This window comes from Mangifera indica, chromosome 14, assembly GCF_011075055.1.
Source record: "Mangifera indica cultivar Alphonso chromosome 14, CATAS_Mindica_2.1, whole genome shotgun sequence".
NCBI lineage: Eukaryota > Viridiplantae > Streptophyta > Magnoliopsida > Sapindales > Anacardiaceae > Mangifera > Mangifera indica.
In genome coordinates, this window is record NC_058150.1 from 8,355,833 (window position 1) to 8,427,921 (window position 72,089).

The 72,089-nt window shown below is 31.8% G+C and overlaps 4 protein-coding genes across 8 annotated transcripts; all 4 read right to left on the reverse strand.

Moving 5' to 3' along the window:
- Positions 1 to 13,784: 13,784 nt before the first annotated feature.
- On the reverse strand, positions 13,785 to 18,268 carry LOC123197049 (hydrogen cyanide synthase subunit HcnC). Its single transcript, XM_044611231.1, has 9 exons — positions 17,789 to 18,268; positions 17,081 to 17,230; positions 16,657 to 16,871; positions 16,486 to 16,556; positions 16,197 to 16,359; positions 15,669 to 15,843; positions 14,535 to 14,693; positions 14,315 to 14,403; positions 13,785 to 14,050 (listed from the first exon to the last, which is right to left on the reverse strand). Exons 1-9 carry the CDS (start codon positions 18,156 to 18,158, stop codon positions 13,955 to 13,957), a joined length of 1,488 nt encoding a protein of 495 aa, XP_044467166.1. The 5' UTR covers positions 18,159 to 18,268; the 3' UTR covers positions 13,785 to 13,954.
- Positions 18,269 to 21,819: 3,551 nt separating this feature from the next.
- LOC123197079 (serine carboxypeptidase-like 20) lies at positions 21,820 to 25,705 on the reverse strand. The gene is made up of 14 exons (XM_044611265.1): positions 25,386 to 25,705; positions 25,141 to 25,286; positions 24,724 to 24,800; positions 24,451 to 24,573; positions 24,238 to 24,340; positions 24,132 to 24,169; positions 23,960 to 24,061; positions 23,393 to 23,473; positions 23,049 to 23,291; positions 22,738 to 22,803; positions 22,536 to 22,657; positions 22,308 to 22,421; positions 22,159 to 22,204; positions 21,820 to 22,076 (listed from the first exon to the last, which is right to left on the reverse strand). The coding sequence occupies exons 1-14, from the start codon at positions 25,529 to 25,531 to the stop codon at positions 21,993 to 21,995; spliced, it is 1,491 nt and encodes a 496-aa protein (XP_044467200.1). The 5' UTR covers positions 25,532 to 25,705; the 3' UTR covers positions 21,820 to 21,992.
- A 15,253-nt stretch (positions 25,706 to 40,958) lies between these two features.
- LOC123195989 lies at positions 40,959 to 47,987 on the reverse strand. 2 transcript variants are annotated; one of them, XM_044609867.1, is made up of 9 exons: positions 47,794 to 47,987; positions 46,999 to 47,084; positions 46,544 to 46,712; positions 46,249 to 46,312; positions 45,501 to 45,624; positions 43,941 to 44,174; positions 43,723 to 43,847; positions 42,186 to 42,823; positions 40,959 to 42,110 (listed from the first exon to the last, which is right to left on the reverse strand). In XM_044609867.1, exons 1-9 carry the CDS (start codon positions 47,821 to 47,823, stop codon positions 41,361 to 41,363), a joined length of 2,220 nt encoding a protein of 739 aa, XP_044465802.1. In that variant the 5' UTR covers positions 47,824 to 47,987; the 3' UTR covers positions 40,959 to 41,360. The 2 variants fall into 2 exon arrangements, with proteins under 2 accessions (XP_044465802.1, XP_044465801.1); XM_044609866.1 differs by having other exon boundaries at positions 46,249 to 46,712.
- A 10,520-nt stretch (positions 47,988 to 58,507) lies between these two features.
- Positions 58,508 to 67,808, reverse strand: LOC123196482 (serine/threonine-protein phosphatase 5). 4 transcript variants are annotated; one of them, XM_044610537.1, is made up of 15 exons: positions 67,655 to 67,780; positions 67,371 to 67,431; positions 67,085 to 67,252; positions 66,638 to 66,807; positions 66,484 to 66,555; positions 65,573 to 65,723; positions 63,955 to 64,161; positions 63,069 to 63,177; positions 62,864 to 62,981; positions 61,889 to 62,036; positions 61,353 to 61,601; positions 60,013 to 60,138; positions 59,815 to 59,915; positions 59,064 to 59,138; positions 58,508 to 58,885 (listed from the first exon to the last, which is right to left on the reverse strand). In XM_044610537.1, the coding sequence occupies exons 3-15, from the start codon at positions 67,161 to 67,163 to the stop codon at positions 58,826 to 58,828; spliced, it is 1,665 nt and encodes a 554-aa protein (XP_044466472.1). In that variant the 5' UTR covers positions 67,164 to 67,252; positions 67,371 to 67,431; positions 67,655 to 67,780; the 3' UTR covers positions 58,508 to 58,825. The 4 variants fall into 4 exon arrangements, with proteins under 4 accessions (XP_044466472.1, XP_044466471.1, XP_044466470.1 ...); XM_044610536.1 differs by having other exon boundaries at positions 67,357 to 67,431; XM_044610535.1 differs by lacking the exon at positions 67,371 to 67,431 and having other exon boundaries at positions 67,655 to 67,808.
- Between the last annotated feature and the right edge of the window lie 4,281 nt (positions 67,809 to 72,089).

The window sequence follows — 72,089 nt, forward strand, 5'->3', positions numbered from 1 at the left end:
TTTTCTACCATCTATCCCTTTTTTCTTTTTTTTTTCTTTTCTCTCTTCTTCTTTCTTCTCTCCATCTTCCCACAACTGTCCAATCCTTTATTTTTCTCTCTCCTCGCGTCTTCTCTCTGTCTTTTCTCTAAATTTTTTCTTCCTTCACATTTTTGTCAGACTTTCTTTTTTTTCCTCAATTTTTTCCAATCATTTCTTGGCATTGACTCTGACAACTCTTTAGGTCTCTAGTCGTCGTTTTCCCTTAAACTAACATTTTTAGTTGTGGATCTTCCCTTTGTTTGCATCGATCTCACCTCCAACTATAACTTTTCAACTTTTTGACAATCTTTTGCCGATGTTCTTTTGCTTGTTGATTAGTCCCCTTTTTAGATCTACTGTTTTAATATCATTTGATAGAGCTTTATTACTTATTCAACAAAAACAAAAAATTCAAATACAATCAATATAATAAAATATAAATTATTTCATTAATAGGGTTTACAAAGATAATTTGGACAATTTGAGGAGTTAGTGACCTCTCATTTTATAGTCGTTTGAGGTATTAGAGACCTCTCACAATTGATCAGAAGTGGCTACGCTAAAAACTAAACCATAATAATTTTTTTCTTTCCCCCATTTGCAACCCGGGTACCCTTTTTATAATAAAAATTATCTTATGGATTGAAGACAAGTGTCTCAATCCTAATAGTTTCTTATTCACTATTTGATTGAATTGTGTTGCATTGTGTGGTGAGTGAGGAGTTTCATATAGGGGATTTTGCTAGGACTAACATGTATATGAAGAAGAGAGGAAGGAAAAGAGTTATGGATACAAGTAGCAAAGTTTTAGAGGCAACAGGTGTCAAATAACTAGCAAAGGGGTATGTAACAGACAAGCATAAAGAAATTATGGACAAGCAACCAAATCCACATCAGGGGACCATAAGGATATCCATTATTGAGGTGGCCAAACAAGAGAGGAAAGGTAGTTATGGAGAGAAAAATGAAGAAAAGGACCTCGGAAGGGAATTAACAAAAGAGAAGAAAATTGTAAAGAGTGGAGGAGAAAAAGAGCACTAACCTATCAAAAGTTAGTTGGGAGAAACTGTTGTGTTTTGAGAGTTTATTGTGTTTTTTGCAATTATGTTGCTTTTGATGTAAAGAAATGCAATATTGAACAATAGAACTCTTTATTTGTATTTTTGAAAAATCACTCAATAAAAGTATTAGTTTATATACAACTATTATGGCAATTGAGTACATTCATTATTTCATACAACAGTAACCATATACATGTTCTTCATATTGCTTATTCCAACACTAGTCTAGAAACAAGAATTGCAGTAGGTGAGGGCCAAATTCAATAGGACATCTTTAAGTCTGTATTATCATAATATTAGATAATGATGAGGATGGAAGTCAAGGTAGATAGTCTTAAGGCAGACATGATAGTGGTCAAGGGAAAATGGAAATGACTTCAAAAATGAGGGAGATGAATTCCAAGATGGAGAATGTAAAAACAAGTGTAAAAACTAGGATAGGATACCCTCATGAAGTCAGGGAAATGATGATATACAAAAACGAAGAAGATAGGGCAAACTTCGATAGACCAAGATTTATTCCCCTTATATTCTCCATCTCCCCCCTATGAGAAAGAGATCTACACCCCCTCTAACAAGAACTAAGAAAGAGATAAGGGAAGAAGAGATGACTGATGGAGAAGGGTGAAAGGAAAAGTTCTAAGAGGGAAACGTTGAGATACTTTTTATCGCTAGTTGGAGTTGTTTGTGTTTTAATGGTAAAGGTGTCATCAGTTGGGTGTTTAGAGTGGAGTGATATTTTTAGGTTAATCATTTGTCTGAGCGAGAGAGGTTGACAACAATTGGAGTATGCATGGAAGACATTGTTTTAAACTAAATTCAATAGAGAGAAAAGCAATAACCTTTGTCAGGCAATGTTAGGACCAATATGTATGTGAAGAGGAGAGGAAGGAAAAGAGTTATGAATACAAGTGGCAAAGCTTTGGAGGTAATAGATGTCAAATAGTTGGCAAGGGATCGTACAACAAACAAGCAAAAAGAAATTGTGGACAAGCAAACGAAACTAGATCAAGGTACCACAAATTTGTTTATGGGTTTAATGGGTTATTATCAGAAGTTTGTAAGAGGTTATAGAAGAATTTTCAAGCCACTCACTAGGTTACACAAAAAGAATGTCGTTATATGGGATGAAAGAGCTACAAAGGCTTTTGAGGAGAAAAAAGCCATGACTTCCGTTTTGACACTTGTGATGCCAAATTAACAAAGGAATTTGTAATTGAGACAAGCGTCATGGGTTTAGGGTTGGGATCACTTTCATTAGCAAGACATTTTCTATTAGAAATACAAGGAAATCAATACACAAAAGGGATTTAATGGCCATAGTGATGATGTTCTAAAAATGGTGACGTTATTTGTTAGGTAGGCATTTTAAGGTGAGGACAAAATAATGAAGTTTGAGGTTCTTTTACAAATCAAAATGTTATTGAAAATTATCAACAAAATCAGGATATGAAGATGTTAAACTATAACTTCAAAATTCAGTACAAATTGAGGTGCAACAAAAAGGTTGCCAGTGTCTTGTATCGTAATTCAGGTTTTAAGGTTTTAAAGAAAGATGTGAATGGTGATTGTTACTCGAGTAATGGGTTTGGAATAGGGTTGGATTCGAGGTGAGCTTTTTCGGGCTCGAAACAAGCCTGTTATAAACAAGCACGAATACAAACATGAGCTTAAGCAAAAATCAGAAAACGAACACGAGTCCGAACCCGAACAGGGTAGTACTTGGCTCGATTGGCTCGGCGAGCTGAGTTGGGCTCGCTAGTTAAGTTGGCCTTCATTATGTTGAGTTGGGCCTTATATTATCCACAGTGATTGTTGTTAAAAAGCTTGCTTTTGATGGCCTTATATTGCATTAAAAAATGTCACCGTTTAGGGCCAATTAAACTACACTAAACCCAAAAAAAACTTAACATTTTCTTCTTTTCTTCTTCCCATTTCTCCAGAACCGTAGTTGCCATTCAGACTCCTACATTCGTTGATAGTTTAAATTGTTCAGCCACCACGATTGCAATACCATTCAGCCACCGACAACTACGAAAACGTCCTGATAGTTTTTGTTTTTGGTTAATTTTTTCAGCTGAATATTCTTTCATCTTTCTATTATTGACTTGGTTTTTGCTTTGTTTCATTTTTGAACTTTTTTTTAAAAGGTTCATAGTTGGTTGTGAAGTTGTTAAAACACCTAGAAATTGAGTAATATATGATCAATTCTGATTATAAAGTCTTCTGTTAATCTCTTTACAGAGAAAGGGGTTTCAGTAAGATTCAACAAGATTTTTCTAGATCTTATGAAGTTTGTAATTCTGAATTTCTTTTTTATTTTCAATTTCTTTATTGTTGCTAGTGTTTAATCTTTTTGTTGCGAGTTTGGTATTAGTTTTGATGTTTTTGCGGTTTTGATTTGATTTGTTGGTGGTAGAGAAGAGAAATAAAAGTTGCTACTGACTCGTTTGTCATTTGTTGTGGTGTTTTGGTCTTTTTGTTTCCACGAGATTTACGTTAAAGATTGAGTGTTGAAAAGTTCAAATCCTTACTAGAGAAACCTTTTGCAAATCTCTTCTCTCCTCTGTTTTTCAAAGGTAATAGAATTTCCCATTCTATTTTGTATATTAATTGTTGATGAGCTTAGAACCTGAGCGTAAAGCTGAGCTGAGCGAACCTGAGCTAGTAGATATGAACCTAAGTTAGGTGCAAGCCAAACACAAACACTTAAATAATAAAGCTAGCCGAACACGAACATATGTTTTGACGAGCTCGGCGAGCTCGAAACGAGCTCGAGCTGAACCATGTTCGGGCTCGGCTCAGCTTGTGTCCACCCGTAGTTTGGATGGTATTGACCAAGAGTCTAAAGATGAACAAATCCAAGGTATAATTCAAGACTTGCTATGTAATCCAAATTCGTTATGATGGATATGGAATAAAAAATACATGTTATTACACAAGGGCAGAATGGTTCTCTTTAAAATTAAGCCTATATTTCTAAATTCTTGGTTAAATTTCATTATTCTCCATATGGTGGACATTTGAGTTTTTTCAAGCTTTAAAAAGATAACAACGGTGTTGTTTTGGGAAGCGATGAAATTTAAAATTAGAAAACATGTAGTGGAGTGTGAGACATGCCAATGTATTAAATACAAAGTTAGTACGCTAGTGGGTCTGCTCCAACCTCTACCAATACCTTCCAAGGTATGAGACGACATTTCAATAGATTTTATAATAAGGTTACCTAAGGTGGCAAGTTTGGATACTATCTTAGTCATGGTCAATAAGTTAATGAAGTACTATAATTTTTTAGCACTACAATACCTTTTCACAACAAGTAGCCTAAATGTTTGTCTAAGAGGTAGTAAGGTTACACAACTTCCCTCACTCAGTAATTTTAAATGGGGACAAATTATTCTTGAATCAATTCTAGGATGAAATCTTCCAGGTAACAGATAACACTTTAAGGTTTAGCTCAACATACCATCCCTAATGCAATGACTAGGTAGAAGTAATAAATAGGAGCTTGGAAACGTACATATGTTGCTTTTGTTTCCAACAGACTTGACAGTGGCCAAAATGGTTATCATGGGTTAAAGATATAATGAAAAAGTTTGCAAATAAAGGGAAAAGAGAGATCTAATTCAAAGTGAGGGATTAGGTTTTCTCAAAATGCAATCCTATTGTTGGCCACATGATTTGATTAAAAACTCAATTCAGATTTTTATGGGCCTTATGAGATATTGGAGAAAATTGGCATAGTGGCATATTTGTTGTCGCTACCATCCATAACTAAGATTCATCATGTTTGTAATGTGTCCTACTAAAAAGGCAAGTTGGTCAATCATAATTAGTTAACCAATTCCAAAGTGTATGGCCAAAAATAGAGAATTTGAAGTCCTACCCTTTGAAGTTTTAGAATGTTATTCGTCTCAAGAAGAATTGGAAATTTTTGTGAAATAGAAAGATTTGTCAGATTATGAAAGTTCGTGGGAAGTTTTTACAACTTTTAGACACCTTTTTCCTCATTTTCACCTTAAGGACAAGGTGTCTTAGGATGAGAAGGGTAATGTTAAAACTCAAATATATGTTTCTTGCAAGAAAAGAAACCAAAGAAAGAAAGTAGCCTCAGAAACAAATGGCAATAATAGACTAGAATAGATGGCAATTCCATAGATGAAAGGAACCACTGAAATTGGAGGAGGGATATGACATTTCATAGGAAAAGTTAGTTGTTATGTATGATAAAAGCAACATATAGGACAGAGAAAAAAGTAGTTGAATATTTAGAAGAATTAAAGAAGGATTGAAAAAAAGTGTTGGCCTCTTGAATTGCCTAGCAATCATAGGATTTCATGGGATTTTATGTAACCTAGCAACACTAGAAATTATATGAATTTGTGTTGGGTTAATGTAGTGAACTCTAGTATAATTTTGATCAATTTCTAGTAATGAAATGAAGAAGTATATTTCCAAAGTTTGTTTCTTATTCATTGTTTGATTGAATTGTGTTGCATTGTGTAGTGAGTGAAGAATTCTATACAGAGGATTTACTAATGAATAGAAGGTTTAAGAAGAGAGGATTTCTGGAAGAGAAGAATTGTCTAAGAACTTATCAAAACATACAGAGAAAAGCCTTGTTAGTCTAACTATTAACAAGGTTGGTAGATTTCTTCTCTTTCTTTATATCAAATTTCCAATCAATTAACAAGTTTTTTGTTATTTAGATCACAATACTCTGACTATTAAAATATCTATAACAAAAACAATTTCAATTATATTGTAACACCAACAAGTATATCAAAGGATATTTTTATCTTTCTATTATATTTGAACTTGAGGTATTTAAAATAGAATATTTGTTGTTTAAAAGTAGGGACGAACTTGCACAACAATGGTGGACACCATTCATGCCTTGAGAATGGTGGATCTGTCATTTCACATTGATCGCATGAAAATGGTTAAGTATGAAGGGATAATGATCATGATGTGAGAATGCACGCCCATTCATCAGTTTAATTAATTTGAATTAGATAAGAAGTCAGTAACCTGGTGATTTTAGGATATGCCTTTAATTGTATAAATAAAGGAACAACTATTCATTAAAGAGGAACTATTGTTCATGGCATTATTTTGGTAAAATAAAAAGAAGTTATGCAAGTTATTTAGCACAGTTGTTTATTTTGCATTCTAGAACCAAAAGTATGAGTTGAGAGGGAGATTTTTATATCAATTTAAGATGTCAGATGCAACCTTGCCACATGATGATTATGCTATCGATGAAAGTAAGGTAAGTACAATGACAAACTTATAATTTTCCCAGGGATTGATTGATTGATATATTGATTTGGTGTTTGGTTCTGAGATATATAAAGGATACTAGATATACTAATGTTTATACTACTATGAATGAGTTTAATTGGAATTAAAGGTTGTAGATTGTTGAATTCAAATATTAGATGTTGTATTTGCTATGGAAACTTATAATCAACATGATCTATTTATTTAATATGTATTTTGGAGTTTATTGATAATGAGGAAGCATGTTAGGGTGCCTAGAGACTTGTTTGGATGAATATACATGTATGGTTTGCAATATTTTGGCCAAAAAACATAACAACCCATAGATAAAAAACTTTTAGATGTTGACGAATGACTGTCCCTCCATGAATGAAACGTTTGTTCATCTTTGTTCATAACAATAATTCCTTATGCCTTTAATATACGTTTATTTTTGGGTTTCAGCATGAATGGTTATTTGGTATCAGAAGAACAACCATTCATGGTGTTTTAGGATGAACAATCGCTATAGACATGAACAATCAAATTTAACATCATTAGCATGTTATTAGTCAAAGGGTTATATGAATGGTATTTTGGGGTAAGAATGGATATTCGTTCATGGTTAATATGAAAAGAATGAAAAGTAAGGGTTATGGATGCTCGTTCGTTGGGAGAAAATACAATTTTACCCCTATATTTATGCTAAGAAGGAGATAGGTATAGAAAGACCCTAATAAAGACAAATTAAGTTAACCAGATATTGTAGAGATATACATCAAATGAGTCACTAGTTATGTGTAATATGACGTTATATGTGATAAAAAAAAGACAATCCAAAAGATATAGGTACTCATGAGATGTTTCATACAATCGATGTTGGGACGTATTAGCAACTTATATTTGTGTTGAGGTGCATGGTAAAGAAGAGTTGCATTATTTTATTCCTCACGTGGTCAATGAGATGCATCACGTACATGTTCCAGAATGATAATTTTCATTAGCACTCTCATAACTATACGTACATGGTAAGAAAAAAACTATGATTTGATTTCTCGTGTGACTAGGGTACCAATTGCTTTAAGCCCAACCAACATTGTGTTGTATGCACATTAATGATAAACATTTGTGATGTCATATGCTTTCAAATGACATCTAGGATGTCAATGTTCAATTACGACAATAGTCATCAAGAATGATATCGCTAATATAGTTATGGCATAACTATGCCAAAATAAGTCGGATGGGCATATGAGATGCTGAGGAAACATTTGAAAGTACCACTTGACAAAAATTGGAACACTAATTTTGGATTGTCATATGTCAAGTGTCAAAAGGTCACCTACTTATTGAGTATTTATCACTTGCCACTTTTTTTGTCGTGGTACTGCAAGTAAGCATGTCGAGCAATAAGGTTGCAGGGGATCCAATGATCAAATTAAAACATTGCATGAGAGAAGAGGCAAATATATCATTTCTTTATTTAGACTTTTGTTATGTATTTATGAAGATATAGTATCTATATATGCACTGTTGGTTTATGTTGTGGATTTCAGACACTATTATATTTTTGGATGATATGATACTTATAGTATTGATGCATTTTTAGTTAATTATGTTTACAATTTTTTGCTCACTTTGGTAGTTAAGTGATGTTAATCATGCCAATTATCAGCTGTATGTTTAAGTAAGATTTTAAGTTAACACGTCTCTTTGGGTTCATATATAGTGTAAGGATATGTATCTGAAAATGGGTGTTACATATATATTTAGGTTCACTAGTGGATAAAGAAACCCCTAAGCCCATTTGATAGATTACTGACACTTTTTAAGACATTTATGTTTAGACTGAAACACAATACATTATAAAAAATAATTAACAATGATAAAGTGATATTTACACACCTATCTTTTTCCACCCTAATACTTGAAGAGGGCCCAAGCCTTGATAACTTATACTTTATGTCAACTTGTTCCACAAGTTTTGGCTTCTCATTATTAAATCCTTAGTATCACTCCTAACTATCCCATGTATCATTCATATGTAGCCCTACCTTACAAATAAACATGAACTCAAAAATATCCCACAAATTGAGTAATGTTACACCCAAAAAGATATCTCAAAAGTCTCATTACAAAGTTATGTTACACACCCCAAATATAACAAAAGTCTCATCCCAAATATTATCCTAGTTGCGCACGATGACACTATTATATGGACATAAAATAGCTTGTGAGGTGTATGTATTCAGTTTAGTGGCTTGTGAAGGAAAAGTAGCACATACCATCTGTGGCTCTTATACCAACTTGGATTTAAGTGGATCGTTTTTTGTTTTCCTTTATTTTTTGGCTCTCTTCAAATTGAAAAAGTTATCCATGTAAAAAAAAGTATGTGTGTCATTGCATTATTTTCTTTCATTTTATTAATATTGTATTATTTCATTTTGTTAAAATTAGGTGGTTTTTAGAAAGTTTTTACTAGTTGATTTGTAAACAAGTATTAGAGTTAAACCTAAAACGAGTTGACTCAATCTCAAAAGTCGTGTCAATACAGTTTTGTTTAGCTTGAATTTATTTCATTTAAACTCAAGCCAAGTTTGAACTAGGAGAGTCGACTCATTTTTTTAACCAAAGTAAACTCGAGTTAGAGGAAGTTCAACTCGATCTAGCTTATGATTCGAGTAAATGGCTCGATTCATTTTGAACTTGGTTCATAGCTTAATTGAAATTATGTCAAACAATTATTAAAACGATGTTGTTTTACTTAAAACAAAGTCATTATTATTGGATAAAATAATGTCGTTTTATCAATGAATATGAAGTCGAACCAGAAACCATGAACTCAAGCCACAAATCACAAATTCAAGTCAAACTCAAATTGAATTAGCTTTTACTTTGACTTAACAATCTCGAACCAAAAAGTTTTGGGGTGAGTCGCATCTACCCTAATAATGACAAAGTCATGGAGAACCACCCTTAACAAAAATCCTAGGTTCGTCACTAATAGTAAGGGAAGGGTGGCTTCAATGGAAGTGTCATAAGGTTCACAACAACTCAATTTTTTTTTTTTTAAGTTTTGAGAAATGACATGGTTTCCAAGTCCATATCAAGCAAGTGCCATATTATCATCAAAATGAGAATAAATTTAATCAGCAACAAGATGAAATCACATTAAAAAAAAAAATGAGTGTCTTAGAATTAGATACTACCATGTCAAAAAATTGAAATGACTTCCACAACTTGCGGATGAATGTTGGCCATGGTTATTAGAATCTTAAGATACACAATACGTATTGTATGATATAGATGAAAAATAATATGTATTTTAAGGTGTATCAAAAATTAATATGATAGAGTGAATGTATTATACAATACAATATATATAACTAATATAAATCGATATACATTTTTAGAAAAGCGGTATCATGGCTGATAAGAAATTTTAAAATTTTAGAAGGTGTTTTTTATGTTTTCCAAGATGATGATGTGAAATTAGAATTTCAATTTTTTTTTTTTCAAAAAGAGTTATACAATATGATACACAATATAAAAAATCAAATTTTTAATATATGATATAACGTGCCATTCAACTACTATGATGTTAGCAACCAACTTTATGTCTCTATTAGTAATCCTAAGAGAAACAATATGAATAGAATTGAGCTCTGACAACTATGGGAAGAGACATAAATTGGGAACGTAACTATTGGGATACTAGTTGGCATTTAACCCATCAAAAGACATTACATTAGCAAAGGCAAAAATGTCATACATCAAACTTTTTACCTTTCTTGCATTTCAAAATAAAGTCCGAATCCTGCCAAGACAAAAATGTATTACATTGAAAAACAAAATTTCTGCCTTTCTCTCATTTTACTTTCTAAATTTAATTGAAATGTAGTAAAAATATAGAAAGGTTTTAGCTGCAATGACGGCACTAGAACAGAGGTAGGATTTCAAGATGAAGAGTTTGGATTCAGGTTTTCTTAACGATATATTAAAATAATATTTTTAACTTATTTAGTTCAATGGTTATAAAACCAATCATTGGACTACGATTCAACTTAATCAGCATGGTTGATTTCATCTTAAAAGGATAGTAGGTTTTTTTTTTTTTTTTGTGGGGGGTGGTGGGAAGGGGATGTGGAGGGTAAATGGGTGGGCTTCCAAAATAAAAAGTTTGAGTTCAAATTCTTCTAATAACATATCAAAATAATAATATTAACTTATTTAATTCAATGATTGTAAAGTTGGTCAATAAACTTAAAGTTAACCTACTCAATATGGTTAGTTCCATCTCGAAAGTGTAATAGATGAGATCATAGTTTCAAGTATTAATAATGAATTTTAAAAATTTTGATTTTTTTTCAACAGTTTAGGTCAAACTCAAGATTTTAGCCGATCTAATCTAATTTTTAAAATCATGTTATACAGTATATTCAAGGTGGAGCCAGCCAGGAATGTGGCTTGGCCTACTTGGGGGACAAAGTTTAGCAAATGAAATGGCTAAAGAGAAAGTTCTGTTAAGACTTTGAAAATGGAAATATTACTTTTGGGCCCACCATTTGTGGCCTTAAACTTAGAGGCCACAAAACAAGTTATGACAGGAGTACTAGTTGGGTTAGCAAATGAATCATACTTTTACCGCAAAAAAAAAAAAACAAAGTGGTTACATACATTGAAGCATTTGACATGACATTCTAGCCCCGACTTTGATTGATCTGCGTTAAGTAAAAGATCAAAACAAAGTGAACAAAGAGTTGTTTATAAGCATGGGTGACAGAAGTTTTCACAGGACCAAATACTGCATTATTGAGAGTAAATTACGATTTCCACACTAAAAGGTGTTTGCTCCGATATATAAAAATATTACACTAATTGTTTATTTTTTATTATTAACATTATTTGGATCGTAAGATAATTAACATTAATTTAAATATTAAAAAATTATCAATATAATATTGATTTATTATAATTATATTCTTATTTATTTATTTTTTAAGACAAAAATATATTAATTGTCAATTAATATAACAAATAACATAAAAAATATTTTCAAGAAAAATTAAATTAAATACCCTACTGTTTATACCATTAACAAAACTACCACCATCTTTCTTCATCAAGCAAAAATACCTTAAAAAGGTGAAATGATGATATTGTCCCTTACATAATTTCATAAAACATGAAAGGATTTTCACAAAAGCACTGTGCTTGTCAAAAATTCATTTCGCTATACACTGAAAGTTACTGTTCACCATCATGAAACGTCACAAAACCATCAATTTTGCTGAATATTTCTAGTTCGTCGGTGACAAAAATAGCCAATAAAGTTAGTAATTCATTCTTTATCAATTTTTAATCAATTTGGTGTTAATATTTCACTTATTTGATGAAGATTTTTCATGATTTAGAGTTAGAGTTTCCAGTATGAACTATGATTTTATGGGTCAATTTTTACGTGTTTTAAATGAATTTTTTGAGGACTTTTGTCTATAGTATGCATAGATTTGTTTAGTGTTGAAATGGGAGTCGAAAATTTCATTTTTTTGTTTAAAATTGTGGCAGAGACATTGTTTCAAAATAAATATATATGACTCGTGTATCACGAAACATATATATTCATCCAAAAACAGTTGGGTTTTTAGAGTTTTCGTGATAGGGGGAAATGCAAGTTTTTAAACAGTATGTAACCTTTGAGATATTTTGCCGTAGGGAAAAAATAAAAGTTTTTCAACGATGATTCTTTGTGATATATCATGATAGGGAGGAAAAAGCAAGTTTTTAAACAATGACCCTTTGTGAGATTTTGTGATAGGGGGAAATTACTAGTTTTTGGATTTTGACGGGTAGATTGTAATTTAATGGGCTTAAGGGGGGGGTGGGGAATGATGTTTTCAGGGTTAGAGGCATATTTAATTATGAGGTTTATGAGGAGGCCAATTGAAATTGTTATGGATTTTGGGGTTAAAAAAATTGTCATGTTTTCAAGGGGGCAAATGAAAATTTTCCATGAATTTGGGGTGAAGTGAAATGTCATAAATTTGGGGGGTAAATTGAACATTGCCATGAATTTGGAGGAAATTGAAATTTTTGTTATCCTAGAGTTTTCCGATGTGTAGTTTTCAAATTTCTAGTTTATTTTTTTGAATTATTACGATAATTGATAGATTTTTATTTATTTAAGAGATATGTACCTTTCATACTAAGGGTTTTAGATGTGTAGATTTCGAATTTCTCATCAGTTTTTTCTAAATATGAGATTTATCAAGGGCAAATGGAAATTTGTCACGATTTTGGGGGGACAAATTGATATGTTTACTATCATAAGATTTTTCGACATATACTTTTCAATTTTACAATATGTGTTTTTCGAATTATTACGATAATTGATAGATTTTACTTATTTAGGAAATATGTAATTTTCATACTAAGGTTTTTAAACATATCGATTTCTAATTTTCTGTCATTTTTTTTTAAATAAGAGGTGTATGAGAGGACAAATTAAAATTGTTATAGATTAAAGGGCGCAAACAGAAATTTGTCATGATTTGGGGTGGGAGGGCTAACTAAAGGTTTGCTATCCTAGAGTTTTGCGACATATAGTTTTCAAATTTTCAGTCCATTTTTTTTTGAATAATTACAATAATTGATAAAATTTACTTATTTAACAGATATGTTCCTTTCATTTTAAGGGTATTTATGTGTAGATTTTTCAATCCATTTTTTTTAATTATTCTAATAATATTATGAAAATTATCATGCTAACGATTGTTTTATTGTTTGACAAAAAGATTCAAAAAAAAAAAAAAAGAAGACGTTAGGAGCACCAAAGCGAGCAAAAAAGGGAGCAAAAAGGGAAATTCAGATTTCCCGATGAGAGTCTACACTTCCCGACGGAGATAACAACCTGATTAAAAAGAAAACCCATAGCCCCAATCATGTCTACATTAACCTAAAGGCAGCTACAAATGTTTGAGAGGATATACTTTGGATATTTTCTTTGGTTTAGAGACATAAGATTCAACTCAATCTTAGTCCTCTCATTTATATTGAGAGGGATTATCAGACATGATATGAGAGATCAATTATAGTTTCGAATCAATGGGATTGACGTGAGGTTCGGCCCATATGAGTTTGCTCTTGTTATTGGTCTTCACTTCTCCACGTTCACTGACATTGCAATGTATATGTCACGAGATATCAGAAACAGGATTAGAGACATATTTCAGGTATGTACATTGTTGTTATGAAGTCGATTGCATGAAGTTAATCCTAACAAAGTGATAACTTTTCATTCTTCGTAATTTCAGGATAAACGATTGCTCTACATAGTGGACCTCCCAATACTGCGAGTAAAGGGGTGATTAACATCGGCTCACAGGGAGATAATCTTCTAGCGATGTCCTCTCATAGGGAGATGGTGTTGATGTACATCCATAATTAAATGTATTTTTTCTAATATATATTAGTAATTGAAAACATTAAATTCCTACCTCAGTCCATCATAGGGGTACAGATGGTTAACTTGATATCACAAGAGGCTTTTCCCACCAAACCTCTTCCTTCATACATTGAGAGAGTAACATTAACCTATTTTATCAACTGTGTTAGTTACATCGACCTTGAACGGCAAATGTTGCTCCATCAACCTTTAAGGGATTTTGCAATACCATATCAGCAACCATTTCTGCAGTCCCCAAAGCCTGAAAAGTGGGCCAAAATGGTCAATGATTTCTCCATTACTTTTAGTTTATGAAACTCAGCCAGACAATTGTGGTAAAATCTGCAACTGTTGAACTATAAAAGATAATTGATAAAAAATATACTAAAAACATAACAAATTAAGTGATAGCACATAACTCTACATTTTGGTTTCAAACTGTTAAAAAAAATGTATAATAACCACTCTACTTTAAAAACTCAGCAGTAAATCTTTATACTCTTCAGAGTTAAAAAGAAATTCTTACCAAAGAAAGTCCTTCTCCTTCATGACCAGTTGCAAGGAATACATTTGATAGACTGGGGACAGGCCCAATAACGGGTTTTCCATCAGGCACTGAAACCAGGAAATTTTCATATCACACTTCATTAATTTTATAGATGACAACTTCACAATCATAAATTTTGGGTGGTTAAAATCCAAGAATCTGAGGAAAAAATCGCAAATCAAAGAAGATATGGACTTACTGTAAGGGCGCAATCCTATCCTCACTTTTCTGCTCCTACTTAAGTCTGTGAGAGAAAAGTCTCTTAATTTGGGAAAGAACTCTGCAGCCCGTGTCCATATACGTTCGATTACTGATTCATCCACTTCTGTGTTGAACCCTACAAACTGGCGGCTGGTCCCTGCAATTTCAGATGATAAACTTAAGGGCAGGCTAGCATGTGTGGTAACTTTCAAAAATGACCTACTGCATATCAGTATACTAGAAAAAGACTAAGATATAAGCCTTAAGAGTAACATATATCAAAAACCATCTTATCTTATGATAGAGCTCTAATTACTAAGGTTTACCCACATAGGTGCAAAATTTGGACCAAATAGAATGAACCAATGAATGGGGGTGGGAAGATGGTGATCCAGGGAGATCACAGCAGCATTTGAGCATGGCCACGTGAATTTAAATGGCTGGTGAGGTAGCTAAATGGTTATGCAGAAAGAACAAATGAGGTAGGAAAAGGAGAGAAGAAAATTTTGTTGTCGGTTGTAGTTTTGGGCAAGAGCTAGCCTCTAGAATGGCCAGGAATCTTTGAAGTGTTCCTTGGGTCATTTCTCTGCTTTCTTATTTTTAATCTTTTCCAGTTTTGTAAGCCAAGAGGTGGAATGTAGAGTCCTCTTCCTAGTAATTATCTCTTGATCAATAAACAACCCTTTTGAAGTAATTTAACAGTCTCTGTAATTGTTGTATCTGATGTTTGCATTGCAAATTTTCTCTTCATCTGGGCTCTGATCATCTTATTTAAAAAAAAAAAAACAATTATAATTAAAGAAAAGCTTACACATAAATCTGCACAACAATGTCCTCTTTGAGCAAGAGGATATATACGAGATAGAGACATTGCAATAATTGGCTTAGGTGATATTCCACATAAATTTGATGCTATAACAAATAGACAGAACCAGGAAGTTCCTATGCTAAAGCTAAAAAACAGAAACAAAATAATAAGCATTAATGCCAAGATGGATATGCAAAATAAATGCTTCTAAGAAAAAGTAGAAAATATCATGATCACTTAAAACAAAGTATGCCGATGCTAATGTTATTTTTTATCATTATATAGAAAAAGGTCAAAGCAGCTGCACTGGAGTATTCAGTTTACCAAGAACAAGGTTTCCTGTCATGTCTGTAGTGGCTCCCATTGAAACAGACAACATCTGCCCATTCTCCTCCAATTCTTGATGCAGAGTCAGATTATTATGAAAAGTATAACCCACCTCCATTGTACCATGATTCAATTTAAGAAGATTAAAATTCTCAAGCACAAGCAAGTGGCCCTGTAAGAAGATCCAATGACAGAAATCATCAGGCTTAAAAATTTTGACTGAATTCCATTTCAAGATCCCAAGACTGAAACATGAATGATAACCGGTGGGGATGATGGCATGAAAAAATTTGGCAAATGAAGTGAATTGTAAAGTCAGCATCTCAAGAATTACACAGTTAATAAAATTCATCCTATCTATTTTAACCAATAATTTAAGAAGTTTAGAAACATGGTTAAGAGTGAAACAAGAGATCCATAAATGATATAAAGATTCAATACAAAAGAAGTTCTGTAAAACTCGAATACCACAAACCAACGGATAAACTAATTATGTACAAGTTAGTTGACATCCTGGATTCAAACCTTTCGAGGCTTTACAGGGACATCCAATATAATATCTGTTTCCCTAAATAGATCATGCATCAAAGATCCACTCCAACAACCAGCTGCAACTATGATAGCTTTTTTGCAGTATATCGTGTTTTTGGAAGTCTGAACTGCTTCAATCTCACCTGTGCTATGAGATCTGAGTAAAGTATAAGAACCATTAGAGTTGCTCAGCGCACAATATCACCTCTGACTTGAAAAATCTGCTATAGACCTTCAGTGTCAGCACAGGATTTGGGTACAGCACAAAGAGAATACAACATACCTTAATAAACATTTAACAGGGTCATGGAAGAACTCTGCATACCTTCCTTTTGATATGAAATCTCTGTTAACCTACATATCAGTCATGTCAACATTGATATACAAAATATGGGCCAGAGGCAACTAAAACATGATACAAAGATCAACAAGTATATTCCTAAATAAAAGGGACCTTTTCAATATATGCAACAGTATGCAAAGCATCTAACTGGCAGTCATCCGGTAAAAAGGCAGCCCCACTATGTTCTCCAATCATTAATTCAGGTTCCTTTCGAAGCAAATCACTGCCAGGCAAGTATTCAGCTCTCAACCCAGCTTCAGACAATTGCTTCACCCTGTCTTGCAACATGAGCAACTCTTCAGGATCCCTACCAATTAACAAACTTCCTGTAAACCAGATCACAATACTGTTACTATCACCATATCCATTACAACAATATAGTTTCAACTAATAATTGGGTTCACTATTGAAATAAGAAACCCACAAGCCCATTAACAGATTACTAACGAATTAATTTGACATTTTCTGTTCAGGAAGAAAACTAGTAACTATAACAATGTATCATAAAGCAAAACTCAATATGAAATTTACATACCTGTCTTTTTCCATCCCAATACTTGAAGAGGGTCCAAGCCTTGATCACTTACACTCTCTGCAAACTTCTTCCACAATTTATGACTTCTCATTGCCAAGTCCCATTTGTCACTCCCAGGTGTTTTGTGTATCATCCATATGTAGCCCTGCCCTAAAAGTAAATAAAAAATTTAATAAATCCTCCAAACCGAGTAATCTTACATTTCCCAGATAAATTCTCAAAATTCTTGTTCCAAAAAAATAAATACAAACTTAAAATTATCCTCTCAAATTATATCCCAAAACTTTATGCCCTTCACCACATGAAACTGGCATATAAATAAGAGTTTTACTACGTATACAACTTATATTCACTCGTCAACATGTATGAAAAAATTTGCATGAAAGAGTTGACATTTTATCTATATTAATTGAGTACTTATTAAGTTGACTTTTATCTACATTCATCACACATCAGTTTGCATGAAAGGAATTTGTATAATAAATTTGTACCTCTATTATTATGCTATAAGAGTACTCCATAAATAATAAACACCATTAAAGCTCGACCATCGTATCATTTCATAAGATAAATTATCAATAATTTATTTTTGAAAAAAATCTCAATTTTGTTTTTTTTTTTTTTTCCTTCAAGTTTTACCAGCACAAAATAAATTCCCGATTTTGCTGCTACTATACAAGAAAGTTAGTTTAGTTTTTAGGTATTTACCGGCACCGGTGGCACCAGAACAAGGGAGGGCTTTGTCAACAACAGCAACGGACAGATCCGACCCGAGAAGAAACTGGCGGGCGATGGTCAATCCGATTATGCCAGCACCGATTATCACAACATCGAATGTATGACATGAAACCCTGCTTGAATTGATGGCGGAAACGTGAAAGGATCCGGGTCGAAATCGGGTTTTCTCCAATGAAAGCGTTTTGTTGCCGAACAAGGTTGACTTGAATGGCAAAGCAGAGAATACAGTACTAGCAGTAGTTGAAGTGGATGAACACGAATGTTTCTTTAAGAATGATACAGTGCCGTTTTCGTTTACAAAAGTAGGATTTGGTGAGGAATGCAGCGAGGTCAGAGCCATTTTTGGCAAGGAAGGAAAATATAACGACTCTCAGACCAGCTTCCTTTTATCTAACTTCCAAGTTCGACCTCGGCCTACTCCACAGTAATCAACATAGCAAGTTACACTCGGGATGAGTAAGGCTGACGGCAAGTCTGTCAATTGAATTGCACAAAGCTTAGAGGGCTAAAGGTATATTTTTAAACTTTTGGGGGTAATTAGAATTTATGATAATATAGGGTTTTACAAAAGTATGGCCCTGCAAAAGGAAACTGTTAGTTATCATATGCATTTTTACAAAATATAAACATAAAAATTGCCTCAGCAAGAGAGAACCAAGATGAAAGAAAATTTACCCATCATATGAGTGTCTAATACACAGAAACAGTTGAAGAGTTGTGCCACCACCGATTAGGGATGGCAATTTGAGTCTGACTTTAGGGGATCTGACCCTCCCCAACCGTAATGGGGAGGAGATTCCCTGATAGAAACGAGGAAGGGGATAGAGACGGAGATGAAAAAAATCCCCACAATCGGGGCCGGTCCAAAGATGGGGATACATGTGTCCCCTCCCCACCCCTATCCTCGTCCCTTTATATTAATATCTTTATTTAAAATATTAATATATTTTTATAATTTTAAATTATTTATATTTTTCAAATTTATTTAGGTTTTTGTTGTGTATATTAAAGAAGATAATATATTATATTTATGATATTTGAAATAGCAGATTATTTTTAATTTTGCTTAATTTTGTTATTTAATATATTTATATTGTATTTACAAGGTAAAAAAATATTTTTTTTTTACGGGTACGGAGAGGAGATTTTTTCCCGCCGAGATGGGGAGGGGATTTTTTCTTTGCGGGGAGGGGACAGGGAATCATTTTCATCCCTGTAGCGGGGACGGGTCCCCTCCCCGCCCCTCCCCGTTGCCATCCCTACCACCAATATCTTTTTTTGTGAGACGTCTTTAGTGTTTTCCCATGCTCTGTGCAAGAAGGAAGTGTGAAGAAGACAACAGTTGCCCAAAATAACTCAACACAGCACAGCGTATCAACTTTGCAACAAGATATTTTTTTCTTTATGTATATAATTATAAATAACTTTTTATGTTATAGCAATAAATAACTTCAGTGTGATCAAAGCATAGTTGACACAATAATCATTCACTAAATAAATAAACGAAAAATTGATTATCCACATTTAGGGCTCTCACTATAGAGATTTCAAGTATGAGTGGTTAAGAAGCTAAATGCATTAATTGAATTCCAATTTTAGGGAAGTTTCTACTTTCTACACAATCATTAACAACCACACTGTTACGGAAAAATAGAAAGCTTGAATCATAAAATTAGTCTACAGAACTTTGATTTTGATGTTCTATGTATCAAAATTCACATATTTTCATGTAGAATTTGTTTAAGCAAAAATTTCATGCTAAAAATGCCAAAAAAGAATTTTATCTCTATAAAGAAATTCGAGTTTAAATTTCAAATCCATCGCAGTTCAACAACAAACCAAGACAGAGATTATATATACTCTTTGATACCAAATGTCGAGCATAAATTCATGTTTCTACCTATGCACTCACACAAAACATACAAAATAGAAACTATAATTGTAATTTGAATCAAACGAATTCAAACTGAGTTAAACTGAGTGGAGTCAAGTTGGATCAGAACTAACAAAATCAGGTTAATTGGGCCGAATCATGACTCAATTGGAGGTTGAGGACCATATCTAGCTAACATGTTGGATGCATATGGTTTTCATAGACGACATATCATCCATGTTTTTATTAAGGAGATTAAAAAAAAAAATTGCAATTTTACGATGAGAGTTGGTTTCATTGTATGATTGATTTATATACATTATTTAATAATAAAATTTTTTATTTAATTAATTTGTTTTTCTTATTTTTATGCACATAGTTTTGTTGAGAATAACAATTATTTTAGACCTAAAATAAATATAAAGTTTATCCATTAAGTTATAAGAAAATAGATACGTTGTATTATATAAAAGATAATACTTATTCTTAAAGAATTTATTGTCATTATTCATATATTTTATTTTTTTATTTAAGTAATCATATATTTTATTTCTTTATTTAAATAATTGGATTTGTGGATTATGGGTAAGTGAGAGAATGACAATTTTTTCTATATTAAAATTATGAACCAAGATACAAACAAAATGGAAACCAGATCAATGGAGTAACCCAAAACACATAGCCTTGAACTCTTAAGTTTAAACTACAGGGTTTGGATTTTTATTTTAAAGAAAACAATTGACATGTCATTTGTTGAATCTGGGCGCATACACATCGGCTGAAGGGAAAATGAAAATGGGCGTATGACATGTCAACTGGTGGCCATCCTTGACCTATAGCCGGTCCTTTTTCGAGTCGTTTGACCTGAATCGTAAAATCAACATAAATTGATCTATAGAACTCTGATATATTAAAATTCTTATATTTTCATGTACAATTCATATAAGCAAAAAGTTCATACTAAAAATGTCAAAAAAGAATTTTATCTCTCTAAAAAAATTCAGATTTAAAGTTAAAATCTATGATAATTTAACAACAAACTAAGACAAAAATCGTATATACCCTTTGATACCAAGTACTAGACATAAATTTATGTTTTCACCTATATACTAACACAAAACATATAAGATAGAAATTATAATTATAATTCAAATCAAACAAATTCAAATTGAATTTAATCGAATAGAGTTAGGTTGGCCCGAATCCAACACTTCTATCAAGTGAGACTTTTTTGAAAGTGATTTTTTTTATTGAAACAAGTTCTCTTATTAATACTTTGCATCCTCCTTCTAATGCATGTTTTTTAATTATATAGTAGCCTGTGGTTGTCTACTCCAGCCTTTAATTGCCTCTTTTCCAGAAACAGTGTAGTTGTTAAGGACGGTGTAAAAGTAGAAACATGCCCAAAACTAGAATTCAATTAATGCATCTAACACCTAACTCCTAGCTTCCTGGCCACTCATGATGAAAGTCTTTATAGTGAGAGCCCTATATGTGGATGACCTTTTTCCGTTTCTTCAGTGAATGATTATTGTGTCAACTGTGCTTTAATCACACTGAAGTTATTTATTGCTATAACACAATAGTTATTTATAATTATATATATATATATAAAGTAAAAAAATATTTTGTTGCAAAGTTGATACATTGTGCTGAGTTATTTTGGGTAACTGTTGTCTTCTTTGCACTTCCTTCTTGCACAGAGTATGGGAAAACACTGAAGACGACTCACAGAAAAAGATATCGGTCGTAGCAGAAACCCTTCAACTGTTTGTGTATATCAGATAATCATATGTTAACAATTTGTATATTTACATTTTGTAAATATGTCAATAGAAAATTTCTAAGTTAGAATGCCCCTCTAGCATTTTAAATGAAACGTAGCACTTCAATTGAAATTGGTCTTTCAGAATTTGTGGACCAAAAAGTTTGAAAATGTCATTAACTTAAAAAAATCACCTCTTTCAGCCCAAAATCTAATTGATTAACAAGTTATATTTCGATATAAATACCTTATTAAAGGTTTTTTCTTTTGGGTTATTATCAATTGACAGTGAGGTCATATATAAAATTATTATTCATCAAAGATTTTCTTCATCAAAATAAAATAGGTATTGCATATGCAAAATACATCTAAAATGCAGCCAATTTAATTCATTCAACCTTGCTATCTGGATATAATTTATTGATATATTTTCAGCCATAAAGTCTGATGACCTGAAAGACTCAGGAAACAACAATGTTGTCTTTCCCAATCAAGCAGTATGTATACACACAACGCCACAATTCCATGCATTTCTTTCATATTGGTTTTCCAGCCAAGAATCGACTGTAGAAGTCCAGCGCCTCTAGCGGTTTGTATTCTGGAACAGTATGTCCAGCTCCCTGCACCGAACCAATCAAAAACAAAGGTTACATTTTAGGCATGATTTGCACTAGAAGCTTATATAGCATTTAAAAAGAGCACCTTTATGGTTAAAAAGGTGAGGCCATTCTCATATCCTTGAGTATATCTGCAATTTATAAGATCAGTCAAAATGGATGTTTCCTGAAGTAGAAAGAAAGATAATTACTTCAATAACAAATGAAATATTGAAAATATGTTAGTAGAAGTACCCAGCAACTTGTCCATTAGAGGTCCAAGGCCTCCATTTATCGACAACTTTGTATCCGATAGACCTTGTCCAGGCTTCACTGCCAGTGAATGGAACACACATATCATGATCCCCACTGCAAGAATAGGAAGAAAAATAAATTTCATTAGAAACAATGCAATGAGACAATAGGTTGTTGCACGAGTGTCAATGCAGTATGCAATATTGACGTTAATGTTTGGAGACCTACCTGAATATAAGGGCCCGATATCCCCTGGCAGTGAGGTTCTTGTGGTATTTGATCATGCTCCCAGCGTCATGTTTAAAAAAAATGTTGTCTGAACATAATTGCCAATCACCCACAAGGCTTCCCTGTTGGATCACAACGATCATGAAAACACAGTTTCTAAACTTTACACTGACCAAAAAAAAAAGAGAGAGAGATCACTGACCTCTTCAGCATGAATTGCTTGTCTAACTGCTGGACTGTTGAGCCATAAAGTAGCAATTTCATCATCCTACATAGTATTAAATTCAACAATGAGCTTCAATATGATTCTCAACAGTGTACCAAGATAAAGTCAACTACGAATAAACCAAGCTACAACTATATTGACAATGAAGTGAAATGTAGCTTAGCTTGTGTTTTGACTTGGAAAGCTGAGCATATGTCGAAAACAGGTCTCTCAAATGACATTTATATGACCTTGAGAAACCAAAGAGAAATAGAGAAAAGTCCAAGGATTGTTTCCTAGTGGCTTACGGTGCATGGAACAGAGACACTATTGAGGAGTTGGGGCCAAGTTGGAACAATTCCATCTCTCACAGGAGCTCTAAAAGGCCAGGCACGACCAAACATCCTTTTCCTCACGGGAAGAGGCCGGTTAGTCTCACCCAACTTCCGGAAGCTGGAAGGTAGCATTAAGTGAGCAGCCATGTTCTCTGATGACTCAGTGCCATGATAGCATGGTTCCAGAATGTCATATATGTTTAGTCCGTCTATATCCTGAAATTTATAAGATTCTTAAGAATAAATGGAAATGCGTGGATCATATTGCCTGGCCTTATCTAAAATCATTATAAGAAATTACAATGCAGTTATATTACCTCGTCAACTTCAGCAAGTTTACTGTTACAAGTCTCACGCTCTGAATTATAGTAATTTCCATTGCACTCCTTTTGCACCTCCTGCCACATAGTGTAACAGATAATACATCGTGATATTTTGTGTTGGGAAAACACTTCAAAGGTATCTGATAAGAGATCTAAAAGTTTCAGAAATGAAAAATTAAAACCATCAACCAACAAAAACTTTTACAAGAATACATCATGTAGTATAAAAATTGATGCAGTTACTTCTCTTAATTCTGGAAATGGAAATTATTTTGAGCAAATACTTAAAATCTCTTGTTTGGTTTCTTTCCTGCAGACTGAGGTATCCTTTGAAACCTCATGACTCTACCATTTTAGTACCTCAGTATAAAATTGGAAAAGCTTTTCCACTAGAAGAAATAACATCAAGAAAAGAATCTTTTTGGGTTAATAGATCAAGAATATAAACTGCAGCAACATTAGTTCCACAAACAAGAATATAAGTAAAATGTATTTACTACTAGGGACTCAGAAGAAAATAGCATGCAAATGCTCTATACCATGATAAGTTGGTCCACCCACCTCAAATAGCTCATCTGAGATCAAGCCCATCCCATGTGCGAATGGAACAAGAGCGTTTCCATCAAACTCAGGATCGGTAACTCCGTTCCCGACCAAATATCCCTGTATACATTGAATAGAGGTTGATACCAAGAAATATAACTTCACTAAAGAAATTTTTAAAGATGCATACCTTGAAGTTGAGAACAGGCTTTACACCGGCATCAATTCCTGTGTGAAATCCACAGTAGTACATTAGGATTAACCCAAAACAACAATACAGAAAAAAGAAGAACTACCTTTCACAACTTCATAAGCAAGCGTTGGCACGTATACTCCAGCATATGACTCTCCCGAAATAAAAAATGGGTTGTCAAGGAACTCCGGGTATAACTCAAACCACTGATTGCACAGGCACAAGTTGTTCAAACGTAAATTTCTTAGAAATAAGAAAATATGGATACCTATAACATAGCCAGTGTGCCAAACTAGTCACCACTCCCTTTAATTACCTTGAGGAGAAATGTGTGCGTATCAGAGGCAGTCTTTTTGTCACCAGTAATGTAGTCAGTTTCATTTTTTGAGTAAGAAAGTCCAACACCGGCAGGGGAATCTAGATATATAACACTGGAAACCTGAGACTCAAAACAATCACAAATGAGATAATTTACACATAGGAAGAAAAGATATGACTAAAACTAGAGTAACATTCATTCATAAATTTATAGTGCTAAACGGTTAAATTTTGTATAAACAAACAAAATAACCTAATCAAGAGTGTAAACCTTGGACCAGCTGTATGGATTAAGATGCAATTTGAGCACAGTTTCCTTTGTCGTTGCTGCTTCAAAATTGAAAGGCCCTGCAATATCCAATGAGGACAAAAAGAACAAGGGATGAGTACAAAGAGAAAGAACAAAGATTAAGGAGGCCAAAATAGAAAGTATCGCTAGTAAAATAATAGAAGATTACATAATTTGAAGGACATAGAATAGATCATCTATGCTTGACTAACAAACATTTGATATGTGTTTTTGGTTAGAATTATCTGTCATATGGACTGACATGATTCACAACAAGGCAATCCAAAACAAATGGGTCTTTTTGTTATAGAACAGAATGAGTATACACACAACAATTCAAACATATAATAAGACATAACATAAAAGCTATTATAAAGCAAAACTAACTGAATTGATTACCGTGCTCATAAACAAAGCCATCAAAGCTGGAGCATCCTGGTCCACCATTGAGCCACAGAACCACAGGATCTTCTGATGGATTCCCTTCAGATTCAACGAAATAATAAAATAGATTCTTGCCATGACTTTCATCAATAGTCACATACCTTCATAATCCCACCACAGTTAAAATCATAAATACAAGCATGAACTGGGAACTGTTGAAATAGCCAAAAAAGAAATGAAAACATAAAAAATAAAAATACCCAGAATAATGTTTGGAAGGAAAGGAGTCAGAGAAGCCAGGAAGCTGAGTGATGAGAGCAGTTTCAGGGGAAGATTGTGAGAGAAAAACATGGTTGAAGAAGTAAAAAACCCATAGATGGTAGAAAATTAGGCTAGTCTTAGCCATGAAGGATAAAAAAGAAAAATGAGATACTTTTGAAGAATATGTTAAAATAAAAGGACACCCTTTGATTGATGGACCTTTGATCTCTGAAAAGATTTATACAAGTGGAAATGGAGCCAGCGCAAGTTGTTAAACTACTATTGCTTACAAGCCAAGAACAAAGATTAAGAGTAAGACAAACGGATGAAATATATGAAGAAACCTTGGCTTTGCCTACACAAATTCCATAATGCAACAGTATGTGGAACAGAACAAATGATTGTGTGACATGTGGATCTGGAACTTACTGAACTTCTCACTGCTTAGCTATAGCTACACAATGGTCCTACGCAAACTTAAGGCCCCTAGGGTTTAAGCTATTACTTTTTGGTCCACTAGAATAAAAAAGTATCATTTTGATTCCTGCATGAGAGAGTAAATATATTACTTTCTGATTTTACTAAAGATTTATGTGTTCATTTTTAGATGTCAAAGTGTTGTTTAACATGCACTTAGTAAATTAAAGGTTAAAAAAGGGTCAAATGACTATTTCCCACCCAAGGTTTGATGCAAACCCAAATTTCCAACCATTAACTATCAAAAACTCAAATTCCACCTATCGGTTAAATTTTACTGATATTATTAGCGGTAAAATTATTCTTACTAAAATATTTTAAAAACTTAAAAATTTTTTAGATTTTCTTGGATTTAAATATAAAAATCTAACAAATTTTTCACCCAAAGTTTAAAAAATCAATATTTTTCCTTAGGGTTTTTTCAACCACCACTGCCAGAAGTCAAAGATGGCAATGACGGCGTTCTCCCTTTCTCATTGCTTCTCTTTCAATTGCGCTCCATTTCCAATTGTCATTAACCGAAGAAATCTGCCAACAAAGATGAATCATTCGTCTCTAGATGAAGACAATGCATCGTCGTTGTTTAAGAGATGATGACAATGCATCATCTTTCTCTGGAGACAAATAATGGTCTTTGTCAGTCAAGTTCCTCAATCGGTGACAGTCGAAAATAGAGTAAGGCTAAAAAAGAAGTCAGGAGAGAGGGAGAAAGTCGTCATCTCTGACCTTATAAAAGAAATATAAGTTTTTCAAACTTTAGATGAAAGAATTTGTTATTTTTTAAACCTGAAAAATGAAAATGTGATAAATTTTTATTTTTTTAAATATTTTTATTAAATAACAATTTTACTTTAACAATAATAACTAAATTTAACAAACAGATTGATACTTAAATTTTTAATAATTAAAGTATAGAAAATTGAGTTTGCATCAAACCTTGTGTGGGCAATGTCATTTGGCATTAAAAAAAACTATATTACAAAATAAATATAGTGTTACTACCGTGATTTTACAATTTTTTTTTTTTTTTGTAAGATATTTGATTATTGACACATCATATTTGGCCAATGGGTGGGGTAACGTTAACTTTATGTTTTAGGGTTTGGATTGGGTTAATGGAATAATAGAATATTGAATTTGGAATGACGTTGTGGTCCATACTTATCCTAAGTATCTTCAAGGTAAGTTTTTTTTTAGCTTAACGGACAAAATTAACAGGATGTATAATTTGACTTAAATTATAAAATCAAATCAAATTATTTAAAAATTATAGTTTAGTTTAGTTTAGTCTATAAAATAATTTAGTTTAGATTGATAAATTTTTAAAAAATAATTTTTATTTTGACTTGCACTTTGAGCGATTTCAAATCGAATCAAACTGTAAACCATATTTTTTAAAAACACATATATATATATATATATATATATATATATATATATATATATATATATAATTATATTCAACAAAAATTTTTAATAAATAATTAGGTGTATAATTTTTTTTTTTCATATTTATTTTACAATTTTATTTATATGTATAATTTATTTTTATATATATATCATATTTATTTTATATATGTATATTATGTTCTGAAAAACTATTAATATATATTAATATATATTTATATATATATATATATATATTAATAAATATATATATATATATATATCATATTTATTTTATTAATATATATTTATAAATGAATTGTTTTAATATATTCAAACCGAAATCTAAATCGAATCAAACTATATTTTTTTCAATTTAATTTGAAATCTAAAATGATTTAGTTTGATTTGAAAAATTTTTAAACTGTTTTTTTAATTTAATTTAAAAAGACTTTCACATCACATCAAATCAGATTGTGCACACCTATAAGAAAAACTTGTATTTATTTTTGCCTAAAAAAGCATGTTCAATAAACTGAGTGTAGTCATAAAGATTTTGGTCTGAAAACTTGGACTGGTCATAAATAAAAATAAATTTCACAGGGTAATTAGTTATAACTTTTTTGTTCCTCTTAGGAAACTTGTTTCCACATAGTAAAATCACATTATATTTCAAAAAATATATGTTATGTTACATTAAGCGGCTGTTTAGATTTTTTATTATTTAAATTATTTTGTTTAACTTACAAATAATAAAAGGCTCTGTTATTATTTTATAATAATAGTAATGTGGTAGGGAATATGAGAAGTAATCTAATTATTACTTCTATCTTAGATATTAAATGATTATTAACATAATCTCAATTTTATTATAATTATATTTTTATTTATTAATTTTTTAGGACAAAAAAATTTTATTTTTAATTAATATAACAAATAATATAAAAAGATTTTAAAATAATTATATCTAATGGTATTTAAATAAAATAATATAATAGTATTTTTTTATTACATCAACCAAACACAATAATTATTTATATATATCCATTTTTATCAAATTTTATCAAATATAGTCATTGTAAACTTTAATTCAGAATATAATTTAATATAAACACACATAAAATATAAAATACTGAATTCTTATATTAAATTGAATATAAAATTAACAATTAGAGATAAAAAAAAAATTGTTTGACTCATATATCTGAAATCGAAGATCTTTAAAAACCACCTAAAACTTGAAAATACGTTATGATAAGTATTCTGCTCCAAAAACCTCCCTATGACGGTTTTGAATAGGCAAACATATCAAAATTAGGTTTTGAATGGGGACCTAGCCTATTTATAAGAGATTATCTAGACACTCTCATTAAAGGTCCAATAACTGAGAGCTATACTAAACCGTCCATCTAGACTTATAACTTTTAAATATATTGGGCATATCTTTATTGATTATTCAAGTCCATCTGTAAACTGACATTGGACTATCTAATTACCCGATTTTATAAAAATAAAATATAATTAATGTTAGCTCATATAAGAAATTGCTAATATTCTCTCACTTGAGTAACATTAATTATTTTTATTTTAAGAAAAAGAAAACAATTTTGACTCTCGGATAATCAACAATTTTAATTTTTAGTGGCCACTATTTTATGAAACAAAATAGTTTAAAGATAAATTATATTATAATACTCCAGTTGATATATGATCATCAATAACGAACCAAGACATTACTTATGCACTATATCGACACAAGATCGTTATCGATTGCAATTACTAATTATCAAATCAATGTAGATCAAGTATGAGAGTGTGGTAGAATAGCACCTAACCAAGTGATCGTAAATAGTGTTATATTCTTGTTAGTCCTCTTTATGATTTCTCTCTAATATTTATGTTTCAAAAGAAACAATAGAAATTCCTTTGCTTTCAATGAAGCCTGTATATTTCAATTTTGCTTGAGACTAATGAAACATACTCATACAACTGTCATTCTCAAGGGAAACTTTATCTTGAAACACATATTGTACCTTAACTTATACATGGACATATATCCATACATAGATAAATATATATAATTAAGCATTCATATAATAAGTTTTGCAAAACTCATAATTATAATCAATAATCCGATAAAATAATGTTATAAAGTCAAACAGAGAATAACTAGAAATTACTTTAAGACTCTCACTAACCTAATGCATCAAAAGATTCTAACACACCTATATTTATCACATGACCTTTAAAAACAATGAGTCTGAGCCCTTTGGTTAAGGGATCGGCCAATATCGCATCAATACTAATATGTTCTACCATGATGTCTCCTTTCTTCACGAGGTCCTTGACTGTAAGATATTTTAACTCAATATGCTTTGACTTGCTACTGATTTTATTGTTCTTACAAAAGAACACAAATGCATAATTATCACAGTAGATCACAAGTGATCTAGAAATGGAGTCAATCACTCAAAGCTCAGAAATATAATTCTTCAACCATATTGCATAGGTAGATGCCCCATAGCAAGCAATAAATTTTGTATACATGGTTGAAGATGCTACTAATGTCTGCTTAACACTTTTCTAGGATATGGCCCCACCAACAAGTATAAAATGTACCTTGAAGTGGATTTGAAGTCATCAAGACATCCACTGAAGTCTGAATCAGAATATCTCACTACCTCAAAAGTTTCTATTCTTTTGTACACAAGCATGAAATCTTTAGTCCTCTACAAATATCTCATGATTTTTTTTGTTGCTACCCAATGATCAGGACCAAGATCAGCAATATATTGACCAAGAACATTTATCGACAAAGCTATGTTAGGTCTCATGCACACTTGGATATACATCAGTCTCTCAATCATATTAGCATATGGTTTATCTTTCACGAATGCCCTTTCAATATCATTTTGGAGACACTATTTGTTACTAAACCTATCTCTTTTTACAATAGGTACAACTCTAACTTCATAATTTTGCATTTGGAATCTTTTAAGAACATGTTCAATATATGCCTTTTGAGATAAACTGAGCAAACCATAATTTTTATCTTGATGGATTTCAATACCAAGAACAAAAGAAGCTTCCCCAAGATCTTTTATGTCAAAAGCTTTAGACAGAAACTGCTTAGTCTCATAAAACATACTACAATCATTGCTTGCAAGCAAAATGTCATCAACATAGAGTATCAAAAAAATAAACCTGCTCCCACTAAGCTTCACATACACATACTGATCAAATTTATTTCAATGAAGCTATGTGAAGTCACAACCTCATCAAACTTAGGATACCATTGTCGAGAGGTTTGTTTTAAACCATAAATAGACTTCTTAAGTCTACACACCATATGTTATTTCCCATCAACTACAAAACCATCTAGTTGTTTCATATACACCTCCTTATCAAAATTGTCATTGAGAAAAGTTGTCTTTACATCCATCTGATGAAGCTCCAAATCAAAATGTGCTACTAAGGCCATTATGATTCTGAATAAATTCTTTGAGGATATAGGTGAAAATGTCTCATTGAAGTCAATCTCTTCTCTCTGAGTAAACCCTTTTGCAACCAATCTTGCTTTGAATCTGTTTATCTTTCCCTTAGGATCTCTTTTAGTTTTAAAGACCCATTTACAACCAATCGGCTTGAAACCTTCAAGTAGCTCCACAAGATCCCAAACTTTATTTTCTTTCATGGATTGCATCTTATCTTCCATAGCCTTCATCCGCATGCCTACACTTGAGCTTTTAATTGCTTCAGGGAATGAAACTGAATCAGTCATATCTCCAATTTCATACTCATTTTCAATCAAATAAATATAGATATTTGAAATAGTAGCCCTCTTTTGTCTTGTTGATCTCTTAAGGGGTATCTCAACTATAACATCCCTCCCTAGAAGTACTATTTGTCAGAGAAAAAATGTTACGAATTAATATTTGGAGCATTTATTTTAAAACAAAATTTAAAATGAAATCTTTGCTAAAAATGTTCCAAATTATTCTGAAAAAAAGAAAACCTGAAAGTGAGTAAAAGATGTATATATCCCATATAAAAACTCATCTGAAAATATCTGAGATCATAGAGTAATCATGTACATGCCCCTAGATACAATTGTACAACTATCTAAATAGAGCCAAAACTTAACAATATCATATGTATATAACAAAAACCATAGATAACATATCCTAGTCTGGATCTATCTTCGTTGACCTTACCCTGCCTCGTAGCTACCTCGATCACCTATAACTGCAATTATGAAAGAAAATGAAGTGAGAGATAAAAACACTCAATAAAGGAAAAGAATTAAGTAAATTATCTCTTTTCATGTTCTAAATCATCCTCAAAACTTAATCTCACATCATAACCTCCTTAAGGAATTGAGAGGATAAGCTAATTCATCCTTTACTATTTGGACACATTTTGTCCCATCTGATGTCCATCTAATACTTTTTAGAAGCTAACTATATGGATTTGACACTTTTCTACGCTCGAGCTCTCTTTCTTTCTCTTACTACACCATTTCTGAATCTGAATTGTGTTCTACTATGAGCATATTTTACTATAAGCAGACCCTACTACAGGTTTATATTCTACTATGGATGTGTCCTACTATAAACGTGCCCTATTACAGACGATGTAGTGTAAAGTGCCCCCTCATAATTCATAGCATACACACGTGCATTATCTCTTACTAATCTTGTTTCCATCTAAAACTATCTATAACCCACCAAACCATACTCTCGGAATGATCCTTGAATCCTAAGCCCCAAATTCCTTTTCTTTCTTTTCCTTTTCTTTTTCTCTCCTTTCTTTCCTTTCTTTTCTTTCTTTTCTTCCTTTCCTTTTTCTCCTCCTTTTCTTTCTTTCTTTCTTTCTTTCTAAAAACTGTAAATTACTGTTCATTGGACTATTTATTTGATAGGGTAGTCTTTTTTTTTATGTAATTTATAGTCCAAACAGTCTCTAATTCATACAACTTATATATCATTAAAAAAAGAATTCAAAGAGCTTTCCAACAAACTATAATAACACTGATGATTCATCAGATAAGATAGTCAAAACGTATCATGAAATCAATGGCAAAAAATTATATTTGCTATTTATTTAGTAAGATAGTCTTTTTTTTCTTACAATTTAACAACCCAAACGGTCTCTAATTTGTACAAGCTATATATCATTGAAAAGAGAATTCAAAGCGCTTTCCGACAAGCTATAATAGCACTCATGATTCATTAGATAAGGTAGTCAAAACATGAGACGAATCAGTGGCAAAAAATTGTATTTACTATTTATTTAGTAAAACAATTGTTTTTCATAGAATTTAACACTTCAAACGGTCTCTAATTCATACAAATTGTATATCATTGAAAAGAGAATTCAAAGAGCTTTCCAAAAAGCTATAATAACACTTATGATTCATCAGATAAGATAGTCAAAACATGAGATGAAATCAATGGAAAAAACTATATTTGCTATTTATTTGGTAAGACAGTCTTTTTGTTCTTACAATTTAACAATCTAAACAGTCTCTAATTCATACAAGCTGTATATCATTGAAAATAGGATTCAAAGAGCTTTCCAACAAGCTATAATAGCACTCATGATTCATCAGATAGGGTAGTCAAAACGTAGGATGAATTCAATGACAAAAAATTATATTTGCTATTTATTTGGTAAGATAGTCTTTTTGTTCTTACAATTTAACAACCCAAATGATCTCTAATTTGTACAAGCTATATATCATTGAAAAGAGAATTCAAACAGCTTTCCAACAAGCTATAATATTGCTCATGATTCATTAGATAAGGTAGTCAAACATGAGACGAATTTAGTGGCAAAAAATTATATTTACTGTTTATTTAGTAAAATAATTTTTTTTTCATAGAATTTAATAGTCCAAACGGTCTCTAATTCATACAAATTATATATCATTGAAAAGAGAATTCAAAGAGATTTTCAAAAAGCTATAATAACACTTATGATTCATCAAATAAGACAGTTAAAACATGAGATGAAATAAATAGCAAAAACTATATTTGCTATTTATTTGGTAAGACAGTCTTTTTGTTCTTACAATTTAACAATCTAAACAGTCTCTAATTCATACAAGCTATATATCATTGAAAATAGGATTCAAAGAGCTTTCCAACAAGTTATAATAGCACTCATGATTCATTAGATAAGATAGTCAAAACATGAGACAAAATTAGTGGCAAAAAACTATATTTACTATTTATTTGGTAAAACAATTTTTTTTTTTATAGAATTTAACAGTTCAAACGATCTCTAATTCATACAAATTATATATCATTGAAAAGAGGATTCAAACAGTTTTCCAACAAGCTATAATAACACTCATGATTCATCAGATAAGATAATCAAAATATGGCACGAAATTAATAGTAAAATTATAAATATTATCCAGCTCTCTGTCATGAACAAAATTACACACATAGATACCCCAAATGGCACAACAATATTTCTCAACTTCAAAATCATCATTTATAACATAAAACCAAGGAACCAAAAGGATAAAACATGAAACATACCACTTACCTTATTTTAAGCCAATTTTTGCTAAGTTGACTCTTTCTTCTTTATTTTCCTTCGTTTATCATCAAAATCATCTTAAATCAACACCAAAACACATTAACATATTCATATAACATACATACAGTATGTATAAACATAAGTAAAGGGAAAAGATATAGATCTTTTGGTTATCAAGGCTTCTAAAGTATTTCCTCTTCTTTTCATTCCTTACTTGTCTTCTAAAACTCTTTCAAATCTTTCCTTTTTCTTCAAAAAATAAAGAAAAAAGCATAGAGAAGGCTAAGCTTTTAGAAAGGCAGGAGAAGAAGATGAAAATGCCTAACTTTTGTCTTTTATCCCTTTATATATCTACATACATATTTGGTTTAGCCTTTGTCTTTTTTTTGTAGTTTTTGTCTTTTTTTTCTTTTTTTTTTTTGTAACTTTCTTCTTTTCGTTTGTTTTTTTTTTGTTATATATATATATCCACATACCAAAAAACATAAATACGTCTAAAACGAATCTAAAGGTATTACATCAGCTACAAGATCTTGAGTTATATTTTCAAGAATTTCAGTTTGTGGTGTAGAGGTTTCTTAAGCTTCAATTGTTTTTCTTCACACAAAATCGTTTATCCCAAAGGGAGGAGGCAGACGAAATGTTACAACTTTTTCATGATCCTTGATAGGGAAACAACAATAACAAGAATCTCAGTGAATACTGAACATCATGAACATCAAGTTCAAGGAACTTAGCAGTTTGAGACTCAATTATCCTTGTGCCATAAGAAGGACTCTATAACCTGTATCCTTTAGAATGAGATAGGTATCTAACAAAGTAACACCTAATGGAGCGAGAATCAAGCTTTTTCTCAATAAGATTATAAATCCTACCTTTAGTAGGGTAACCCCAAACTTGAAAGTGGTTAAGGCTAGGCTTTCTACCAGTCCATAACTCAAAAAGGGTTTTAGGAATTGACTTACTAAGAACTTTATTCAGAATGTATAAGGCTGTTTTGATTGACTCTCCCCAAAGGTATTTAGGTAAATTAATCCTACTCATCATGCTCTTTACCATATCCATAAGTGTGCAGTTACGTCTTTCGACCATATCATTTTAGTCAGGACTCTCAGACATAGTGTATTGAGCAACAATACCATATTCTTACAAGTACTTGGCGAATTGACCCATATTTTGACATGAATCTCCATGTCTTCATAATACTCACCTCCTCGATCCGAATTTACAACCTTAATAATTTTCTCCAATTGTTTTTCCTTTTCAATTTTGAAAATCTTAAATTTCTCTGAAGCATTAGATTTTTCTTTAATCAAATAGAGAAAACCATAATGAGAGAAGTCATCAATAAAAGTTATAAAATATTGACAACTACAAATTGTAGTAGAGCAAGGCTCACTAATATCAGTGTGAATTATTTCCAATAAATCTGAACTACGAGTTACCCCTTTCTTTTCAGTCTTGGTTAATTTTTCCTTAATGTAATCAACATAAGCTTTTAGATTTTAGAATTTAATGAAAAAAGAATATTATCTCATATCAGTTTTTCAATCCTCTCTTTAGAAATATGCCTAAGCCTTTTATGTCACAATAAAAAAGATTTTTCATCAATCAAAGATCTTTTTTCCGTATTATTTTCAATATTCATGGAAGTAGGAATATTAGTTGGGGCTAAACACAAACAATATAATCCATTGTCCATAACACATTCACCAACAATTTTAAAATTTAAAGATAATGCAACTGAAGATTTTTAAACTTAAAATAAAGTCTACACTTATCTAAAGTCGAAACTGAAATCAAATTCCTTCTAAATAAATATACATATAATGTATTATTTAAAACTAACTTAAAACTACTTTTCAACCTAATACAAACAACTCCTATATATTCAACTTCAACTTTTGCATGGTTTCCAACTTTAAATGTCTTCTTAGTCTCTTTTTGCTTTTAAACCCTTGCAAAGTAAAACAACATGCACAGTCACTCCACTATCAAGCCACCAAATATTTGGGGATATATCAACAAAATTAGATTCAAAACACATAAGACTTAGTGGATTACCTCTCTTTTCTAACCAAGACTTATATTTCATGTAATTCTTCTTCATATGACCTTTTTTCTTGTAAAAGAAGCACTTACTAGGATCTTTCTCCTCTATCTTATTTGTATTTTCTGACCTTGACTATTTCTTTTATTCCAATCATTTTTAGGAGCAGTAGGATTAAACTTGCCTTTCTTATACTTTTTCTTACCATGATCATCCTTAGAATGAGAGACATAAAGAACCACATCACTTTTTTCCCTCTGTATTTTACACTCTTCAATAACACAGTTAGTAATCAGGCTATCCAAGCTCTAAGTTCCTTCTGTGGTGTTATAAATTGTCTTGAGCTTGGAAAAGGTTTGAGGTAGGGCGGCCAAGGTGTGATGAACAATAAACTCATCAAGTAAAGAGATCTTATGATTTTTAAGTTTGTCTTGGATGAGAACAAGCTTCAATATATAGTCTTTAACACCCCCAAATTTTGTTTATCTCATACTAATCAACTCAATAACAAGAGATGAAGTTTCAACATTGTTAGAGATTTGAAATCATTTTCCTATAGCAATAAAGAATTCCTTAGTAGTCTCATCAACAGACAGCCCACTAAAAAGATATTCAGCCACAGTCTTTTTTATAACCATCATGCATAAACGATTTAACCTCTCCCACTTAGCAAATAAATCCTTCTCTTTAATGGTACTCATATCAATAGTATCAGCTGGTTTATCTTAAACAATTGTCATATGCCAATCACCCATAGCCATAACAAACTTAATATCTTACTTTTATTGTTTGAAATTACTTCCAGTCAAGACCTCAACAGTAGCGTTGCTATTGTTCACATAAATGGAAACTAAAAGAAGATAATATAACAAATTAAAACCATGAGCAACAATTAATTAAAATAGCTTTAAAATAAACAATGAAACTTGATAAGCTACACCTTATAAGGATTCCTTGGGCATCATCATCAACTCACCTTTGGACAGAGAAAATGACATGTAATAAGGGTCTCAAACATAAGGTTATATATAAACTTTCTGAGGACCTTTAGAACATATAATGTTAAAAAATAATATCACCTTTGGGCAAATATATTTTCTAAATCATAGTTCATCCTCTTCTTGATAGGATGACAATTTTATGAAGACCTTTAGAATATATAATGTTTAAAAATAATATCACATTTGGGCAGATATATTTTCTAAATCACAATTCATCCTCCAATTTATGAGATTAGTTTATTTTCGTAATTAAACTTATGTTTTCTTTATATTTAATACACACAATAACCACCTTTGGGCAAAAAATTATGTGCATTAAAATTATTTAATGTATCATTCTTGAAGAGAACATTTTGTAAGCCTCAAAATGTATTGCTTTGGCGATCGATATTTTGAGAACTCCAAAATTATTCTCTAATACAAAATTATGTTGCTTTAAAATAAGATTTCATGAGACCTAATATTTTATGATATCTGACAATCTTTTTTTAAGTTTGTTGCATCTAATTTTGTGAACAATAATTGATAAATTTTACCTAAAATATTTGAATTTTAATAATTTTAAACTTTAAGAGAGTAAAATAAGCCAACACAGCAAGCAAACAGTGTTGCACGTGCTGCCACAATCTAGGGAAAACATTTCATGAGCCTCCACGCACCACCAGAATGACAAACACATTATCATGGGCCCCAACAACTTCTACACGCTCTCAAACACGTGTTCATGGGCTTAGTACACCTTTATGGCACGTGCACGATACCCAATTCACTTTAGCCAAGTTGGCCCATATGCAGCGCAAGTCAAACAACTTGATTTGAACAAAGTTGGTCAAACAGGTTATTTGACCCTGTAGGTCAATTAATCGAGTTAGAAAAACCCGAGTCCAACCCGCGATTAGCAAAAACCCTAATCACCAAATTTGTGATATTCGCTGCCATATTATGCCACGACCGACCATCGATTAGATCCACAACTACAATATAACTATTTACCATTGCGATTCTGGCATCAAAGGGGACGTTGGTGATGAAATTTGGCCAAACAGGAGAGAAAATGACTTTTTCAATTTAATTGGGGGGGGGGGGGGGGGGGAATATTTATTTCATCAAACCTTGGGGAGGAAATTGTCATTTGGCCTTATCAAAATGGGTAACTTCAAAGTTACTTGGGCTTCTAATGCAACTCCCACTGAAGTGGACCATTTAAATTAGCTTTGGCTTTTAAGCAAAGTTACAGTAAGTATTCTATTCAAATTACTATTCACTACACGAAAGGTTTAATAAAGGGAAAATGAAATCTTTACCCAAACTTTTTCCCGCACAAATCTACTCGATTTTGTTGATTAAACATTTATACCATAATGTAAACAAAGTTCCTAAAAAATCCCTTAGTTTTTGTGGCCCTTTACACCTCCCTTCTTTCATTGAGGGTGAGGGTTTATTACACTTCTAAGAACATCGCTCACTCAAACCCAGCCAACATATAAAGTTTGCTCGAATCATTCGATCTTCTTTGACATTTCAACAATGGTCGATATTACGATGGTAGTGAAGGTGAGTGCTTGTTTGGTTTTTAACCTTAGATTAATTTTTTTTTTATGATGAGTGCGTTTAGTTAGCCATTCTTTGGTTTAAAAATCGATTTTTATTGAGAGATAATATTTGATTGTTTGTTTAAATTGTGATTTACAAGTGTTTGGTTTTGTTTGTTGCTAGAAAATACCATTATTGTCAACAGTTTGGCTGTTAGATTTAGAGTTTGCGTTAAATATAATTTTTTAATTAGAAACGGCGATTTAAGTTTAAGGAAAATGTCATTGTCGTTGAAAAATCTTATTGTTGTCATAGGATTTTAGATTTAATGATAAAATGATGATTTTATCCTCTATAACTAATTGTTTTAGTTAAAGTTAATAACTCATGTATGAGTATTTGAGTTTTTGAAACTCCGAATGTAAAACTTTGAAATCGCATCTAAACTTGGGTGGGAAAAAGCCCTTTGGCCATACATGAAAAAGCACTGTCCAGGCCAGTTTATCCTTTGGCCTGTGGTTGATAGAAGAAAAGAAAACAAGTGGCACTTCATAAAAAATATCCATTTCCCGCTACATACAGACAAAACAATCACAGGACCACAAGAAGTATTTTTCAGCAACCAAAATGAAAATTGTTTTACTTTGCCAAGTCCGCCATCTCAATTGGCTATAAACTAAGTTAATTTAGTCGTCAAACAAAATGTCACAAATTCTATACATTTGATGCCTGTTAGGATTGAGGGTGTACAAGAAACAACTTAAGGGTTCAAGTAGTACAAATAATTTTATATATCATTTCTACTCACATGAGTTCACACACACGCGCACACATATATATAAAACTATTAGACAACACCAAGTCTCAAGTCGCTTCATCCTTAAATTTTGATTTGCCAAGATTGTTATAATACTGAATGTACAAATAGTGAGTGGATAATATTAAGTTCCATTACTAGATGTATTACTGATACACAACTGTAAAAAAATATAAATTCTAGGTTTTTAAACCCATACTCGCAAATTACCTATTTTTTATGAGTGTTGTATTTGTAGGTGAATTGGGTGTACCCATAATAATCAAAATTATTTTATTTTTTCACTCTTTCCTTCTAAAATATCCTCCTATACGAAGGACAAAAGTTAACTACTGTTTTAGTCCTTTATAATTTAACTCATTTTCATTTTACTCCTCATTCCCTTCCTCCTGTTCATTTTCCTACCTTTTTTTTCATGGCTTTTTGTTGAAAGACTATCTCCCTTTGGGGTGTTGAGAAAAGGAGGGGGAAATTGGGTGCAGAGCAAGATATGTTTTTATTTCCTTTATTTATTTATTTTCCTCTTTAATGATTTCGTTTATCATTTTATTTCTTTTATTTGAGAGGATTCTCAGCTGTTGGTTGAACATTTTCATCCTGGGTATTTTAGGTTTTAGGAATTCTCATGAAATTTGAGGCATCCATCCAGTTTGACATAAATAATATATTACTATATAATTAAATTTTATTTTATTTTTAATTTAAAATTATATAATTATATAATGGTGTATTATTTATATATTTATTTTATATATTTAAAATGTATACATTTATCATTGTTCGTCTAGATAATTAGGGTGTTTCCAATTAAAGCAATATTATGTATACACACTTTAAGTATGTAAGTAAGTACACACTTATGTATATTATTATGTGATTATATATTACTTTATTTTTAATTTAAAATCACTCAATTATATAAGAACACACATTAAATATGTATTTATTTGTATACTCAAATTAAATATATATAGTTTTATTGTTTTAATTACCCTAAACTAGTAGATAAGTATAAACGTGTGAGCTCATATGAGAAATGACAATACAATAACACTATAGATACATATTTTTTATACATAATTTGAATACATAGATAGTATGTTATTATATAATTAGTTATTTTTGAATTAAAAATAAATAATAATTAATCACATAATGATACATCATTTATATGTGCCCTAAAAGTTAGCAAAACTAGTAGAGTATTAGAATTTTCAAGGTGAAGGCTTAAGTTTGAACTTTTATTATACTTACCTACTAGTTTAGGTTAACTGTGTCTCGAGTTTACCTCTCCAACAAACACAAATAGAGTCTCCTGTTATAAAAAAAAATACATAACTGTGCCTTGGGTTTACTTGTCTATTAAATACGGGGTGCGTCTTCGGTTATCAAAAAAATTATCATTTATGTATATAAATTATATATTAAAAACAAACATACATTACATGCTCATATCAATAATACACAAATAAATAAATTTAGGACTTTTTTCGTTTCCCCTGACAACAGTTTCAGCACCCTACAGCATACCCACAGCCAACCGCGTTCCACATCCACTTAGGTTTCCGCAATTTTCTCATCAACCAAACAACAAATTCGTGCATTTTAAAAAAATTGAAAGAAAAGGTGAAACTCTTATAACTTAAATTTGTAAACATAGATTCATTCACCCATTGTAGAATCACTGTTGAAATATATATTGATTTTAATTAGATTGTTTATAGTGGATCAATACGAGGAAGAATGTTGGCAATTCGGTGGATAAGTGATGAATATTCAATATTATATCTAAAATTGTTAATTCAATTATATAAACAAAGGCTGTTAATATGTCAAATGCAACATTTAGCACTGGATATTAACAAGATTTGTATCACAGATAGACACAAATAGCAGCAATTTTACTGTAAACCCAGCAAGGGAGAAACGTGGTCTTACAGAATGTAGTTTCACTTGACCATATGAACAATGCAAGTGTTGGATTCCCATGAATACTATACTTGTGTTGTAAAGTGGTAAGCTTAGTGTTAATGTGCAAAAATTCTACTAACATACCCAAAGGCTTTGCAGTCGGATAGATGAGCAGTTTCTTCAATAGAGTTGTCTATTCTGTTCAGTTCATGTCTTCATCTGTAAATTGTAAGGTGTGGCGTGGTCATGACTAGCTAACATGAGCCTGAGTAATCCCTGTACAATCATTCTGAAAAATGGGAATCAGCTTCCAAGGAGGGTTCTTGAAAATCGCTACTGTCCCTAATGGTTGATCTTCTGCGTGAGCTGCTAACCAATTAGCACACAAGTTTGCTTCTCTCTGAGTGAGTTTCACTCTGCATTGCCAATTGCGCTTGAGCAGATCTCTGCAGGATTCTATGAGGTCTCCATTGGGACCCAAAGAAGCAGGAGCTCGCTCCAAACATTTTACTGCCTCAATGGAGGCAGATTCCACCAGAATTTTTCTAAACCCTTCTTCCCAAACAAGCTTTAAACCCTTATAAAGAGCATTCAACTCTGCTGCCAAACTACTGCAATACCCTAGGGTTTCGGTGTAACCCAGAAGCCACTTGCCAGATTCATTGCGCACAATTCCAGCTGCTCCTGCACGACCCAGATACCCTCTTGAACTACCTTCAATATTTAATTTCACCCAATCTTTTGGGGGAGGACTCCAGCGTACTAGCACGTCCATCTTGCTTTCAGTTTTGACCTCCACAAGGTAAGGTTCCCAGCACTTATTTCTATCTTTTCCATGCCCTTCACTGACTGAATTTGCATGCTTATTACTAAATGGCATAACCACTAGTTCCTTCTTCCTTGTTCGACCAAGATTTTCACAATCAATCCGTTCAACTATAGCTTTTGATGCACTCCAATAAGCAGCAAAAGGTTCATATGTCTTGTCAGCCGCAGTTTCCTGTTTAACACATGAGATACAAACTCAGAAACCTCACAAAGCCAAACGAATCTTGATGAATCAGTAAATCAATACCAGATGATGTTTGTGAGATACCGTTGAGTGGTTATCTTTAGAATATCTCTGAGGTTGGGAACTAAAAGCTTCAAAATCTCCACCCAATATCCTCTTTTGATCAATAGATTCCATCTGATTCAATACTCCACCATCAACCTGTCCTGGTCTGTTCTTTTTTATATTATAATTCAGTTTTGATTTCTCTTTGAAGCCTGGAGGAACATCAATGTCATCTTTAAATTTCTCTTTGAAACCTGGAGGAACACGAATGTCATCTTTAGCATTTGCTAACTTTCCTCGGGAACACTGAATTTTTTCTGCAAATTTGAAAGAGGAATCGAAAAGGTTATGCTTCTGTTCCAATAACATCTTCTCAGCAGCAGAATCCACATCTCCTTTGCCATTAATTCCACCTGTACTCCATGATAAATATTTTGAAACAACCAAATCAACAGTCCCCACATTCCTTCCACCTTCCATGTCAATGTCCATATCAACAGTCTCAAAGTTATCTGTTTTGGCATCATCAAAGGCACATTCCTCAGAAGAAACTAATGAAGGGAGTTCTTCATCCCTCTTGTGAAGAATTTGATCAGACTTTACATGGCGAAAGATTCCCCATAAGAAGTATTCTGATTTTTTACTTGCAATAACTCCTATCAACAAAAGAGTTTCAATTATCTTCATGAAGACAATGAAAAGATAGTGTGCAAACTTTAAAAATATCCAGGTACTCATGCACTTGAGTAAAAGCTTTCCAGCAACGTGGCAAAGGCAAGAGGTAACATTGTTTTTATTCACTCTACACACAAACAATGAGGCAATAAAAAAGGCCAAAAGAAGATGACAAATGATATAGCAACAAGTAATGCCAATACCATATTGATTTCAATGGCATTTTCATTAAGGTTCACCTCTAAATTGAAACAAATGATTCATATAGTACGGGCTTCCTCACAAATCATCTTGCTGATATCAGAACAGGGGAATGTTACTCAAATCAAATCTCATAAACATAAGACGTTTGTAAACTATTATTGTAAAATAATACTAGATTTATAAACTCTTCCAAACAAATTGACAAGACACAAAGTAAGTACATATAAAAAGTCAACTCAATAAATGTTATATACAGATGAATAATGTGTCAATTAAAGAGTCAGTCTGCATATAGCACATGATTGTATCCCTGATTTCCCGTTCGTAATAGTTAACCCCAATGATGTAGGTGTTGAGAGAGATTATTTCCTTATTATTAGGTAGTCTTCTACTTTATCATATACTGAGATCGGGAAGGACATTCTTTTTCAAAATGAATCAGAGACACTGAGATCGGGAACCCCTTATTTTTTTCTTTTTACATTCACTGACCCTGAGTCTCTTTTACAGGAAAAAATGGACTTTGTCGCCAATCTACTTCCTGCAATTTGGCCTTCATTGCCAAGTTTTGTCTCTCATAAATAAAATCAGCTTAAACAAAATCTAAAAGCAAGTCCTTGACATACTCATTCAAATGAAAGTTGAAGTATATTGTTACAGAAACTAGAAAGCTCACTCTGAGAGTCTTCATGCAGTTGCTTAGATGAAAATATCAACAACTCCAGACCATCAATGTAACTTCTCATCAATGAATCATTGATCTCCAACAGCTCTGAGAGGCAAAAAATATTCTGCTGTGATCTATAAGTCAACAGAACACATGTTTAAAAAAATTTCGGGACAACAAAATTGGATATACGAAATCACAGGACTAATATCAGATGTCATACAAACCTTTCAATATTAACAGCAGGGAAAAAATACAGTGAGATGTCACAATAATCAGGACGATCTTGTCCAAATAATTCAGCCCAAAGCTGGCATCGAGGCAGCAGTGCAACTTGAAGGCTTGTAGGCATTTTCTGTGCAAACTTCAGGGCATTAGGATGAACTCTGCATGGAGTTTGAGCCTGGATACCACCATAAAATTCACCGGGAGTAGCGAAATCAAAAAATTTGAAGCCTCCACTGAAATGGGCACAAATATAAGTTAACATTCAGTTCTTTAATGCTTTTTGTCTTCAATTAATCAAAATAAATGCTTCAGTGCAGTTAACGTAGACTATAATAATCCAATTACATGCTTTCCATGCACACAAGGGACATTGGATCAGCTAATGAACAACATTTTCAGAATTGAAAATCTTCCCTGAATTACTGCAATAATGTATTACTTTATATAAAAGAAACCCGACACATATTTAAAAAAAAAAAGAAACCTCATACTAGGGCTTAAATTCATGAAGCATGCTTTTATCGAATTAATGTTGTTTCGTTAATAGTATAGTGTCCATAATACAGTAAGAAAAGAGACCGGGTATAAAACACAAGAGAACAACACAAAGGAGCAAAACCATACAAAGACTAACAAGAGTACCTAGAAAATTTTAAATACACACAATTATCTAACAACATCAAACTTCAATATACTGACAGTTGCATAAGAGTGAAATTAATTAAAATTAGCAAATGTCTTACAACTTGATTCAGGACTCCCTTCAAGGATATTTCAGGCTTTGAAAGAATAAAAAGTTATTAAAAACGACTCTCATTCCATCAACCTTAACCAACCAGTCATGATTAATTTGTGGATGTTTTAAACACCCTATCCAAGTTTAAACATGGCCTTTTTTTCAAGCAATACTGACCTTGTGTCTGTCTATCAACCGTGTAACTAGTCTGGAAACCCAAATCTAGTTGAACTGTTAAGAATTCGGATATTAGTATTGATCAATTTTCCTTAACAAGTTTCCCAAGATCAAGGACAACAACTAAGCTGATATGCATGCATTGTGGAAGAACTCATTCTAAGGGATTAGCATTATCTGCATTTGCAATTATAGTTATTTTCCTTTTACTGCATGAACTCAACCTTGTATATTTATCCCTGTGTACATATAAGTTCATATGAATGAATCATGACTTCATCTCCTACCATTTTTACAGGTACAACAACTAAAGAAATCTAGTTTGTTATTTGTACTAAAATAACCATGATCTTAATTCAAGTCTCTTAATAAGGAGAAATTGAAATATAGTTAAGTTACATTGGGCTGCTAAGGAAATCTATGGAAAATAGACAATAAATTTAGGAAACTGCATTTAAAGGGGCTAAAGCATAGCATTCAACAAATGAGGGGGCCAAAGAAAGAAAATGAGATTTAAGGGATGAAATTTGAACTTTTTTGCGGGACCTAGGGTCCAAGACTACAAATAGCTCCACCTCAGCTTTGATGCATAGGCAAATAAATAAATATATATGATTTTATCACATTGAAAAGTAAAGGCTCCCACCTCCAAGTTGCTTTTAAAGCGGGGAGATATCGACGATGCTGTTCATATTTAAGTAGCAAATTCTCTAATTCTCTTTCTTCAACAGCAAAATTCTTAGATTCAGCAACAACATGAGTAGCTTTGCCTGAAATAATTAGGAGAAGGGATACAGAGACTGACCAATTGAAAAGGCACTTTAATCACCATATTTTTAAATAACTGAACATGGTCACAACAGGCAACAACAATAGAATTTCAATCTTATTAAATGATTTCATTCATTGAGAAGAATTAATGCACATACGTCTAACACAAACAATTTATTATGATCAATAACACAATACGAGAATTCAAACACAAGCCCACTTGCTGAACTTGGCTTTGATGGTTATAAGATTACTCAACCCAAAATGACACCCTCTCCAAACAACTAATCAGAAGTCATGGCACCATAATTTATAAAAACAGTGTCTGTTCTGGCCAAGGCCAGCTAACAAGGGGAAGGGAGATGTACTAAAGAAGCTTTGTAGCCTTCAGTCTACCAATCAAGTAAAAACGCTCAATTCATCCAATACAAAGTGAGAGCAGAGCCTCAAAACAGGGTATTGTTGACAGGTATGCCTATGACATTTAAGGACAAAACTAGATAACATTAACTCACGGGACCTTACTTGGGAAAGGCAGGGTAGATTAAATTCTTTCATCTTTAAGTCGGACCCTATAGATAAAAAAAATATTGTGGAAAAAATTATGTTAAAAGCATTTTCACCTTTCGATTGTTTTGACATTTTTGCTGTCTGATCATTTATCATGGAATTAATTTGTGCACCACCCTGTGGAGAAAAATTTAAAAGTTGTGAGGATATAACACTAGGATTAATAGTTTCTGGCAAACAGGAGAAGACTTGAGTGGCAATTTTGGATGGAATTGGAGTTTTTCTGCTCCTAGGTACGGCAGCATTTAATAAACCGCATTTTAATCTGAAGTTAGTTCTTTGAGGAGATCCCATCTTCTGGGATCCTGATGATAGCCTAATAGCTTCTTCTGCAGTTAGGAACTTGACCTTGCCGGCTTCAACAGATTTTAGCTTCTTGGAATGGACCTGGAACTGTGAATCATTGCATGTGTCACTGGTAGATCCAGATTTTGGTGAAAGCTTGTCATTGCTTAATAGGCATGCTTCACAAACCCAAATTTGTGGCACCTCGTGAGTGCAAATCCTCATGCAATAACTACAAGAAAAAAAAGGGATACAAAGTTAAGCAATAAGGGTTTATGTAATTCAAAAAGTCAAATATCAGTATTACATACAGGAACATCCTAAGCTATAAAAGACAGCTGGATAAAGATAATGATGTAATTAGTTAACCTTGAAGAAGCGCCCAATCACATCATGCATAATGCTTTCTGTTTGATTAAATATATGCAGGGCACACATAATTCAAACAGTAGGAACAGGAAGAAGAAATATATAAACGTGCTCACAAACATACGTAGAGCGGTTTATAGACATCTTACACATGCTCATGAGCGCAACAACATTTGGAGCAAGTTACAAGCAGTTCCTGATAACCAACATGACCACAAATGTCACATAGGTCGTCCTGCAAAATGAAAAAAGCTCATCTTAATGATTGGTATAGATGGTTATCTCTTAGTGAGGAAACAAAAGGAACTTATTAAGTGAAATCCATTATTTGTTTGTCTTACCTCAATTTTAACACCCCTTCAAAAGATAGACAATATAATAACATGATTAAAAAAATAAATCAAAATCCAAAGATTGTCAGGATTGGCATGCATATTCTAATATCTCTGTGCTTGGCATTGAAAATATTGGTTAATGACAAGATTTCTTCATTAGTTCTTATTAATCAACTACGTCAAACATGAAATGTAACTTAGCAAAAACTCTGATCGATATAGAATCTCGTCTAGAGGAGATGACGATCCCATGCTTGTCCAAGAAACATCAACTTTTTGAACCTAAAACAGCATTTAAAAAAAAAAAAACCCAAAAATATTTTTTATAAATTTTATTCCTCAATTCCATGAACGTAGAGCGTGTACACAAACTTCGAAAAAAATGGCACCGGATCAAGAACAAAATATCAATGAAAAGTACTTTAACATGAGCAATAAAATTACTCAATGACATAAATAAACAATGGTCCACTTGAATAAAGTACCAAATAAATCATTTAAAAAAAAACCTGAAATGAACCCACATTTTATATTTTTATGAAAGTGGGACCTCAAGAAAAAAAGAGACAAAATAAAGACAAGAAACATTATTAAAGCTAGGGTTTTTACGAGGTGGGAAAAACTTGATTCGCCTGGCATTTTGGTCCTCCCACACGAGCTTTAAACTTCAGGTTCAAGTAGCTTTAACTTGGTGTGCTGAACGTGCGGCAAACACTTTTCTCTCAATGAAGAAGAAAGAAGTGAATCAGACAAGAACAATAATAATAGCGCGAAAAAGGAGAGAGTGAGTAGCCCCGACTAGGGAAAAAGCGAGAGGCATCTGTATTTTCTTTGTGTTTCAACGCAAGTCAATAGTAATATTGGTTAGTTTATCGTTTTGTTAATGCCAAAGGACTTACTTCCCACCTAGAGATGGCTGATTAACTTTGAAAATTTTTTTTTGTCTGCTTATAGTGATCAAATTAATTGGATATGTAAGTTTTAAAATTTTATCTATTTTTTCTCTAAAATTTTACAAAATAATAATTTTTTTAGTTTAAATTTTAAAAAATAATATTTTCCTCTCTAAGATTTATTCTTCAATTTTTAACATCATTGTCAGTAACCTCTTCCTTTTAATAATTCTCTTCTCTCATCCTTTACTTCGATCAATGTAATCTCAACTGTTTTTTTCTAAAAAGTTAAAGAGTTTTATCTTTCTAATAAAGTTTTTTGCCTTCTTTCCCAATTTAGATCGATATTGATCAAAAAAAGAAGTGAGGAGAGAGAGACCGTTAAAGAAAAAAAAAGTGTCAAAAGAGAAAGGTCTCCAACAATAGTGTCCTGATTGAAGAGTAAACTTTAAAGGGAAAATTATTTTTTAAAACTTTAATTAAAAGAGAATTGTTATTTTTTAAAGGAAAGGAGATGGAGAAGAAGATAAATTTTTAATTTATTTTTAATATTATAGATAAAATAATAATTTTATTTTTAAAATCAATAAATTTAATAATTATAAATGAGTAAAACGATTTTTTTAAATTAAAAGATGAGATCTAATAAAGTAGCCATCTTTTAGCCGAATAAGCCCTTTGGCCTTTTGTTATTTATTAATATTACCATGGGGTCTTGATGGCTTCTTTGGAATATTCCTTAACTAGTGCTGGTGCTATGTGATATTACACAAATAGTTTTATAACCCTGGAGGTGTGTTTGGTTTAGTTTAGGTAAACAAAAGTGAAAGGTTAGTATAAAGATGAATTATTTAAAATATTATTATGTTTGATAAAAATTGACATGTATAAATAATTATTATATTTTTTATATAATAAAATATTACTAAAATATTATTTTATTTATTATATTAATCGAAAATAAGATATTTAAAAATTCAAAAATAAATATAAAAATATAACAAAATAAAGAGTATTTTAGTAATATTTTAATATCTAATAAAATTATATACATTCACTTTGAGTATATAAATATGTATACACTTATCTGTATTTTTATATAATTAAGTGATTTTAAATTAAAAATAAATACTTAATCACATGATGATACGCATAAGTATATATAAATTTGTATATCTAAAATGGGTATATACAGTATTATGCTTTAATATCTAAGTTAGAGTTACTAATAAGATTATCTTTTATATTATATATCAAACTTTTATAATGTAAATAGTAAAAGTTAGATTCTCGTAGTAATCTTGTTGTCCTTAAATCAAAGAGCATGTAGACGGGATAAATGGACAAATGGGATTGGATTTCAACTAAATAATAAAGTACATGTGAAATGGATAAAAATAAAAAAAAAATTCAAAATATACTGATAATGTTTTTAGAAAGGCCAAAGGACTTTTCCACCTAAAGTTTGGTAAAAAGACAAATAGATACTCATGAGAGATTAAAAACTTAAGTACCTATTTATCTTTAAACTTTTGTTAAAATTACAGTTAAATATAAAGATAAAACTGTTATTTTAACAATAATATTAAAAAATATATAAATTAATCTCATTTTTCTCTTGGGTTTTGAAAATTGACATTTTATCTCAGGTATCAACTTTGAAAAGTGGCTTCCTCTTTCCCCCTCCCCCAAATCCCTAGGTTTTTTTCTCTTTGGCGATGACAACGGTGACGACCACCATTTCTATCCTTCCTTCTTCCTTTGCCATCGGCAACGACTCTGATGATATGTCAAAAAACTCTAGCCAACAACGAATCGAAGATAGTAGTATTTTGGTCACATTTCTGTTGAATCAGCTACACCCTACCACATTTCCATTGCCTTTTGGTCATCTCCTAGCCCGTGGTTTTAGACATGGTCATCGATTTTAGCCAATAAGCTAATCGACGACCTCATCAATTTGTTTGGATGAAAATAATTCATTTTTATCCAAATGAAGATAAGGTCAGAAGAAGGGAGAGAGATGATCAGACAATGTCAATGCTCAAAGAGGGAGAGGTTTCACAAAAAAATCGAAATCATAGGAGCAAAAGTAAATTTTTAAAACTTAATCTTAGAAAAAAAAATTTTAGTTTTCCAAATAAGAGGAGCAAGAAATTAGATATATTTTATTATTTTAATATTATTAATTAAATAATAATTTTATCCTTTTAACCTAAATAAAAAATTCTTTGATATATAATAATAAAATAAATTTTAAATAGACATTTGAGTTTTTGATCTCTTATTGACATGTGTTTGTCTTACGATCAAACTTTGGGTGAGAGATAGTCCTTTGGCTATTTGAAAACCTGTACCCAAGTTTAGCTGTGTAGTTAAACACTTGTCACCTATAATTGTTAATTTATTATATTTAATAGCTCTCCCTTTTAAGTGTTATATATTATTTTTTTAGTTGAACAAAGCAAATTCTAGGGATATTAATTAAAATATGTATCAATTTTTTTATCTAAACTTTTTCAGACAAATTTATAGTGATTTTTTCTTTTTAAGAAAATTTTATTTAATTTTCAATAATATCCTTATTAGCTAATTACGTCACCCTCTTGGTTAATTACATCAAAATATTTTTTTCGATAACTGATGAGCATTCTATATTTGTTAGGTTATGATTTAAAGATTTAAAAACTTATTAGAAATTATCAATTTTTGTTATAATATAGATCAGAATGAAAAGATTAACATAAATGTTAAGAAGGGTGCGTGAGGGGGTGCGCAGGTGCGTAAGGACGAAGAGGATGCGTAGAGGTAAGTAAAAGGTGCGTAAGAGTAAGGTTGGATTCGAGCTCGAGCTCGAGCTAGCCCTAAGCTAGCTCAAGCCGAGCTCGAGTTTGCTTGTCAAAGTTTGTAAATTAAAAATTTTGATACAAAACGATGTCGTTTTGATCAATATGTATTAAAACAACGTCGTTTTAATAACGAATTAATTAAAATTTTGAATTCAAAATGAGCCGAGTTCGAGCTCAAGCATAACGAGTTCAACAAACCCGAGCTCGAGCCCGAGCTCCATTATTATAAAGTCGAGCTAAACTTGAGCACGATTCAATTTGAATCCAACCCTACGTAAGAGTGCGTATAAGTACACAGGTGCGCACTTCTTCGCACCTTTATTATATATATATAATATTTAAAAAATTATTATTATTATTTATATATATTATAATATAATATTAAATATTATATTATATAACTCGCGCACCCTGCGTACTCTTTACTCACCCTACGCATCCTACACACTTTTTACGTATTCTACTCACCATTTACTCACTCTAAGCATCCTTCACGTATTCTATGCACTTTACGTATCCTATGCACCACCCGTTCATACTTACCATTCTCTTCGCTTATGCATATCTTTTTGTTTTTATCTGTGTTTGAATAAAAATTTATTAATTTTTAAATATATTTTGAATCCCTGAAATATGACTTATTGAATCTTTGAATTCAAACTTATCAAATCTTTAAAAAAAATTATATCAAATTTAATATAATTAGTCAAGAATAAAGTAATTAACCAAAAAGGTATTCTTAAAATTAAAATTAAATTTACTTATGAAAGGAAAACTACTATAGATTACCTAAAAAGATTTAAAGAAAAAAATTATTCCTGATTTTAATTAACATCCCAAATTCTAATATGAAATTAATACAAATGACAGCCTTTATTTTCTTCAAAACGTGAAAACAGTAGCTTTGTCATTATTGTGAACCGTACAATTTATACAATGTCAGTCTTTATTTTCTTGAAAACGTGAAAACAGTAGCTTTGTCGTTATTATAAGCCCTTCAATTTTCAAGCTGCTTTTTCTTTGTTTTCATTATTTAGGCCAAAATACTTATTCTCACCCAAACTTTGGTAAAAGCACAGTTCACAGTGATTAATTTTTAAAAATTCAAATTTTACTCTTTTATTAAAATTTATTATCAGAGTTAAGTATAAAAATATTATTTAACTAAAATTATTAAAAACTAAAAATTTATTACATTTTTTCTCTTAAGTATAAAAATATAATAATTTTCTTTTACTCAAAACTTGAAAAGTGAATATTTTCCCTTTAAGATTTCATTCATTTCATTTCTTTCTCTAATGACTATTTTCTAGTCAATTTTTGACATCGATGGCCCTCCGGTCTCTAAGAAGAAGACGAATGTTTGGCTAGCCAACAATTCATTTGTTGAAGTTTGTATGATGCACAAATTTGTGTTGTATCACACAAACTTCGACTAACAAATCATCGATCGGCCTCCAGTTGGCCAAAGATTCATCTTTTTCTAAGAGACTAGAGGGTACATCAATATCAAAGGTTGGCCAGAGAACAATTGCCAAAGAAACAAAGGAAAAGAATGAAACCCTAAGAAAAAATTATCACTTTTTAAATTTTAAGTGAAAAAAATTGTTAGTTTTTAAACCTAAGAAAAAATATGTTAAATTTTTAGTTTTTTAAATAATTTTAGCTAAATAATATTTTTATCCTCAATATTATTAGTGAATTTTAACATAAAAATAGATATTTAAATTTTTAAAAATTAATGAATATAAGAAGTTTTCACTAAACTTTGGGTTTTTTTTGCATTAAGTTTCTTTTCTATACCTTCCTTTTATCTTATTTGTTTCCCTCTCTCTCTCTCTCTCTCTCTCTCTCTCTCTCTGTAAGTTATCTCTCTTTTCTTATAAACCTCTATCTAATTAAAACTTTCAGTTTCTTTTTCTGGGTATGTAAAACCTTCAGTAATCTTCCCTTTATACTTTAAGCTGTTTGTTTTCGTTTCACGAATTGTCTTTTTTTTTTTTTTTGGTTTCTTTTTTAAGTAGTTAAGAGGAAATTAATGGCTTCCTCTTAACTTTTCACATGTTCATATTTCAATTTTTTTTTAAATTTATTATGGGTACTCACGGATATACCCAGCCCATTTGCAAAAAACAAATATTAAACAAGCATGAGTTCAAACAGAAACAAGTTCAAAAACTTAAAACCTATATTCATTTTCTAAGCGGGTATCATAGGCAACTCATCCGTTTTGCTAGGTTTAGAGACAACTAAGGGACCGGTGGATGTTGGTTCTTGTTACTAAAGACAGCCTGATCATTAATGCTCATGAGGGTAATTTTTTTAATGGAAAACTTTTACTCGTATCAGATAATCTCTTTTGTGTTTAGTCAAGAACAATATTTTTGATCTAATTAGACTAGAGTCGTTACACCAAACTAGTGAAAAACCCAGATCTAGTAATCGATCCTATAATAATTAAACTAGATAAATCAAAAGTTTAAGCTTGATATATTCCTAACAAGTTTCGAATTCATACCATATTGTTTGGGTACTCATTTTGCCTTTCAAACTACCTTTTAGATGTCACAAGAGTAATTTCTTATAGAAAAAACTATAAGACATGGAAATTATCAGTGGCTCTAGCCTCTAGCAGTGGTTTCGGCCTTTGCCCGGGCTCTAATAATGCTTGCTAAATGAGTTGATAGGACCCAATCCACTGTGCGACACATTTGAATAAATGTCAAACAAATTCATAGCCAAAAAAGGAGTTCACATGGCTTAAAACCCCACAAGGAAAAGGAAACCCCACATGAAGTAGGTTTTTTCTCATTTGGAAGAATATATAGTCATATTTTGGTCATAACTGTCTCTGTAGATATTCAATTAATGTTATTTTTTGAAGCTACAAAAAGATAAGAGACAGGGCAACAATTCATATTGTTAGCATAATTTCCTCAATCAGTCAATCAAAACGTAATTTCTTCAATTATTCATAGCATAATTTCCTCTGTCAATCAATTAGAGTTTGATTTCTTCAATCAATCAGAGTATGATTTTCCCAATTAATCATGATATGATTTCCTCAATAAATCAATCATAGCATGATTTCCTTAATCAATCAATCAGAGTTTGATTTTTTTAATCAATCAATCAGAGTTTGATTTCTTCAATTAATCAAAGCATGATTTCCTCAATCAATCAATCATAGCATGATTTCTTCAATTAATCAAAGCTTGATTTTCTCAATCAATCTACATTCATACCATATATATATTTTTCATTCTTGTATAAATACTCTTTTTGTACAAACATTTTTAATATCAAATAAAATACAAAACAATTTTTTTATTTTAACATAGTATCAGAGTTATTAGGGTTTAAGTCCTATTGAAGGTGAGAGTGGGCAATATGCAAATGTGCAATATAAGACCCACATTTGCCCCACATATCAAAGCTTTTAGATTCTTTCTAACTTTCTTAAAATTTTCTAGTTTTTTTTTCTTAGCTCTGTTATGCAGGAGTTTTGTCACTGTGACTCATTGATTTCCAGTTTCTTTTTTCCTTTGCTCTGTTGTGCACAGTGTTTTGTCATTGTGACTCACAAATTTATAGTTTTTTTTCTATTATGCATTTGTTATGTCATTGTAACTCACCAGCTTTAAGTTTTTTACTCTACTATACATAGTGTTCTGTCATTGTGACTCGCTAGTTTTTAGTTATTTTTTGTTTTGTTATACATAGTATTTTGTCACTGTAACTCACCAGTTTCCATTTTGTGGCTCTGTTGTGCTCAATGTCATGTCACTATCACTCATCAATGTGCCTCGTTGTCACCTCTTATATAGCTCAATCAGTCGACCGTCGATCTACCCTTAACCGCCTTTGTTACTACCAATCGTCATTAGATTTGCTTCCTTATACTTTTGATATTAGTAGCAATCCATCCAAACAGTTGTCCAACCATCAATCAAAGCATATTGTGAATGGCATCATCCAACTCACCTTAGTTCATTCTAATGACCAAACTACTAATATTTTCAAGAAGTTGCATCTTCTAAGTCACTTCCATGATTTTATTTCCAAACTTAAGTTAGTCTTTACTCTACCACCTTGAGTTTTAATAGGGGTGTTAGTATAATTTTCTTGATCAATCAATTAAAATACGATTTCCTCAATCAATCAATTAGAGTTTGATTTTTTCAATCAATCAGAGCATGATTTCTTCAATCAATCAAAGCTTGACTTCCTTAATCATTTAGAGTTTGATTTCCCCAATCAATCAACATTCATACCATGTATATATTTTTCATTCGGTATAAATACCCCTTGTACAAACACGATTGATATCAAATGAAATATAAAGCAATATTTTTTATTACTAACACATATGTTGATAGATTGACATATTTTGATTATTATCTAGGTGAGTTTTTTGTCACAAGAGGAAACAACAAGAATAATGAAGTAAAAAAACAAAGATTTTTCAAGATCACAAACAAGATTTTATCAAGAAAGTTCCAATGTTTCAAAATTCTTTGGAGAGATCAAATGTTGAGATTAGTACAACTCTAGGGTTTATATATATATATTGGAAGAAGGAGGCGTGAGAGAAATATCAAGATAGCAAAAAGAAAACTTGTTGGTTTTTTCGACAAAAGAGAGTGACAATCTTTGGTTGACTTTGGAAGTTGTTTTAGGGCATCAAGCACATTCTTCTTGAAGGAAAAGAGTGACATTGAAATGACATAATTTTTGTTTGCTACTGGAAGGAAAGCAAGGGTTTTGAAACTAGGTTGAGAAAAAACAAAAAAGATAACTTAACCTTTCAACCATAACTTGTTTGGATGAAAGTGGGTAATATTTTTTTTCATTCTTTTCTTATTTAATTTTCTAAATTATTTTCATGACAATAATAGTTGTAATTTGTGATTTAGTTATAAACTGGTTTTCTTAAACTAAGGCTATGTAATGGCCAAAACTATGATAATGCATGATTATAAGACTTTATGCTGATTAAATGCTTTAAATTATGTTAGGTTGTATGATACCAGTTATAATATTTGTGTGTGTTCGACCATTACTTACATGATTAGATGTCTAGCTTGAGACTAAGAGGAGATAAGTTAGGTTAAGCATCATATGTATCATACACTATAAAGTAAAATTGTCTTGAGATAGAATTCAATTTCTTTATGTGACTTTTAACAATAAGGTGACTTACAAGTCTCACTATAAGTCAGAAATTTTATAAATGATAATATGTTTCATTTAATTGAACTTTCATAGAGACATAAAAGACTACTAAATGAAATAGACTCGTTATAACATAGAACTAAAGTAACGAATCCTTTAGAAGATTTCATTGTTGATTTACTTCATCAATTCAGTTGTGTAAAATCCATAATTTTACATTGAATAGCTAGGTTTATATATGTCCTAGTTACCTAAAGTCGTTGTTCACAATTGATTTTGTTGTTGTTTGAGTTATTTCTTTTTGTTAATTCAATTAATTAGTTTATTCCAAATTTAAATTTTAATATGTTTAACTTAAGATAGATAGTTCAATAATTTTGGTTGTTAAATAGTTCAATTCTCGTAGAATCGATACTTGCACTCATTTCCATTATATTATTTGGTATGTACTAATATACCTATTAGATTTTGAGCGGTCAAACACCCATTGATTCAACAAGCTATCATATGATTATAGTCTTATACCTAGATTTGAAACTAATCTAAATTCAATAAATCATTCTAAATCCTAATAACTATGTACACAAACCCATTATTCCTGCACTACCTAATCAATAATAACCAACTAAACAAAACTACATTTTCAAATGATAAACAAATTAGAAGTAGATGAATGTCACATGCGTTTGTTGTAAGAAACATGCCAAATGCATAGGTCCATCAAAGTTGGACAAAATGAGTAGGCCAAAAGACTTATTCCCACTCAAAGTTTAGTTTATTGTTAAACTCTCACTTACTAAACTTCAAAAATCCAAATACTCGTTTATCAATGGTTAAAGTGAACAAAATTCATTAATATTAAGGGTATAATTGTTATTTAACTAATAATATTAAAAGAAAATATCAATTAATATCCTCATGTACCCTTCAAATTAAAAATTTCCTTATTTCCCACAAGCCCCAATTTTTTTTTCAGTTTTACAAAACTAACTTTTCCCCTTGTTTTTAGGATTTCATACTTTTTAGCTTAGACTTTTGCAATCACCCCCCCTCCCCAACAAAAAAAAAATTGGAACTTTACCTTTCACCCTAATGCTTGTAGCTCTCTTGTCGATCACTTTTCGGTGCCCTTCTTCCTCCATCTTTGGCCCCTTCTCAGCCCGAGACCAAGCCTCATCAACCAAGTCTTTCTTTCTAGTGGCTTCCTTTCCTTCCAACACAATCACGACGCTTTTTCTCTCTCTGTAGTCGTGCATTGTTCCCTCATCTCCAGTGCATATCCATCCGAGACTGAGCCACTCTTCCTTTGTTTTCTTTGTCGATGATACAACACCTCTTTCTCTATCGTATTTCATCTATTTTGATCATCCTATCGCTCAAGCTTTCCTCTGTTTTGTCGTGATTTCTTCAATGATCTAGACTCAATTTTTGGCCACTCTAGTCAAGACACATTCGTCTTGCTTCAAGAGAGAGAAAGAGCACCAAAGGAGAAAGAATATGGGTTGTCGGTCAAAGACAAAGATAGTTATCGAATAAGGAAAAAGAAAAACCCTAAGAAGAAAATATAACTTTTTAAAACTTAGATTGAAAATGAATTATAAGTATATAAAACTAATGTGGGAAATAAGAAAAAAATTTATTTGTTTAATATTACTAGTTAAATGATAATTATACTCTTAATATCCACTCACTAACTTTATCAAGTAAAAGTAAACAATAAACTAAACCTTGGGTGGCAATAAGTCCTTTAAGTAAATGAGTGAAGACAAAAAGAATGAGTACAGCGGCTAAAGATGAATCACATCGGGTTTTATTAGATTATGAGAGCATTTTATAATTTAAAGAATAATAAACCCTTCAGAGTATTCGTAGGTTATAATACATTATTTTCCTTTGATCAATAAATTTTAGGCTTAAAATTGATGATTGCATAGAAAATATTGATGGTTTTCTAAAATAAGGGTATCAATGAAATAGACCAAACTTTTGGGTGAATAGGGGTATGGAATATAAATAATTTCAAGATTTTATTTTAAGTATAAAATTTCTAAAAATATTACACTTATATTTTTTGTAAATTTGATTTGATCTATACTTAAACATTACCTTAAAAAATTCTAATCTAATATGTTTTGCATTGTTAAACTCTTATTTCAATAAAATGTACCAAAAATCAAACTGTATCAAACAGGAACTTAGAGGTTTGAAAGAGAATTATAAAAGGTAATGTAATCAAACTATGAATATTCATTTTAAATACACAAATGTATATATACTTTATATTTTTTATTGTGTTATTGGATGATTTTGAATTACAAATAAAGTAATACTTACTCACGCAATAACACGAGTGTATACACATTTGTATACCCAAAATAGATACACATAATATTGCTCAAAAATAAATAACACAAGTTTATGCCACATTATCATTAAAAGAACAAATCAGAAAGTTACAATCACAAAATGGGAATAAATAAATGTAATTCACTCGGAAAATAAAACACTTATCAATACCATTCTTACATTTAAAGACACTAACCTGAAATTTGTTACAAGCAAATAAAATTCTCTTTCAGAGGAGAAAAATCTAAAGAAAGCAGCTGCATTTGTCAACACGTAAACTGTAAAGGATCTTTCCTAGCTGCCAGACTCAACCTGCACTTCAACAGGACCATCTATGGCGAATTCATACCCAACCAACCCATTCAGCAAGGAGATGTATTAAGAGAATAATCTAAGAAAATTGTTTGCATATGCCATTGGCTTGACATCCGGATGAGGCTGTAAGTTCATCACAAGACAAAAATGGGAATTCAAAGTTATCTTCCACGAAGTACAAAAATTATTGAAAATAAAACACCCCACCACCCCTTTGAGAAGAGAAGAAGGTATGATAAAAATATATGGAAATATAAAAGTAAAAGACATTATAATTGTTGGAAAAATAGAAGCCACTGACCACAGCTGAGAAAGTAATTATATTTGGCTTCAAATCAGGGGCTTCAAAACGGATAAAAGCACCCTTGTTACCCATCTGCAATAGTCAAATTACAAGCCAATGTAAGCACCACAACCAAACATGCTACATGAATAAGAACAATATGGCAGTTGTAATAAAACTAAACTTCATATAATTCAACTTAAAATATATCTTCAACTCCCATAAGAACTTCCTATGGGTTTTCCAGTTTCATGTTTAAAAGGAATAAGTGGATTTCCAGCTGTGAAAACAGTAGACAGTAGTACAACTATTTTTATAATAGGTAAGCTTCCAGAATGCATAACTACCATATTGCAATATCAAAAACTTTTTGTCAACTTCGTATGAAAGTTCAACAATAATATCTAATGGATATATATTCAATAAAGAATAATCAACACATTCTGAAATGGCAACCTAGAAAATTTAATGCTTCTCCAAGATAAGTCATATACAAATGGGATCTTCAGGTACTTTAATATATTATGTTTCCTAAATGTACCCTACTTTATGATATGTTCAAAAACATGTCAGGTATATCCACTCCATGCATCAGTTCATAGCTTCCAGTTTAATCTGAAAATGTTAAGACTTTACGTTTGACATAAATTTATTTCAAGATAAAAAACAAATAAAACTAGAGTAATATACATATTGAAATGGTAGGTAGAGTTTGTCAAAAAGATATCAGACATAGAAAGAAAGAGTCCAGTAATTGTAAATAAGTTACCTGGTCACAGTAATTTGGTGCAGAAAATACAGTAATAAGTTTACCATCATGCTCAATTTCATAACCTTCATCCTTTACTTCATGTGATCGCACAATTAAGTCTGTACATTTGAGTAAGGTATGTGAAGCACTAACATGGAAACAGCACTACAGAAAGCAGTAAAAAACTACTAGGTTTTATAGACAATAGTAAGCTACCTAGATTATTATCCCTCAGAAATCTTTTTGTCACATCAGCACCAAAAGAAAGACCCACTCCTCGTTTGCTGGGACCTCTTCCAGGAAGAGGTTGTGGATCACTCCATAGCAGCTCACACATCAATCCTAATGAAAATCAGATGAGCAAAATGAGCATGGTAAGAGCAAAGGACAAAGTCAACTAAAGAGCATGGTCAACAAATGCATGAAATAGACAAAGTTGGAATATAAGTGTCCTTGTTAAGGTCTTAAATACAATTATAGGGTCACTATTGGGATTTATGGTTTTGCCAACATCATGTTAAGCACTATTATATCAAGATATTTTGTGTTGGAATCTTAAAGATTCCTCAATTCTATAAATTTAAATTATATTAAAAATCAAAACAGGCATATAATAAGATCAACATGTTTTTCGAATTCATGTGACCAGTCCACAGACTCAATTTAAGTACACATGTAAGATGGTGTCTTCACGTTTAAACCATTATTGTCAGGCCATCTCTTATCGGCTCAAGCTTTTGGGATTCATAGTGCTTTGAGAATCCTTTTTACTCCCAAATTAATACTACCCTTCCAGCCTTCTTCTGAAACTCTCAGGATTTATGGGAAAGGGAGGACGGCCAGCCATTCTGTGACCCAACATAAAAGCTAAATCGCTGTAAGAAAATAGATGCATTGCTTAAAATGTAATTGGAGTACGATATACTTAAGTTGTAGAAAAGAGACACCAACATACCATATTCCAGTTACATAACATGTGCCACGCAATTCTCCCACTTCTTTGATAGAAAACAAAAAATTTTACCAAAAGATAAAAAGACAAAGTATTTCAGAAAATTAGATGGACCAGGGTCCACATGTGAAACTGAAAAGTGAAGATAAAGCAAGAGGCACAAAGAAAATAATAGAACTAAAGAAAACATAGCCTTATAATCTTTTAAATAAAGAAGAAAGATGTCCCTCAAGATCACTTAGTGGAAAACATGTATCTCAAAGGAGACCAATAGCAAATTCTGCTATTTCTCTCATTCCTATCCGCTCACTCATACTTGTCACTCAATCTTCTTTTCTCTTCCAAAGTTATTTAATATTAGATGATAGCATAGGAAATCATTCTTACTGTCATCACTAGTAAAATAATACAATTGACAAATTTTACAATTCTTCTCTTCCAAATTTTTTGTTATGATGACATAGGAAAATCATTCTTGCTTTGATTGCAAACACAATTGTGAAAAAAATATTATGCCCTATCAGATTAGCAAAGAGTCTGTCCGTGGCAATAAAATAAACACAAGGAAGCAATAACAATAAAATATATTAAATTGGCAGCATACCTTCCTCAGGAGGCTCACAGAAACGATCAATTGCCCTAATATCAGACAGTTTAACACCATCAACACTAAAAAGACCTCCATGGACTACAAAAACCTTCTCATTTAGTAGATGAGCCAAAGGTAAAGAACAGAACACTTCTGCAAAGAGTTCCACAAATGTTTCGTTCAACTTTGATCGGACCTCACCCTCAAAGCCATATATCTTATTCATGCTCTTGCTCTCATGATTTCCTCTTGCAAGATATATAGCTGAAAATTTTCCACATTTAAATAATGCAATGTGAAAAATGAATTACCGGTCAGAAACACACCATAATCAGAAACAGATTCACAGAACAGGAAAAGTAACACAGCAATTAATGCCCATTCAACAAGATACATAAACAATTCTCTTGGTTCAAATTGAACATCAAACAAAAAGAATCATTAAATTAAATCTCTTACAACTGGCCAGTCATTCAAGCCAGGAACAAGAAAACATCTTTGGAGAAAGCTGAGGCTGAATACCAGAAACACAAAAGCCAAAGAAGGTTTACCTGATGGAGACATGCACTTAAAGGCAAATAATGTGAGGATGACCTCCAGAGAAAACGATCCCCTATCCACAAAGTCACCATTAAACAGATATGGATTCTCTTCTGAGGGAAGCCCATTAAGCTCAAAAATGTTTAACAGATCATAGAACTGCAAGTATCGCAAACATATGTACACAAATAAGTGCACCAAGCTCTAGATGGAAATAATATGATAACAACCAATTGCACATCACTTTAAAAGCAAAATAACAGATTTCTCAGGACGATTATTATAATGAAATATAAACCAGATAGAAAACATGAGAAAGCAAAGATGCCAAAATGCTTTATGATAAGACGCAATAGTAACGATCTGGCAATAGACTATAGCTACATTTCATTACTCAAACGAGTGCAGGGATGTAAATAGGCAGATAAGACACATGCAGAATCTTAAAAGTTGAATAGCACGTTACTCATTGAAGTATATCCAGATAATCTATAATCTAGAGGCATACCACCCATCTTTGATCTAAACACATACAACCACCCATTTTTACTCTTCAAGAAAATAAACAAATACATGGTAGAACTTTGACAGAATGATTATGTGATCATCAATTCATCATTCTATTTTGAGAAATGTTTTCAGGAAACCTTAAGGTTAATTGGAGGTAAAAACCAAAAACATTGTTTGGCTGGGAAATTACTACAAATATATTATGAATAATCCTTTATATTTACATCTAAATTTACCAAATTTTGTGATAGAACTCCATCCATCACTTATCCAAAATAGTATATTAACAAATTTACAAACCATTCTATTGGCAAGCTCACAACAGGGTGGTTCAGAATGACATTTTCCATCAACCAACCTTTGCAATCTAAATAGGTGCCAATTATCATGTTTGTAAGTGTTATCCATCAATTTCAAAATTAATGTCAACGTATACACTCACTACATAATTCAAGAATGACTATGCAAGCAATTACCTGACCGTGTACATCACCACAGACAGTAAAATGATTGTTATCAGGAATTTTTATATCAACAAGAGAAGGCAAAGCCCGCAACATTTCCCTTGTTTGTAAGACAATCTGGAATGCATACCTACAATAATGCAAGCAGCATTCAAAGAAAAGATTAAGACACCATTTCAGAACTAAATTCATATCCATCTGTGCCTGTTAAACATACCGTTTGTGTAAGCACTTCTGTTTTTTGAAGTCATCAATCATTTTCATTACAAAATCCAAAGTGATAACATCTCCCTCTATCCTTGCCCCGGAATACTGTGGCTCAACCTCTACAAACAGGAATACAATGTGATCAGCATCTATGGATCAAATCATCTGATGAAGTTCTAATATCACTAAAACAAAAACCACCAAGATCTTTCAGGAATCATGAAGAAGTAATACAATCAGTACTGAGAGCTGAGGCAACAGATCAAAAATTAATCTCCATTTCAAGGTTTAAGTCTGAAGCTGCTCATGCCCCTACTTTAGACCGTATGAATTCAACTAAAGAATTATTATTTAGGATAACAACGGTATGTCACTGAAGCATGGAATTAAAAAAAATGCTTAAAGTGGACATCTCTACAGAACTTTACAAACTAGTTATAATGTCATGTCCACAAATAAATTCCATCAATTAATTATACTAGTAACCAGTAAAGAAAGTAATAACATACAAATAATACATAGAAACTGAATTCTTTTGCCAAGCGTTATGCCCTTTGCCAACTATCTTCAGTTAAAACTTCTATCATTCTTTTAAAGGACATTTATTCATTTTCTTTTATTACAATATTCTCAGATTTTAAAAAGGTCAATTTAGGGAAAAAAAACCCTGTATTACCAGAGAAAATACTTCCAGATGTTATGTAATGTCATTCACGGTTCTACAAGAAGGTCAAGCCGTGAGTTGCTTTTTCTATACTACACCGTAAGAGGGCATTTGTAGTTGATGAATATATTCTCCAATTACCTACTAAAATGAGGATTTTCTAAATTGGGAAAATTATGAAAAAATGGCTTGTGAGCCTAGTTCAATTACTTATTTTATTCTGAGCTCAAACCTAGTTCAAGTTTTCGACTCTTTGTTAAAACACCACAAACACTGCAGCCACCCCACCAATAAGCCCCTAGGACCATCAGCACTGCCACCACTATTCCAGCAATTGTTGTGGCTATCGCTGGCCCCACCATCATCACTGCCATAATTGCTGCTGTCACTGCCACTATGACTGCTCGGGTGGGCACAGATGATGAACCGGGGCTCATCCCTATTATGTAAAATATATTAAAAAATAATAGAATTAATATTTAATGAATAACAAATTTAATTAATAGAAATAAATATACTTATTTTTATTCAATATCACTTTTGTCCACTTTCTGCAGAACATCTTTTATGCTTAAATCAACATTAGTGCTCAATTTGCAGAACAACATTCTTTTTCAACTTTCATCGGTAACTCATAAATCCTTCACTTTTTTTTCAATTAAAAATTTATGTAGATTATATCTCAACTAGATCTGTTATTTTCTTACCCTCTGTCCGTACGAGTACCTCCAAATAGCATGATTTTCTTGGATATACATATATTTGTTCATACATAATTCTCAATGTGTAATTTGTGACATTCGGCAAGACCTTCAAAATAAACTTTTTTGGTTTTGCAACCATAAAGAAGAGTGACTTGTGCATTTATTTCTTATATCATAATCCCCTCCACAGATGACTAGTTAAAAAAGGATCTCATATCCCTCTTTTCAGACATTGCCACATTCCTTTCCATTTAATATCTGAAATCATGTCCATCATGACTGATTGCAGTCTTGAACATACAAATTCAAATTTTAACCAATCCCAATTGAATATACATCAACTGTCCCCTAAGTTGAAATACTAAGTGTACTCTTCTGAATAGGCAAAAAGACATTTTATTGATTCATTTATGGAAAAGTTAGAGAAGAGGAAGCTGGCTACACCACTCAACCAATCCTACTTATCGTATATTTATACATTAACTAGTGATTCCTACTTATGTGGGACTCAAATAATACAACCTTAATCAGCAAAATGGCAGCACTAATATAGTATAGACCCATTCCATCAAAAACCTACATCGGCATAATGGTGGTACAACTAACAAATGATGGCATAATGAATAAAAAGAAAGAAAGAAAGGGAATATAAACAAAGAGAAAGAGAGATTGCTACCTAAGTTCACAACACTGATGGATAGAAGCCCAATCTACTAAGAGTAACAAAAATAATGATAATAAAATTCAGACACTACATTTATAAAAGAATCAACGCTATAGATAGCAAGCTTTCCTCAAGAGAACAAGGTGTCGAAATAACTAAATTATCTCATTTTTTTAATTAACCCTCACAGTATGTTTCAAATATTATCATGTTAACATCAGCATTTAGCTTTTTTTTTTTTTGACTTGACAATGACAATAATGAACAATTATCATTCCATATAGCAGAAATGCTGGCAAACATCACAACAAAAAAATATTATCAACATCAATCAGCAGCAAATATAATGAACTTTACAACAACATTGAGCTGCCATTTTTTGAAACACATACAAAAGGAACCATCAAATGACAATCTAATGAAAATAGTCAAATAAAATCCAGCAGGGAAAAACATAAAAAGAAAAAGAAAATTATAAGTACCTATAGAATGAAAGTCGATGGAGTCAGCTATTGGTCGCCTTTCAGACTCAGGTATAGCAATTGCTTCTTCAAATTTTAGTTTCTTTACTGCTTTTTCACATTCTTTTACTTTCTTGGCAGCATCAGGATCGTTGGGACAGAGTTTCTTGACCTAAGTTGTCATATATTCAAATGAAAAACTTGTATTGCAAAACTTTCATATAGATAAGACTATCCAATTACAACCTCAAGAATGGAACATTGAAGGCAATTCAATGCACCAAAGACTAAATAGAGAAAGGTTTACTAGCGCATTGAAAGTAAAAAGTTAAAAAAAAAACACTTTTACTAGGGTACAATTGTTTATGCATTTATGATATAATGATGAACAGCAGAGTTCGTTAAACTCATATATAAGAGGAGTTCCAAAAACTTAATACTCTTTCTCCTAATTAACAATTAAGAAATCAGTTGCATAAGCGCAATGCAAGCTGATGGCATCATAAATTACGTAGTCATGGCAATTTTTCTAAGGACAGTGAGTATCAAACTTGGTCATGCACAGAAACCTATATAGATGGGGAAAAAATGATGTAGTTATATCTTTGGCTCTGATGAGAAAAAGGAATTAATTTGAAGTTTGTATGGAATACAGAGAAATGATAAATTTTTGGCTACATAATTATGCACACAAAAAGGTGACATAAAGAGTTATCTAGGAGCAAGCAATTGTGTTGAAACAGGTTGTCAAGAGGTATTTAAGCAAAAGTTTGAAAATTTTTGAGTTACAAGAATATGGGTCAAATACTCAAAAGCAAAATTAAATATTGAATAATTGATTGCCTAACAACTCCAAAAAGATCAAACCATAGATTGTAAATAAAAACAACCCTGACTACTGTGGTGATCAGAGAACACAGGCAAAAAAATACCTGCTGGAAATCTTTAAGTGCTTCTTTAAATTTCCCCATGGCAAGGTAAGCAGCACCTCGCCTGTAATAACCCTGTATTCAGAGAACATCAGATCAAATATAAGGGGGGAAAAAAAGCACAGAAAGCAGAAAAATTTTAGCACATGAAGCATGCCTTTGAATATTTTGGATCAATTTCAACAGCCTTTGAAGAATCCTGTATGGCACTTCCATACTCTTCCAGCTTAGTGTGGGCAAATGCACGGTTGGCCCAGTACACAGCATTTTCATTGTTCAATTCAATTGCTTGCGAATATAAATCAATTGCTTGGCCATACTTGCGGGCTGAAAAAGTCAACCTCAAGGATTAGCACAGCCCAAAAAACAATAAAAAAGGCAGCAAGCACTTCTTAGCAAAAAGTTTTGCCAAATGATGAGACTTACGATGGGAACAAGTTTTCCCATATGCATAATCAAATAGATTGACAGTAGTGATGTTGATGAAAAATCAGATTAAAAAAACAAAAAATATATATATGATTACAAGCCAATTGCTTAAAAACCACAACATCAAATTGAAATTGCATTACTTTAAAAATAAAAATAAAACATAAAGCAGCACCTTTGAAGGCTTCATTAGCAAGGATTTTGAGTTCTTCTGCTCTTGAAACATTAGAATTTTCTATTTCCATATTGGGCATAACTAGTATTGCCTTTACGAAGGGAGGTTTGATGCTAGCAAATAATAGATGCCATAATTAAAATCTCTCCCGGTTATATGGCGTTCTGCCTGCACCATAACAAAAAAAAAAATTAAAATTTACAATCACAAGAATGACGACGACCAAAACCTCACAACCCAAAACTAAAATATGGTGTAAATTACAAACTTACATGGCGCAACTTAACTTAAATTAAAAACAGCAAAACAAAGTATTAACCAATCCCTATCGGATCTGACTAACAACTCTACAAAAGAAGTAAGAACAATTAGAAAGTATATCAAACATAAAATAAAATTCTAAGAACTTTTGAGCTCCATAAATTAGTGTTTTTACACCAAAAAAAAATGGAGCATATAACGCGAATTTAAAGTTCCCAGAGAAGAATTTTGAAAAATAAAAAAGTTAATCATTGTGGATTTAAAGGTAAAACAAGCTTAAAGAAGGATTGAATAAGAGAAACAAAGTACCCGATAGAGTCTGATCTTCCCACTGAGCGATACAGAGAACAGAGAGTAGAATACAAACCCTAGTGCAACACCTTTGTACACTATATAAAATTAGGGGTTTTTGACCACCGAAGAGGTCAATGATATAGAAGTATCATCAGTATACCCCCTTAGCTTTTGCTTTTGAATCTTAACAGTGACAGATTAATGAAATCTCAAATATACCCTATAAACAATTAAAAAGTACTATTTTTTATTATAAAAAACATGGTATTAAATAAATACCCCTTTAGCATATTTTAAAATTATTTAATTATATTATAATATATAATTATTAGAACAGAAATTAGTGTTCATTTTTTAAAGGCCAAACAACTATTTCCCACCCAAGGTTTGATGTTTTCTCAAGTTTCTACTCTTTAACTATGGAAACACCAAATACCCACCCATGACCGGTTAGATTTAACAAAACCCTAAAGGTGGTAAGGGTAAAATTATCATTTTCTCTATAATATTAAAAATAAACTAAAATAGAATCTATTTTGCCCCCTAAACTTTAAAAACTAAAATTTTCCTCCAGCCTAAGTTTTAAAAAATCGCAGTTTCACTCTAGGGTTTAGTTTTGAAATCTCCGGCGACATTGCCGACGGCCCCTCCCTCCCGAAGCATCCTCTCCTTCCGGCGATCACTTTCCTCTCATTTGGACGTCCGATCGGAGTCGGAGAAGCCGTGAAAGATGAAGAACTTCGTCGGGGAAGAAGTTCTTCGTCTTCCCAGATGACAAAGACGAGATGACTCGTCGTCCTCTGGGAAGACGATCGTCTTCCCAGACGACGAAGACGAGATCTCCCAAACGACTTCTCTCTGCATCGGATGCGTAGTGCAAGAGTTGAGGGGGGTCGTCGATGGAAGAGAAACCGTCGGGAGGGGAAGACGGCCGGTGATGGCGCCGGAGAAAGTGAAAGGGTTTGGAAATAAACCTAAAGGGGGGAATGCGATCTTTTCAAACTTAGCTTAGGGAAAAAATGTTAGTTTTTAAAATTTTAGGGGGGAAAATGAGATTAAATTTACCACCATTAGGGTTTTGTTAAATCTAACCGGTTATGGGTGGGTGTTTGGTGTTTCCATAGTTAAAAGATGGAAATTTGAGAAAAAAATCAAACCTTGGGTGGGAAATAGTCGTTTGGCCTTTTTTAAAACATTTAATCTTATTATGATAAAAAAATTCGTCTTGAAATTAAAATATTCTAAATTTGATGGAGAAAGGCTAGATGCTCACTTTTTTTAAAACGACTACGTTAATGAAAATAGTAAATTACCATTATTATATATTATATCAGTAATATAAGATAAAATACTAAAGTAATCAAATGTTATCTCAAATTAAAGATGTCAAGGGGTTGGGTCGATCCAAAACCCAGCCCAAGCCCTTTTTATTTGATTCAGCTTATGAGGGAACATTTGGCTACTAAACAAGTCATTTTCAAGCCCTTAGACCTTTTGGGTTAGATTGTGAGAATGGAAATAAGGTTCATGGGTCGATCCAACACAACCCATTACTGTAATAGGTCATGCAAAAAAATAAAAAATTAAAAAATTAAATAGTAATTAAAATATAAAAAATTATAAATTTATAATAAATGAAAAAATTACACTCATAAGAAATTAGTTAAGTTTTATGGATTAATTTCATCTATGTAAGATAATTAAAACTTAAGTTTGATTAGACTTTAATAGTAATTTTTATTTATAGTCGGTAAAGGAAGTTGTTAGAGTGTATCTTTAAGATATATGACACTTTTGCAAAATGTAAAGTCCGAAAGTGTTCCACATCTGAAAAATAGAATCCAAAAAATTTCTTCATCCGTTATAAATAAAAGCAAAATAACAAGTTCCAATCAAATTAAATTCCAACCAATCTTAAGTTCTGGATATTCTAGATATGTGAGATTAGACACGTCAATTGGGCCGGGCCTCCGAAGCACGAAAAAAGGCCCGGGCATGATAAAGCCCGGTCCGATACTGTAGAGTGTCGGGCCGGGCCTAGGGCTTTAATATTAGGCCCATGGGCTGGCCTGACCCGGCCCGGTACTGTTTATATATATATATATATATATATATATATTTTTTTTTTTTTTTCTTAGGCAGCAGAAGCAAATCTTGGCTTCTGCTGCCTTGCCGCCTTGGTCTGCTTCTGCCTTGGCAGAAGCAGATTTATGCTTCTGCCAGGCAGGAGCCTCTACAAAATTTTTTTAAATAAATCTATTTTATTTCCTTTTATTTTCACTTTTATTTATAAATCTTTTAATCACTCAATTTCAATTATTGCATTATATTTTCAATTTCATTAATTCTCTTTCAAAAAATATCTAAATTCATAAATAATAATTATTTATTTTTGAAGAATTCAGAGATTTAAATATAAAAGATGAATAGATAAATATTATATAGTAGATATATTTTATTTATGTTTTGTAATTTATACCTATATAAATTAATTTATTTATACTATGTTATCAATTTATAATATTTTTCATCATATAACTACGGTATTCCTCCGTCACAAGTGAGGGGTTATAAATAAAATATTCGGGATACTGTTATCGGTTTTAATTATTGAAAACAATTTATGTTAAAAAATGTTAATTAAAATTTTTTAAAAAAAAAATTGGTTAAATGGGCCGGGCCGGCCCAATTAAAGCCCAACCCGGCCTGACCCCATTAAAGCCCGGCTCGGCCCGATTAAGGCCCGTTATTATATGGGCCGGGCCTTGGGCCTTTATATTTTAATGGGCCGGCCCGGCCCGAAGGCCCGTTACTGTTTGGGTCTTAGGCCCGACACGGCCCATTAGCCCGATGGGCCGAATCGGAGCCAGCCCGGCCCATTGACATCTCACAATGAGATTGATTGTAAAAATTTAACTCATCCATTATAGATAAATTTGTCTTATTTCTCATCAAAATTCAATTTTTCTAACATGTTTTCTTTTATTAGAAAACATGTTTTAAAAAAATTATTTAATAAAAAATTATTTTTATTAAAATTAATTAGTTGCCTTATTAAAAGCCCATAGGTCAATCCGTTAAAGGCTCAACACAACACAACACAACACAACACAACCCCTTAAAGTGCAGACTATGTTACAAGCTTTATTATTTTTGTGGATTGAACCAACCAAACCCATAAGGCTCATTAATATGAAAGTTTTGGCCTGATACGACTAGCAGACACAGTGGGTTGTGTTGAAGTTAGCCCAGCTCGGCATAACCTATTGTCACCTGTATCTCAAATCATACACCTCCTAAATAAAAAATAAATTTTGTGCAAATACTTATTTTATTGATGAAATTATTCAAAAACAATTTGAGTGAACCTATTTAATATTTTAGACTATTTTTAATTAAAAAACAGAAAACATTTTCACCAACCTCACGTTATCTTCCTTTCAGTTGCCTTGGTAACTCAACATTGCAACTTACCATAACCCTAGCTGATTGATACAAAACTAAAAAAATAGCATAAAAATTATACAAGTACAATACAACAAATACATGGGAAAGTACATTTGTAAATAATATAACAATAAAATTTAGATAAGAAAAAAATATGAAATGTTTATATATGAGTTTAATACGACACATAGTGATAATACAAACAAAAGTTACGTAAGTCTAGTAGAGTGCATTACGAGTTCAAGAGATTTGTATACTTTATGACTCAACTTAGTGACATATTTGTCATCCACAATGACGAGTCTATGACCTACGAGGATGTTATATCAAATCTAGACTTTGTCAAATGGCTTAAAGTTATGAAATTCGAGATAAACTTCATGTACTAAAACCAAATATGGACTTTGGTAGATCCACTCAAAAGGATAAGACTTATAGGGTGTAAATGAGTCTTTAAGAAGATGACTAACATGGAAAGTAACATGCATATCTATAAGACACAAACATTTGCTAAAAGATTTCACATAAAATCATGAAAGTGACTATGATGAAACATCTTTACTAGTTGTGAGTAATATTCATAGGTATGTCTCAAGGGTAAAATAGTTATTTTACATATAATTTTTTATGTTTAAGCATGATTATGGTTTAGTTAAGATGGAATAAATTAAATTATGTGAATTTAAGTTGATGAACGAATATGCATGGGATAGGATGCTCGTGTGTCGCTTGTTATGTTAGTTGAGTGGATAATTGCCACGTCAAAGAAATTAAGTGATACACAGTCATCCATGTGAAGCATGAATGTTTATTTATGGTGTTATGCAAGGAGAGTTTAAATAAGACACATTAGTTATGTTTTAGTGATCTATATTCTAATTCAAATATACACACTTTTAAAAAATAAGAGAAAGTTTTGAGCTGATATTCCAATGTTTCTAGTAGCAACTCCAACAAGGTTTTCCAGCAAGCAAGCGATGACAAAAGGAGAGAGAAGAAGAAG

Bases quoted from the DNA above. Each gene is read 5' to 3' on its own strand.
- LOC123197049 (XM_044611231.1), bottom strand. From the start codon at position 18,158: ATGGCTCTGACCTCGCTGCATTCCTCACCAAATCCTACTTTTGTAAAC. The intron at 16,557-16,656 runs GTCCCTTTTATT...ACTGATATGTAG, and splicing joins CTGTTGCATATATTGAAAAG to GTTAACAGAGATTTCATATC. The intron at 14,404-14,534 runs GTAAGTCCATAT...TCCTGGTTTCAG, and splicing joins GATAGGATTGCGCCCTTACA to TGCCTGATGGAAAACCCGTT.
- LOC123197079 (XM_044611265.1), bottom strand. From the start codon at position 25,531: ATGGCTAAGACTAGCCTAATTTTCTACCATCTATGGGTTTTTTACTTC. The intron at 24,170-24,237 runs GTAGTTCTTCTT...GATTTCACACAG, and splicing joins TGCTTATGAAGTTGTGAAAG to GAATTGATGCCGGTGTAAAG. The intron at 24,062-24,131 runs GTATGCATCTTT...CAATGTATACAG, and splicing joins AGCCTGTTCTCAACTTCAAG to GGATATTTGGTCGGGAACGG.
- LOC123195989 (XM_044609866.1), bottom strand. From the start codon at position 47,823: ATGCCAGGCGAATCAAGTTTTTCCCACCTC. The intron at 45,625-46,248 runs GTGAAAATGCTT...TAATTATTTCAG, and splicing joins AATGTCAAAACAATCGAAAG to GCAAAGCTACTCATGTTGTT. The intron at 42,111-42,185 runs GTATTGATTTAC...TGTGTTAAACAG, and splicing joins TATCTCACAAACATCATCTG to GAAACTGCGGCTGACAAGAC.
- LOC123196482 (XM_044610535.1), bottom strand. From the start codon at position 67,163: ATGCCCAATATGGAAATAGAAAATTCTAATGTTTCAAGAGCAGAAGAA. The intron at 66,808-67,084 runs GTGCTGCTTTAT...TGACTTTTTCAG, and splicing joins TGCTAATGAAGCCTTCAAAG to CCCGCAAGTATGGCCAAGCA. The intron at 58,886-59,063 runs GTCAGTGGCTTC...ATGAACTTACAG, and splicing joins TAATTACTTTCTCAGCTGTG to CCTCATCCGGATGTCAAGCC.